At 39.2% G+C, this 71,735-nt stretch overlaps 2 protein-coding genes across 2 annotated transcripts; one reads left to right on the top strand and one right to left on the bottom strand.

Annotated features, from left to right (window-relative positions):
* Positions 1-11,895: 11,895 nt before the first annotated feature.
* Positions 11,896-27,039, top strand: LOC146747472 (uncharacterized). Its single transcript, XM_085497555.1, is given in 6 exon segments — positions 11,896-12,051; positions 20,158-20,439; positions 21,881-21,984; positions 24,415-24,596; positions 26,161-26,222; positions 26,224-27,039. Coding segments are annotated over 6 exon segments (777 nt in total). The 5' UTR covers positions 11,896-11,998; the 3' UTR covers positions 26,318-27,039.
* Positions 27,040-30,830: 3,791 nt separating this feature from the next.
* LOC146747471 (tRNA methyltransferase 10 homolog C-like) lies at positions 30,831-31,583 on the bottom strand. The gene has a single exon (XM_085496662.1). The coding sequence runs from the start codon at positions 31,581-31,583 to the stop codon at positions 30,831-30,833; it is 753 nt and encodes a 250-aa protein (XP_085352788.1).
* Positions 31,584-71,735: the final 40,152 nt, after the last annotated feature.

Here is a 71,735-nt window from a genome sequence, read left to right as displayed (position 1 = left end):
AAATAATAATCAATCTATTAAACGTCGGTAGAGACGTGGATCTGGTTGCCATGTAGACGCAAATCATAATATGCATTGCATATATCATAATATATCATTGCAAGAATAAAATTACAGATCCCTGACAGCCGAGTTAAATGTTTTTTTTTTCACATTGACAAATACCGAGACATATATTTCTAATGATAGAAGTAAGGTATAAATATGATTAGTACATGACCTTGCTCTCCTGAATTCACTTTGTTCATCCAAAATTATGTTTCAAGCTGTAAATATTACTGACGCAGAAGAGACGATTAATCTTTCTATATTCAATGGAACACAATTCACTGGTAATTTGCGTGATTTGAAAAAAAAGGAAAACCTGCATGATCCTTTTTCAAAGGCTTTATTTTGAACAATTGAAAATGAAAACGGCTAGTGCCGCACGGCTAGCATTGGTGATCAAAACATGTGTGACGTTAAGCCAGTGTTGGCAATCAAAAACAAGTGTTGTCTTTTGTGATTGATCTAGGGGGTAAAGAGGGGGGTAAGATGGTGTACTGAGCAGTTGACAGCATGTTTAGAGGATGCAGTAGAAAGCCCAGAAATCATCCTACCAGTCGAATTAGCATCTGAACAAGGGGAATCCGGCGACTAAATGTAATGTGCCGCCATCGCTTACCCTAACCCTAGCCCTCCACCCCCAATTTATATATATATATATACGTGTGTGTGTGTGTGTTTTAAAGAAGTGCATATACAATAGAGTCTATGGGCAATAGGGTAAGAGCTGGGTTAAAGTCAGTATTAGAGGTGGAGATACATTGGCAAGTCTTTTGCGTATAAGACGCCAGCGACCTCATCAATGCTGAATTCGTTCTACTGTCAACCCAAACTGCGAATCTACTGATGATTTTCAACAGATGCTAATGTCTGTGACGTCATAATGCTGTGCGTCGTTTGGAAAAAAAGACGAGCACAAAATTGTGAACGAACGTTATACTGAGTTGCCAGTTTGAACAATAGTGAATAATGCCCACTGTCCTTAACTGAGGATTATTGCTGGTTCACAAGCCTGTACTGTAATCCAGCATATTTAACAGATGGAAAACACTTGTGTATATACAATGTATGTGCGATGCCAGAGCTGTTGAAACTTTGAGGACATGATTTGAAATCAATCCTAACTTTTATGAACGATTATATACTGGTAGTTACAGATAATAAGACCGTGTATTGCATTGTATTGGCAAGTAACTGTTCATGTAAGGTTACATTTGACCATTCATCCCACAAAATCTCTAGTGTTTATGTTGTGTACTTGCATTGATATACTTATGTGTGATGCAATAATTAAGTTGGTTTATTGTTTAGCCATACTGTTTTATGTCCGTACTGTTGTTCATTTCTTTAATGCCAATGGTTGTGAACCAGTGGGCAGAAACTTATGTTGCTGACCTGCAAGTTGTTAATAAATACAAATTTGTGCTTGAGTGGATCAATTTGTCTGCAATTATTGTTCTTTCCTCACGAGTGGTTGCAATTGTTGTTTGCACCAGATAAAGTTGAAAACATTCAGTCAGTGTTGCCACGATTCTATCCCTAGGATTGAAATTATTTTGAACGTGGCCATGCTCGTCTTTTGCATGTTGACATTCCTGTTGATCTATGTTACAAAATAGCGCCCTCTAAGGGGTGTGAGGCGCTATTACACAAATTGTGTGATGAATTTAGTTCATAATCTTGAATTTACTATGCGAGTATAGGAAATATTAGTGGTGAGCAGGTAAAATAGAATAAGTGTTTCTCTTCTGTGTCTGCCTTTATCAACACAAAGAAGCTCACTATTTCATTTGGTTCGAGACACGTTCTATTTTTTTTTAAATATCAGTTTTTTATCATTGTAGGATACTGGCAATCATTCTGAGAGATTTGGGGACACTCTCTGCTGCGAGCTGTACTTCATGCTGTAAGGAAACTGTCAATTGGAAAAACCCTGCCCAAATCAACAATCAACAGTAATGTGGGGGAGTTGTGGGAAATTCTAGAGAACAAATTTGTGGGGAATGTTCTTGATAATTTATATGTGGAAACTTGAATGGTGTGAGTGTACGTTGTTTGATTGATACTGGATTCCAAGTCATCACGATTTGTCAGTAATTTTACCATGACGAATTCGTGGTACGACTGACCACGTTCTACAGTACAAATAAGTTGTCGAGGTAGATGCTACTTTCCCAGAGTTAGGGGATAGTTCAGAGAAATAAATTTTGGCATTTTGCTGTTCCTGACACCTTTTATACAAGTACCTGTCGGTACTAATTGGTTCAATATGCATGTTGGTAAGAAATTGCTTTTCTGGGTATCTTGAGTGGCATTCAGTCATTGTATGTCTATCAATCTAAAAACAGAAGAGATTCATTGGCAAAAATTGGTGTTTGATATTTCCGTAGAGTCTGATGGAATGTGGCGTGATTATGATGAATGTAAGATTGATCGCATGATTGTGACTGTTTGTTGTGAAAGGAAGAAGTTGATCGTCATGGTGCTTAATAAATCCCCAAGTCCAATAAGACTGGAGCCTGGTGGTGTTTTGGGTGTTGCCAAAACAGTGGAGAACTTAACCCGGAAATGAAAGTTGATAGAAGAGGACAATCTACAGTGTGTGACTAACCTTAACCTCAAGTGAAATTTGCCCCTCAAAATGCAGGAAATAGTGTTTCAGAGGGTCTATATTTATAACTGTTTTTTGGGGGGACATCCCCCCCAGGAAGGTCGCGCCTTCGCCGTGTGAAGGATGGGCTACATCAATATGATGGAACTTGTAAGATGAAGTCAAGCATATTTAGATTACAATATACCATGAGTAGAGGCAATTACATCATCATCTATGGCCATTCCAGAACAGCTTGTGACCCCCCCCCCATGCTTCATGTCACTGCTACATATATTTCAAGTCTGACAATGGCTAGAGATCACAAGAAGACCCAGTGGTGTGCAATCTTTGTTATAAGGACTGCACACACCCAACCAAAACTGAGAGATGGTCATAGCTGTGCAAATGGGGTTGTGTTTTTGTGAGGAAGTGCTACATAGATGTTGTATGGGGGGGAGACGTTTTATAAGCTTGTGCTTCCATGTGTCTACTAAGCAATTGCACTTTGGACCTGCTATGTGCGTGATTCTACTGGCCAGGGAAGAACAAAGATGTCAGTGAGAAAATAAAACCTTGTGAGAGATGCTCAAGATGGAAAGATCCAGATGTCTTCAAGAACAAGGCATACTCAGTGAACATGTGGTCAGAACACCCCATGCATCTTGTTTGCATGCACTTCACATCACTTACGTGATCCAAAGGCAGCATAAAGCATATTCTTGTGATTACAGATAATATTTTTGCGAACCATTTGTAATAGACGAATTTTCTAAAACAGATGTCTGCTTGGTAACATGAAAAAGGAGCAATGTCGTGAAATTTAGATTTATTTTTTTCCACGTCAGTGTCTTCTTTTTTGCCACATGTTTGGCATAGTCCTCAACAGCTTCCAGGGGAGTTTTGAATTCAAATTCCAGTTTATCGTTGTTGGATCACAATATTTGGAGCCAAACTGGTGAAATTGGTTATTATTGGCAACCTACAATTGGCAGGCAAAGGATACCTCCTAGTTAACTTTCACAGGTTTCCATGTGTCGGGCCTAAGTGGAAAGACTGTCATGCCAAATTGACATTTGCCCCCTCTCTCGATTTCCAGACTGCATGTACCACCGGCATGCATTCCCAATCGCAACCTACGTGGTGTTTGCACATATTTGTACTGTTCGAGAGGGAGGAACATCATCATAAACGGATGCCAGAACTACTAACTGTCATTTGCTGAGGGCATAGTCAATGGGGAGAAAGAGACTGTGCTGAGAGACACAAGGGGGTTCGGGGTTGTTTTACGTCACTCTAAGTTTCTGAGAATTGTACTTGTGTTCCAACTAATGGTCCATAGAAACGAGTCCCTGAATTAGGGCTAGAAGTCCATACTACTTATTACACTGTAATTGTGCACATACATGCCCAGACTCTCTTTTGATGTGTTAGGCAACATTTATGGAGCCATTGACGTTGGCACTTTACTTGTGTGACATGTAGGTACAAACTGTGTAGGTGCAACCGATTAAATATTAACACAATAGACTGTGACGTCATCCCTAGTTCTTAAGGTGTTACAGCATGTTTTCACAGGCTTCCTACTCAAGATTTTGACTGAGACGGAGAGGTTCCATGCTTTTAGGTGACTCTGAAATCCAGTGAGCAGATCCATGTAATACCATAGCCAAACCAGAGTCTGAAGTGCAATGGGAAAGGAGACCTAGTGCAAATATAGATTTTCGACGCTCCAACTTGTGAACTGCAGTCCCCGGTTACAAATCATTTACTCAGTAAAGGCCGAATCTAGCACTGAACTATTCAACACAGGGTGGTAAAAATATTGAATATTATTGCGTGTGTTGGGTTAATATTTGACTCGACCCCGTGAGGCGCCAGGATATTATTGGAAATCAAATCGTATCTGTAGGCTTGTATTGGAAATAAAAACGCTTGTGGTGAAAAGCTGGTATTGAAAATGTGTGACGCTAGGATCCGGGGAAAATCATTTGTGTAGACCTAGTCTCGTATTAGAAATCAAAATATTCATTTATAGCGCTAGGCTAGTATTTAAAGCGGGCGGGACTCCTGCATACCATCATCAGATGATAGCAACCCCAGAGTCACCTGTATACCACCATGAGATGATAGCAACCCCAGAGTCCCCTGGATACTACCATGAGATTACATCAACCCCAGACACTCCTGGATACCACCATCAAACACGACCAATTTCAAACAAGAAGAAAAGAGAGGGACGCCTATTATGTTAATTAATTTCTATTCAATTTCTTGAGCACTTTCCTAACTGACTATTAACTCCAAGGGTTGTATACTTAAGGAGTGTCTCAATCGAAGTCATTACGAGAATCACTAACTTATGGGGAATCTCTATTGACAACAATGCAATCTGAAATGAAGTCCGCCACCAAGCGACAGAAAAGATGATTGTTTTAAAGTCTTTCTTTCATTTAGAGTTTCATAAACTTAAATTTCAAACAAGCGTTTTATTACTTTTTCTCCAAAGAGTGCTGTGCCTTTTTCGGGATAATATTATATAATGTTGATGTGTTCAAAAATAATCACAGTTTTTGTGAAACTGTCGTCTTGATGCACCTGTCAACCGCAAAGAAACCTATTTGTTGGCCTATACAATAAAGAATGGTATTTGTTCAACGATTATAGACAACCTCAGACGCCGCTGGCTGTTCACATGATTCAAAGCATGTCTGAACTATTATGTACCCACAATTCAAGATAGATGTGAATTATTACCATTTTCTCATTTTCGATGCGTGTGGAATTTATCAGTATGAACATTTAATTCAAAAGTTTATGTGAATTATTATGGCGTCCCATATTTCAAAACACATTTGAGTTATTAGTATGTACCCATAATCCAATGCGCTTATGAATTATTAGTACGTACCCACAATTCAATGCGTGTGTGAATTAACAGTACGTACCAATAATTCAATGAGTGTGTGAATTATTAATACGTACCTATAATTCAATGTGTGTGTGATTTATTAGTACTTACCCACAATCCAATGTGCATATGAATTATTAGTACTTACCCATAATTCAATGAGTGTGTGAATTATTAGTACATACCCATAATTCAATGAGTTTGTGAATTATTAGTATGTACCCATAATTCAATGAATGTGTGAATTATTAGTACGTACACATAATTCAATGAATGTGTGAATTATTAGTACATACACATAATTCAATGAGTTTTTGAATTATTAGTACGTACCCATAATTCAATGAGTGTGTGAATTATTAGTACATACCCATAATTCAATGAGTTTGTGAATTATTAGTACATACACATAATTCAATGAGTTTGTGAATTATTAGTACGTACCCATAATTCAATGAGTGTGTGAATTATTAGTACATACCCATAATTCAACGAGTTTGTGAATTATTAGTACGTACCCATAGTTCAATGAATGTGTGAATTATTAGTACATACCCATAATTCAATGAGTTTGTGAATTATTAGTACATACCCATAATTCAATGAGTTTGTGAATTATTAGTACGTACCCATAGTTCAATGAATGTGTGAATTATTAGTACACACACATAATTCAATGAGTTTGTGAATTATTAGTACGTACCCATAATTCAATGAGTGTGTGAATTATTAGTACATACACATAATTCAATGAGTTTATGAATTATTAGTACGTACCCATAATTCAATGAGTGTGTGAATTAGTAAATCCCATAAATAAACTTGTATGTGTATAATATACGCAAAGTGTATTATTTCATTTAGTAAATTCATTGACAAAAATATCTAGAATTTCCCTTGAGGGCGCTAACACAGCTTATTTTCTAGTAAACTGGACTATTCCCACCACCTTGTCTATTGTAGAAGACGTTATACAAAAAGTGGTTCCGGGTTTGAGCAATCTCCTTTAAAACATCTCACACCACTGAGGTTAAAGAAAAAAATAACAAAAGTCGTTTCGTTCCAGTTGTTTCGTCTGATTGCTGCCTCGTTCCAACGCTGTTTCGCTGAAATGGGATATGCAATTCTACAATGCAGGTATTATATTTTTGTAGGGCTAAATACGACATATGCTTTAATGGTAAAATGCAATAACGCGAAAAATGCAAGCCTCCTGTACCAAGTCAGATGTCAAAATGTGACATGTTATTCGATCATGCGCACTTTATGGCAATGCCAATCTGTCACATTCAAGGTGTGCCCAATAACGCTATAATTTACGCAATATAGCGATGCATGTTATGTCTAATGTAAAGAGATGTAATGTTGGAGCAATGTAATATTTGGTTAAATAAAGAGTTGTTAGGCGTAAAACTAAAATGCAACTCGTTTTTAAATAGGTTCCAATGTTTATATGGTTATAATGCAAAAATGCAAAATTAACCACCGTTGGCCATTACAAATTCATAATATCTGCTGACATAGAAATTAAAGCAAGTAAATAACACCGGATAAACGGCAAGGTAAACACTAAACACGGTGATTAGATGCCGAACACAAACGAGAGTGGATACCGTAGGCTACCGCGTACCGTACCAGTGTAAATAATGTGACTAGCGTTTTTCAATGGAAGGCAGCCTGAAAATACACACAAGAAAAAACACTGTAAATAGCTATAACTTGAGCAGCCTGAAAACACACATAATACAGCATACGCAGATTCTATACAACACGAATCATCTTACTATTACAACTTTCCACCATCAATTTTCTAATTTTCGAAATACTAACCACACTTAAAATTCTCTTGCTGTATGTATGTACCACGTGCCTCAAAGTTAGAGAATTGTTTTACGATTGGTTAAGTGGTTCAGGCTCTATTTGTTATTCAGGCAAACCCAGCACTAACAATGTCACACTTATATGAATATAACACGCCATGGGTCTTTAATTGATAATAAAAAAATAAAATAAAATGCTTAAAAACCAACGTGATTAATCACACTAATTTAAAATGTGCCTTGTACCATGTACGTACGAAATTTTACGAAGTATTTAACGATTAGTCACATTGAAATGCTTGGACCCCTGTAACGTTGCTCATATGTTTATATACTAGTATACTAGTAGTTTATACCGTACCACCTTACATGGCTGCAGCGTAGAACCATCGTCGTTTTAAAAGATAGGTAACCCAGATTTCGTGGTAACCTGGCATTCGCCATTCATACTATCTTATTTTATCGCAAAAAAAAGACAAAAAACAATAAACCAAAAACAAGCAAGAGACTGTAAACAAGTCTACAGATTTCATTGCTTGAAGTAGCTTTATTCGTTCTATTTTGGAAGGGGTCTCACTTTTTCAAGAGTTATTATGGGGGCACCCGGACCTGTTTTTGGTCTTTTACATGAGGGGTCTTATTTGAATTTGGCTATTGAATAAAAAAATACCCCCGGCAAAAAAAGTGACCAGTCCCAAAGTGTGTTGAATACATTCAGTGTGATATCCACCATCTCGTCCATATATACAATTGGTCCGCTACATAAAATCAGTCGGCTACGTGAAAATCGATCGGCTACATACAAAATCATGGTAACACAAACTATTCAATTTTTAAAGAAAACTAATACACATAGTACATACACATAATTCAATGAGTTTGTGAAGGGAAATTCTAGATATTTTTGTCAATGAATTTACTAAATGAAATAATACACTTTGCGTATATCATACACATACAAGTTTATTTATGGGATTTACTAATTCACACACTCATTGAATTATGGGTACGTACTAATAATTCACACATTCATTGAACTATGGGTACGTACTAATAATTCACAAACTCATTGAATTATGGGTATGAACTAATAATTCACACACTCATTGAATTATGGGTACGTACTAATAGAGTAGAGCTTTGTGACAGTAACTCGTCCTTTCATCGTAGTAGAGAATTAAAGTTTCATGTGTCTATTCTGGGAATACCATGAGTAAGAGCTGTTAATTTGCTCTTATGATTTGTGTAGATGCTCTGACAGGATTTCCTAAATGCTCTGATAATGTCCCTAGTTTCTTAGACCTAAAAACATTTGATCATTTACAGTATGGGCTTTGCATCATGCATGTTTTTACGCTGCTTATTGACATACTAGTACTGTAAGTAATGATCTTATTGGGGTTGCGAAATGATAGTTGAATTTTGTTTATTGAAATTAATAATCCCCGAAACAATTTTCCGATATAGATAAGAAATTATAGTACGAAACAAATGTATAAATCATTCTCAGAAATGAAACAAAGAAATATATATATATATCCATCTGTGACACTTCTCGAGGACGCATTTCGCGGTCAGTTTTATTTACGAAAATATTTGTTCACATTTTATAAACTGGCTAGGCAATTCCCACCACCAATTAGATATAATGCGTACACATTTTAATACATACAGGTATACTAACAAACATGAAACATTAATTTATTATATATAATCTGGAAAAAAGAAATCAATATTTTTCCTTGCCACGATGATGCATTTTTCCCTGTCTATGTAACTTCTTGCGGAAATCCTAATAAATGAGATTTAAACTTAATTCACAACTCTCGATTTAGCAATATGGCTGCAGGATTTTGTAAACAAAAATATTGTATTCACATTTATTTTGTAGTTTATGTATATCATAGGGTTCATAGTACCTGTCGATGAGAGGGAGAATAATCCACTATTATTTCCCTAATTATTACTGTTGATATTCGTTTGTATTATTGATTCAATATTATTCAATTGTGTTTTAGAGCTTTCTTATATTGTCATTGTGTTTATTCAATTCAACCGTCTTCATTACATGTTTAACTCGAAGAGAACTAGCACAAGTAACGATAGCAGACGCCATATTCTCTTATTAGCCAATCATAGGTCATAGCACTATGAACCAATCAGCACCAAGCCCGCTAAAATTTGTCACGGTGCCTGATCCTACCGAGCCTATAAAAGGCCTGAATACTTGTTTTAGCGCGCGAGTACATGTAACCTTTTCCAGTAACGAGTTAATAAAAGCAGTTTCTTGATATCGTTCATATGTTTCCTGTTCCTTTGATCGACAGTCCCTTGTTTTACGCGTTTTGAACTTTACGCTCGTTAGAGTTGAGATAAGTGTGAAAGCCCATTCTCAATTTCCCCCCCCCCACAGTACCTTTTTTACTGATTTGACTACATTGTGTATTTGACAGTTTCCAGTACTGTATTTTCCAGCATAAATATCGGATTATTTGTAAGCATAAAATTGTAATATGAATTTCGTTCATTAATTAGTGCGTATTCGAGGTACTGAGAATTCTGAAGAAATTCCAAATAAACAAGTATCTTACACAACAATAAGACATTTTGTGAGTATTGAATCTCGACAGAAACAGTATTATTTAATTATATTTATATGATGGCAAACTAATATTACATATGTATCCATGCACTATACGTGAAGTAATTGTATTGTTTCCTTGAAACTGTTATGTTTGCCGCCAAAATTCTAACTTTTGGGCATTTGACTTCTGACTTATGTGCTTCTGAAAAGTCAACTCTGCCGAACGTCTATCGAACCAGGAGCTAGCAGCATAAACTGATTGGAGATTTATGCAATTTTAGGGTCTAAGTTTCATTTATCATTATTTAGTGAAAAGAATAACTGAAATTATTTATTATATCAGTGTAATACATGTCGACCGTACAATGACATCGAAATGTTCGAAGGTCCCAACAAACTCCTGACACTCATTGCGCGATATGCGTCAGATCAGTTAGACGGGTTGTTTGTTAGAGACGTTTGGGGACCAAATTGGCAATGTAAATCACTCCGGCGACGAAAAATCGGCGATAATAGCCAAGGAGGTTAGAGACTGAATTTCAAAAACATATTTTATATATAGAGTATATATCGTTGAAACCATAATAAGCCATAGGTGTTGACTGATATTCCATTATTAAATTAGTACGCAGTCACTGATTGATTGAACTCCGTCTGCGTGGTTCAGAAGTGTAAAAAAAAAAAAAAAAATATGTAATCTCAACATATTCAAAGAACATGATATATTTGCCCAAAAATTAAAGATGGAATGTGGATAATATTTAGTTGCACATTTTTTAAATTTTTTTTTAAATAAAAAGAAGTCGGTAGTTCTGGGCGCGTTCAGTAAACGAAAGCGTTCGCGAACGTTTTGAATGGTGGCGCTAGCTTTCGTCTTGCTGAACGCACCCCGTTCTAGTTTTTTTATTTCGTGCTCAACTGTGGGTCAGTTAGTTCATCTTTTACTATGCAACGTGCATGTTTTATGGCATTATACAAGTTTATGTAATTACCAGATGTTTACACTTTCGTTTGAAGTGTTTCGATCACCAGTAAATACAGTTTATGTTTCCAAGTGATACGTGAGAGTTCAAGGTCAAGTCGTTCCACTGAAACTCATGTTGGAATGTGGCAGACCGAGTCCAACCACAGTATATAAATATACTTTAATATTATTATTATAGCGGCGCAATTTTCAAGTAGCCGACCGATTTTCAAATAGCGGACAATTTGTACATATGGGCGACAGTATTACTGCCAGCTATACATGTATGCACAGTGTGTTGTTGATTCACGGATAGGTGTAGCCCTGCGTACAGTGCTGTGTGTACGGGGACGCGTTCGGTTGATAGATGTCCCCACCACAGCCCTGCGAACTTCCATAGACAAAGTCCGACACTTTGAAAAATATAACTTTTTTAATGAAATAATATGCCCAGGTACCAAAAATGATGATCGATTACCAGATATATCCAGAACTCCCAGTTCGGAGTCCAATTGTGGATGAAATCGGCTACTTTTCCCTAAAAACAAACGCATTCTCTCGCGTGAATGAAATTAAAAATGGCGGCGTTTGGTGGATAATTCCTCCGGTACCTACGCGTTTACAATTTGTCCGTCTTTACTAGTCGTTTTTTTTAAAGACATTTCAGTTTCAGATAACTTTATAATGGTTGTTACGGATAACTATCGTCATTTCAACCGATTTCGGCTGGGAAACTACTTATTTTTAACTTGCGCACCAATTACGGTGCGCTCCCGGATTTTGTCTATGGAGGTACGCAGGGCTGTGGTGGGGACATCTATCAACCGAACGCGTCCCCGTACACACAGCACTGTACGCAGGGCTAGGATAGGTGAAGCCCCCTGTGAAGCCAAGTGTACGGTATTTATTCTGTAGATCTGCTCATGCGTAGTCGATCAATATTATTTACGTGTTTGTCCTTGTCATATAAATACGGCTGTCCTCAGTGTGGCCCTATTACTGGGTAGCCGCGACAGTATAATAGTACTTGTCTTCTGACGTTCGTTCCTAGTTTCCAACATAAACGAAATTGACAAGATCCATCATGGGGTTCTTACGAGGTCTGTGGATCGGTTCAACTACACTCCGGCGCGTACGGTGAGTCAGTTTAGTCCTGACAGTTGTATGTTACAATGCAAAGGCATTTGACAGCCTTTATTCAAAACTTCCAAAATACAATGCAATGTCGAATATAAAGTTAAAACTAACCCTGGATTAACAGATGATTCCCTATCGACATATGGTGTCAAACAAGTCGAGAAGATTTAAAAAAAAAATAACCAGACGTATTAAAATTAGAAAGTTAGGTCAGAGGCGTTCATGTTATTTTGGTAATATGGGTTTAGTAATGTAATGCGATTATTACTTCCATGGTTTTCTTTTTTCACCACACCATGGCGTTAATAATTACCTCCATGAACACACATTAACATTGCCAGTTTGTGGGTATAATATCTTTACAGTGAACACAAAAACACTGCTATCATTATTTAGTCATAAACATAAGTCAGTGATGTTGTGGCTGTGGGAAATTGGTTTGTGAGTATAGCCACTGTATACTGTATCCGGAATAATAACATAGTCACAAAGTTTCAGTTCATCAAAAGTAAACATCAAACTGACGTTTATTCAATGGTAGAACACGGAACTGTACTTGAAAATACAATGGTAGAAAAACAGAACATAACAGGTCACACACTAAACTGTTTCTCGTGACCAGTGATCTAGATATGTGATAGGTCAATGATTGTAATAATAAAGTAACCATGACAATTTGACAATTAGCTGTGAAAAACCCTTAAAAACTCTAATAACTATAGAAATACTAGAAGAAAGCAAATAATCAAACTACACTTCAAATTATCATAACTGCATATAAATAATACAGCAAATGTAAAACAATATTATAGTAAATATTCTAATGTCTAATTAGACAATTCTAATTGATCAACAAACACAAATATGGTTTGTATCTCACCGTGACAGTACATACTATGAAATGTTCAAACATGTCAAAAACACATGTGTAGCAAATTATATTATTAGTGGTAAACTTATTCTCGCTATACTATTGTATAGAAACTTTTGTTATTCAGACAAAATATGTAAAATCCATTTTTTAAATTACAAATATCTTTTTGACGCACATTTCCAATAAAAGTTTACCTAAACCAAATTTTGGATTAATAGTATACTGTAATGTTTAACTTTGACTTATTTTAACCATAGGCACATTTTCTGTGACTTATAATAGAGCAAATACGGTAATATCCAGAATTAGTATTAATAAGTTTACTATCAACCAATATATATATATATATATAACAAATAGATTCTTGACACGAGGCTGTTTTTAACTGATTGAGGTCAAAGGTCAAATCTATATTAGATTAGAGTGCCCCCAAAAAATATTTATAATATTATCAACATTCTATAATTGTAAATTTTTATGAAAACTAATATTAGACTATTATGCCTAGTATTAAACAGTTTCCTTTATGCGAAAGATGCACAAATTTAGTCCATAAAGTTCAACGGACTATATCTCCAGAACCATGTTCGTAATGTAATACACAGGGCAAATATTAATACAAAAGTATATGATTGTATTCTGATATAGGTATTTTTCAGCTTTCTGAAAACAGTAATGGGTGGGGAAAGTTCTAATCACAATTAAACTATTACTACCTTTTCCCTCTCACTACTCTAATATACATGTACTATAATTGTTTATTCTCATATCAAACGTGTCATTTGTATTACTTTGTCAAATATTATTAATAAATATCAAGATTTCTTCTTGATACATGTATTAATAATAATAACAATGTATACAATGTATAACAATAAAATAACCCTCTAATGATGACTAAAAACTAAATTGAAAATGGCTGCTGAATGACAGCTGATTTGCTTTTTTTGAAATGTTGAGTGGCATAATAATTCGTCCATAACTTTTTTAGTTATAAATGAAGAGTCATTCCTAAAATTTTGTTCTCTATGGCAACCTCTCTTGACAAGGTTATCTCTAAATTTGTGTATTATAATCTCCAAATACATTTTTGTATTCTGTAGCTGTCTAAACTAAATCCCAACTCAGGAAACCTGTTTAAACTGAGTCCTGAGAAGAAACCTGTCTAAACTGATCGAATTCTGAAAAGAAACTTATTTAAGCTGAACCCTGATTAGAAACCAGCCTAAACTGAATCCTGAGAGAAAACCTGTCTAAACTGAATCTTGACTGCAAACCTGTCTAAGCTGAACCCTAACTGCAAACATGTCTAAACTGAAACCCTGACTGCAAACCTGTCTAAACTGAAACCCAGACTGCAAACCTGTCTAAACTGAACCCCTGATTGCAAACCTGTCTAAACTGAAACCCTGACTGCAAACCTGTCTAAACTGAACCCTGACTGCAAACCTGTCTAAACTGAACCCTGACTGCAAACCTGTCTGAACTGAAACCCTGACTACAAACCTGTCTAAACTGAAACCCTAACTGCAAACCTGTCTAAACTGAACCCTGGCTGCAAACCTGTCTAAATTTATCCCTGACTGGAAACCTGTCTAAACTGAACCCTGACTGGAAACCTGTCTAAACTGAACCTTGACTGCAAACCTGTCTAAACTGAACCCTGACTGCAAACCTGTCTAAACTGAAACCCTAACTGCAAACCTGTCTAAGCTGAACCCTAACTACAAACATGTCTAAACTGAAACCCTGACTGCAAACCTGTCTAAACTGAACCCTGACTGCAAACCTGTCTAAACTGAACCCTGACTGCAAACCTGTCTAAACTGAAACCCTGACTGCAAACCTGTCTAAACTGAACCCCTGACTGCAAACCTGTCTAAACTGAAACCCTGACTGCAAACCTGTCTAAACTGAAACCCTAACTGCAAAACTGTCTAAACTGAACTCTGACTGCAAACCTGTCTAAACTGAAACCCTGACTGCAAACCTGTCTAAACTGAACCCTGACTGCAAACCTGTCGAAACTGAATCCTGACTGCAAACCTGTCTAAACTGAACCCTGACTGCAAACCTGTCTAAACTGAAACCCTGACTGCAAACCTGTCTAAACTGAACCCTGACTGCAAACCTGTCTAAACTGAACCCTGACTGCAAACCTGTCTAAACTGAACCCTGACTGCAAACCTGTCTAAACTGAACCCTGACTGCAAACCTGTCTAAACTGAATCCTGACTGCAAACCTGTCTAAACTGAACCCTGACTGCAAACCTGTCTAAACTGAAACCCTGACTGCAAACCTGTCTAAACTGAACCCTGACTGCAAACCTGTCTAAACTGAAACCCTGACTGCAAACCTGTCTAAACTGAACCCTGACTGCAAACCTGTCTAAACTGAAACCCTGACTGCAAACCTGTCTAAACTGAACCCTGACTGCAAGCCTGTCTAAACTGAAGCCAGACTGCAAACCTGTCTAAACTGAAACCCTGACTGCAAACCTGTCTAAACCGAACCCTGACTGCAAACCTGTCTAAACTGAACCCTGACTGCAAACCTGTCTAAACTGAACCCTGACTGCAAACCTGTCTAAACTGAAACCCTGGCTGCAAACCTGTCTAAACTGAACCCTGACTGCAAACCTGTCTAAACTGAACCCTGACTGCAAACCTGTCTAAACTGAACCCTGACTGCAAACCTGTCTAAACTGAAACCCTGACTGCAAACCTGTCTAAACTGAACCCTGACTGCAAACCTGTCTAAACTGAACCCCTGACTGCAAACCTGTCTAAACTGAACCCTGGCTGCAAACCTGTCTAAATTTATCCCAGACTGGAAACCTGTCGAAACTGAACCCTGACTGCAAACCTGTCTAAACTGAAACCCTGACTGCAAACCTGTCTAAACTGAACCCTGACTGCAAACCTGTCTAAACTGAAACCCTAACTGCAAACCTGTCTAAGCTGAACCCTAACTGCAAACATGTCTAAACTGAAACCCTGACTGCAAACCTGTGTAAACTGAACCCCTGATTGCAAACCTGTCTAAACTGAAACCCTGACTGCAAACCTGTCTAAACTGAACCCTGACTGCAAACCTGTCTAAACTGAACCCTGACTGCAAACCTGTCTAAACTGAAACCCTGACTGCAAACCTGTCTAAACTGAACCCTGACTGCAAACCTGTCTAAACTGAACCCTGACTGCAAACCTGTCTAAACTGAACCCTGACTGCAAACCTGTCTAAACTGAACCCTGACTGCAAACCTGTCTAAACTGAACCCTGACTGCAAACCTGTCTAAACTGAAACCCTAACTGCAAACCTGTCTAAACTGAACCCTGGCTGCAAACCTGTCTAAATTTATCCCTGACTGGAAACCTGTCTAAACTGAACCCTGACTGCAAACCTGTCCAAACTGATTTCTGATGGCAAAGCTATCCAAACTGACCCCTGACTGCAAATAAATTGATCCCTGATGGCAAACATGTCTAAAGTGAACCCTGACTGCAAATAAATTGATCCCTGATGGCAAGCCTGTCTAAAGTGAACCCTGACAGCAAATAAATTGATCCCTGATGGCAAACCTGTCTAAAGTGAACCCTGACTGCAAATAAATTGATCCCTGATGGCAAACCTGTCTAAAGTGAACCCTGACTGCAAATAAATTGATCCCTGATGGCAAACCTGTCTATAGTGAACCCTGACTGCAAACCTGTCTAAACTGAACCCCTGACTACAAACCTGTCTAAACTGAACCCCTGACTGCAAACCTGTCTAAACTGAACTCCTGACTGCAAACCTGTCTAAACTGAACCCTGACTGCAAACCTGTCTAAACTGAACCCTGACTGCAAACCTGTCTAAACTGAACCCTGACTGCAAACCTGTCTAAACTGAACCCTGACTGCAAACCTATCTAAACTGAACCCTGACTGCAAACCAATCTGATATATTGTGTGGTGTAAATTTAATTTAATTTAATTTTTACTATATATTTTTATTATTTTGTGAGTTTATTGTTATCATTAGGTACGTCTCATTTTGTATTATTTCATCTATCGTCACATGCATCTGAACCAATGCCTATATAACAAGATTTTTTCGAAATCCCCTCTGACCAAGGGCAATAGGCAAAAGTGCCTGGGTTAATACTGGAAAAAATACATGAATATTTTCCTTCCTTAAAAAAGCAGTATTGCCCGAATTGCTGTGGTAACATGCTCTCACTCGTATTGGTCCGAGTCTGAGTTTCAGAATACTACGCTTAGCGTGTGCATGCCATAACCATGTGCTTTTAGAAAATGTTTTTGTTTTACAAAAAGAAATAATTAATTTAGTGTGATCGCGAAAACCAAACCTTGCTGCTAAAGAAATCCTGACTGGACGCATCTACGGGCATTTGACTGCTATCAATTATTCATGATGTCATTAATTATTCATGAGTGGGTATGTGAAAGTAAACATGACCTTTTAAAGGTTGGTTCGATTCGATCGCCGAGATGGATACTTTAACTTTCTAAGTGTAAAGATGATACTTTCATCCATGTTTACTGAAAACAAGTCAATTTAAATGTCCAATGTATATAACTAACCTTTTGATAGGACCTTAGAAGTAAAAGGTCACGTTCATTAACATAGATAAGATATGACGTATACAGCTGAAACATTTAATTAGCATAATCACCAGAGTGATTCCGCTCCAGGTTTCACTCCAACGCAGGGGGTCGCCTGCAGATGCGTGCAGTCGGGATTTCTTTTGCAGTCACGCTAGTTTTCGTGATCACGCTAAAAGGGTTAAATTGACAATTAATTATTTTTTTTTGTGAAACAAAAAATGCCAGTCTACATTATAGTGTACTTTGCCGTTTATAGAACACTATACAAATCATCTTAAATTATTTTAAAAATACAATTCTAATCTGGACTCAATATAGAGTGTTTGCTGTATAACCCAGCAACTTCAATAATCGCTGCTGTGCGGTCACTCTTTATGATGCATCGTTGTCACTAGATGCGTAGCTGTCGTTCTTTACATATTTAAACTTAGTTCGATGACGGAGGAAATAATATTACCGGCGATAAAAAAACATTATACCATTGCAGTACTGTAACCAATAATTGCTAAAAACCATGCAACTCCCCTATTGAACAATATTTCTACCCCGACGTCAGAGTGTGATAACTTGCAAAAAAAGGCACGAGTTTTCAGTATGCACATGAACAATTTGGTTTATTACTCTATTTCAAAACCATTTTTCAAAACAAGCCCATAAAAATTACGTACAATTTTATGCTAAAATATTAAGGATTTGTTTATTTGGTGTTCGACAACCTCTATGAATACCATAAATAATGTTCGTGAACAAGAAGTCTTTACGCAATGTGTCCAAAAATGGAATGCGCTGTGTCATACCCCGTCTATTTATAGTACTTTAGTGGAATTCCTCTTTTTAGCTCAGCTGTCGACTTTGTTGAGCGGAGCTTATCATATGAGTGATTGTCCGTCGTCGTCCGTGTCAATGTTTTACTTTTTCGACTTCTTCTTGAAAACTACAAGCCTGAATGCTTTGATACTTGGTGTATATGTACCTTGTGCAGACCTCTCTCAGATTTGTTCATTTCATGATCATATCTTCAATTCTCTAATTTTGGTGAATATTTTTGACATTTTTGGTAAAAAGTGATATTTTTGACTTCTTGTTAAAAGCCGCAAGTCCAATTGCTTTGATATTACATATATAGGTATTACATGTGGACCTCTCTCAGATTTGTTTATTTTGTAATGATATCTTTAATTCTCTAATTTTGGTGAATATTTTTGTCATTTTTGGTAAAAAGTGATATTTTCGACTTCTTATTTAAAAACCACAAGTCCAATTGCTTTGATATCACATATATAGGTACTACATGTGGACCTCTCTCAGATTTGTTCATTTTGTAATGATATCTTTAATTTTCTAATTTTGGTGAATATTTTTGTCATTTTTGGTAAAAAGTGATATTTTCTTCTTGTTGAAAACAGCAAGTCCCATTGCATTGATACTATGCATATTGTTCATTTTCTAATGATATCTTCTGTTCTTTAATTGAAATGTGCATCGCTAACAGCGGAGCCATCTCAGCCGAGAGGCTGCTTGTTTTTTTATAGCGGAACACAAATGCGCACGCAAGTGGAAGCGCATGTAATAGTTCTTTGTTGACGATCTAACCTGTCTAAACTGACTGACTATGGAACAGATAACAATACTGTTATGTCGTGCATATGATTAAGTTTCATATACTTTATAAAATCACTCTCAGAAATAATGTTATTATTCTTCTCTTTATCTGATGTTAATTTGCCTATTATGAAATGTTTAAGCACCGTCTTGACCAACACTATTATTTTTACTTTAACAGTTTCTTTTTCTCATTTTCTCATATACTCATCTAAAGAAAACTAAGAACATAATTAAATAGCAGCATATAACTTACTGGAGAGAAAATATGACAAATGAGAAAACAAAACTTGCATTAAATTTAAAATAAATTACAATTTTGAAGGTTAGTTGAATGTGTTAAATATAAAACATTTTTTTGTAACTAGATTCAGAACAAGTAATCATAGTTTAATCATTGAGAAAGGAAGATACAATCAACAAAAAACACCATTAAAAATAGGATTTGAAGACATTGTTTATTGCAAGACATAGAAGATGAAATCCACTTTCTTTTGAAATGTCCACTTCTTTTCAATTTATATTCCAAGAAAAACAAAGCTATAATCACAAATTCATTTATTTAATGGAAAGTATATAGTGACAAAAATACAATTGATATATTGATTCCCAATTCTTTGATAAATGAATTTTCTCTTGATTTGTAATATTGACAATCTGTTTTTTTTACTAATTACCCCAGACCATCCAAGCATCTCAGTGTTATCACTATTACCCTACAACATTGTGTACATGTTAACAGTAACACCAAGATGAATGGCTTGGGATATTTTGTAATCTATTCATATATATTCATATTGCTATTAACTTATAGAAAAATTGTATTTCTAATGATGCAATAAAGATATTATTAGTATACTTTGACTTTGTTGGTTAAAACAAACAACACCTCCCCCCAATAACTATACGATTGATTGTGTGTGTATGTATGTATGTATGGAGGTGTGTTGGGGGTGGGGGTCTATATGTGTGATACAAAATTTTATTACCTTTATTTGCTACATTTGTCTTTACAGAAAGCCAGATAGGATATCATTTGCATATTACCATGACAACCAGTCAAGTGAGCCAATCAGCAAGCAGCAACAGAAGAAGGGTAATCACAAGAAATTGCATATAGATACAAAAGATATGGATTCATGTTCCGTGTATGATATACTATGTGCTAGTATTGTTCCCAGACCTATTGCGTTTGTCAGTACATGCTCACTGAAAGATAAAGTGAACAATTTGGCTGCATTTAGTTTCTTTATGCCTGTTACAAGTGTTCCTCCAACTCTGGCATTTTCAATCACACGGTAAGAATATTATACGTGTAAATACGTGTTGGTGACGGTGATTGTGGAATGGGAATGCAGTTGTATGGGTGTATGATTAGACAGGCATTGGATGTGGTGGAACGGAAGAATAATTTGGTTGTTGGCATGCCATATGCGTATGGGTGGATTGGTAGGACCTTTTGGTGTATTGGCAGGCCAAGAGGGCACCAGTAATAATGTACCAGATCATTTGATATGGGTGGATTGGTGGGTCAAGTGGTATTGATGAATTGATAGGATAATTGGGTGTGGGTGGATTGGAGGACATTTGGTATGGATATATTGGCAGGCCATTGGATATGGATACGTTGGTAAGGACATTGGATATGGATACATTGGTAAGGACATTGGATATGAATACATTGGTAAGGACATTGGATATGGATACATTGGAAAGACATTGGATATGATTAGACTGGCAGGCCTTTGGGTATGGGTGGATTGGTAGGGCAATTTGGTGTGGATAGATGGGCAGGACATTTGGTATGGATGGACGGGCAGGACATTTGGTATGGATGGACGGGCAGGACATTTGGTATGGATGGACGGGCAGGACATTTGGTATGGATGGACGGGCAGGACATTTGGTATGGATGGACTGGCAGGACATTTGGTATGGATGGACGGGCAGGACATTTGGTATGGATGGACGGGCAGGACATTTGGTATGGATGGACGGGCAGGACATTTGGTATGGATGGACTGGCAAGATATTTGGTATGGATGGACTGGCAGGACATTTGGTATGGATGGACATGCAGGACATTTGGTATGGATGGACGGGCAGGACATTTGGTATGGATGGACGGGCAGGACATTTGGCATGGATGGACGGGCAGGACATTTGGCATGGATGGACGGGCAGGACATTTGGCATGGATGGACGGGCAGGACATTTGGCATGGATGGACGGGCAGGACATTTGGTATGGATGGACGGGCAGGACATTTGGTATGGATGGACGGGCAGGACATTTGGTATGGATGGACGGGCAGGACATTTGGTATGGATGGACGGGCAGGACATTTGGTATGGATGGACGGGCAGGACATTTGGTATGGATGGACGGGCAGGACATTTGGTATGGATGGACGGGCAGGACATTTGGTATGGATGGACGGGCAGGACATTTGGTATGGATGGACGGGCAGGACATTTGGTATGGATGGACGGGCAGGACATTTGGTTAAAGGGTAGGCCATTGTTGGATCGGCAGCTCCATTGTGTATGAGTAGATTGGTAGGACATTTGGTATGTAAGAATTCCAGTATAAGGTTCTTAATTAACATATTGTCTGCTGACATTTCCCACTGAGTTTGGTATGTCAGTGGAGAATTCAGTAAGTGATGTGTAAATGTTGGCTGATTTTATAACATTTGTACTGTCTATTCTATTTCATGATAATTTATAACTTTCACAGGAAATATAATGATACCAAGAAAGATACCCTTGTAAATATACTGGAGACTGGTCATTTTGTTGTCAATCACGTAGGTTTACCTATTGTGGACAAGGCTTACCAAGGTAGGATGTAACATTGAACTTAAACCTAATGGAGCATTGTGTCATTGAACCTGAACTTAGATTTTTCGGCAATCTGTTATGCTTTGTACATTTGATTAGAACTGATGATTGGTATATATGACGTACTTGACAGTTTATAATATGAATTAACCAATCAAATTTTCTGTAGTTGACCTTGATAGCATAACATCTTACTTTGATTCTAGGTATTTTTGTATGTCTTAGAATGTACATAGATTCTAGGCATATGTGTTAGGTCATTAGCTCTGAATGTGCATAGATTCTATGTATTTGTGTTGTCATAGACCTCATAATGTACATAGATTCTAGGCAAATGTGTTGTCATAGACCTCAGAATGTACATAGATTCTAGGCAATTGTGTTGGTTATAGACCTCAGAATGTACATAGATTCTAGGCAATTGTGTTGTCATAGACCTCATAATGTACATAGATTCTAGGCAATTGTGTTGTCATAGACCTCATAATGTACATAGATTCTAGGCAATTGTGTTGTCATAGACCTCATAATGTACATAGATTCTAGGCAAATGTGTTGTCATAGACCTCATAATGTACATAGATTCTAGGCAATTGTGTTGTCATAGACCTCAGAATGTACATAGATTCTATGCATTTGTGCTGGTCATAGACCTCAAAATTTACATAGATTCTAGGCAGTTGTGTTGTCATAGACCTCTGAATGTGCATAGATTCTATGCATTTGTGCTGGTCATAGACCTCAGAATTTACATAGATTCTAGGCAGTTGTGTTGTCATAGACCTCATAATGTACATAGATTCTAGGCAGTTGTGTTGTCATAGACCTCATAATGTACATAGATTCTAGGCAGTTGTGTTGTCATAGACCTCATAATGTACATAGATTCTAGGCAATTGTGTTGGTTATAGACATTCGTATGTACATAGATTCTAGGCAATTGTGTTGTCATAGACCTCATAATGTACATAGATTCTAGGCAATTGTGTTGTCATAGACCTCATAATGTACATAGATTCTAGGCAGTTGTGTTGTCATAGACCTCATAATGTACATAGATTCTAGGCAGTTGTGTTGTCATAGACCTCAGAATGTACATAGATTCTAGGCAATTGTGTTGGTTATAGACCTCAGAATGTACATAGATTCTAGGCAATTGTGTTGTCATAGACCTCATAATGTACATAGATTCTAGGCAATTGTGTTGTCATAGACCTCATAATGTACATAGATTCTAGGCAATTGTGTTGTCATAGACCTCATAATGTACATAGATTCTAGGCAATTGTGTTGTCATAGACCTCATAATGTACATAGATTCTAGGCAATTGTGTTGTCATAGACCTCATAATGTACATAGATTCTAGGCAGTTGTGTTGTCATAGACCTCATAATGTACATAGATTCTAGGCAGTTGTGTTGTCATAGACCTCAGAATGTACATAGATTCTAGGCAATTGTGTTGGTTATAGACCTCAGAATGTACATAGATTCTAGGCAATTGTGTTGTCATAGACCTCATAATGTACATAGATTCTAGGCAATTGTGTTGTCATAGACCTCATAATGTACATAGATTCTAGGCAATTGTGTTGTCATAGACCTCATAATGTACATAGATTCTAGGCAATTGTGTTGTCATAGACCTCATAATGTACATAGATTCTAGGCAATTGTGTTGTCATAGACCTCATAATGTACATAGATTCTAGGCAATTGTGTTGGTTATAGACCTCAGAATGTACATAGATTCTAGGCAATTGTGTTGTCATAGACCTCATAATGTACATAGATTCTAGGCATTTGTGTTGTCATAGACCTCATAATGTACATAGATTCTAGGCAATTGTGTTGTCATAGACCTCATAATGTACATAGATTCTAGGCAATTGTGTTGTCATAGACCTCATAATGTACATAGATTCTAGGCAATTGTGTTGTCATAGACCTCAGAATTTACATAGATTCTAGGCAATTGTGTTGTCATAGACCTCATAATGTACATAGATTCTAGGCAATTGTGTTGTCATAGACCTCATAATTTACATAGATTCTAGGCAATTGTGTTGTCATAGACCTCATAATGTACATAGATTCTAGGCAATTGTGTTGGTTATAGACATTGGTATGTGCATAGATAAATTCTAATATAGCCTTGGTCTGACTTGAAACTAGCAGTATCTAGATAAAGGGTCAGTAGGTATAACTTTACACTTTCAAGGTGTATTTTGAGTTCCAATACATTAATGAGGTCATTTCAACAGTTTCAAATTCCGGTAACTGCCTTATGAGGGTAGTTCATGGTAAATAAGTGTGATGCATGGTCCTCATACAAACAGTGTTTTAACATGTAGTGCATACATCATATGAAACCACCCTTTAATGCAACAAATCACATTAATTAATTTGCATAATACGTTGCCTTTCCAGCATCTCGAGAGTATGATTCACATATTGATGAATTTAATGAAGTTGGTTTCACTGCATTACCGAGTAAATATGGAATAGCTCCAATCGTCAAAGAATCACCGTTATCTCTAGAATGTTCTCTCTATTCAAGCATGGATATTGGAAAACCAAAATATGGAGGGTCTACAATTATAGTTGGTAAGGTAGGTACGAGTTAAATTGACCTTATTTGCTGCTTTGGTATTTGTCAGAAATAGATATTTTTGTCAAGTGTGTCAATTAATACCACCGTAAAATCTGTATTGAAACTGCATCCAGCTGCATTTTGAAAAATTGAGAAACAAAAAATCACAATTTCTCATAGGTGTTGTTGCTCTAATAGAAACCGCATCCCCTTTGTTTCATTGTACCATTTTAATAGAAACCATGGTTTCTAATACAGATTTAACAGTATATGTTCATTTCAAATATTGGCCGCCATTCCAGTGTGGCTCTCATTACATAATTTAAGAATTGATGTGAGATTACTGGTGAATTTGGTTAATTAATTTACACATTAAATATTGAATAGTTTCTTGCAAATTGCTGTTTAAAATTAAAATCTGTATTTTGTATCTGTACTGCAGTATATACATAAGAATCAAATCACCAAAAACCGTTGCTATCGGTACATTATGTTAATAGAACTCTCAAAGCATCATTTAGCATTTGGTGTATGATATTTGACGAAAATGAGTGAAATTTGCAAAATGATTTCATTAACAATGCACATTAATGTATTATAAAGTGACTAGCACATACTAGCAAAGGTTGCAAAATGTGTTGACATCTTTCAAATGACGCTTTACAGTATTTGTTCAGTTTGAAGCAAGCTTTCTGAGGTTGTGAAGTTCTCAAACAACAAATAGACGACAATGCTTTTAAATCTTGGGAAGCAACATTTTTAAAATAATGTAAATTCTACAGAAAAACCTTTCATGCATTTTGCCTATTTTGTCAAATCTCATACATGTCTACGTAAATTTTTTTTATATAAATTACAAATTTCAATGACAGCCGAATCTAACCAGCCAGTCAATGAGAATTGTGCACATCGTCATTCAAAAATGTTTCAATGTTATTCAATTGGCCAATAGAAACCTAATCTGATTAAAATAAGATCCTGGGTGGGTAATTTTTTTTTATAAAATTTTCTATAATTATTTTTTATTTAAATTATTTTTTAGCGTAACAATTATTTTGCTGCAAGAATTTTTTTGTTTGTGAAAGCCATCGGCATAGCAAATTTATTATAAAAACAAATATTAAAATAAATAATTATAATTAAAATTAATAACGAACATAAAATATATTAAAATTAATTTTAAAAAAATAGCCCAACTAGGATCTTATTTTAATCTGATTGATAGAAACCTCTTGTTTCAAATCTATAAATATTTATAATGATGAAGAGAATGCCTTTGTTTCACAATTTTCATCTACAAAATGGCTGCCAATGTACGGTTACACACGAGGGAACAAGTCATTGTTTCCATAGAAACAAGTTTGAGTATCCCTTATTCATACTTGCTTTTTGTCATTTATTATTTTTTTTCACATATTACAATGCAATTTCTTTCAATTTTTTTACATTTTGCTCTAGTATGAAGTGTGTAGCTGTGTCCATCCTTTACAAATGTATTTCAAAAAAAGTGTGAATACATTATGCTAATAAATCCCTGTCACATGTTTGTACTCGCCACTAAATGAGTTTGTTTTACATTACAGATTGTATGCTTACACATCAATGAAACTAGCTGGAAAGACAACCAAATTATACCAGAAACTCTAGTCAGTCTCAAGGCTTGGTTCTATGAATTACGGCAGTGGTGACATCAAATTTAGTATCATTGATGACACTGTGTGGAGTAAAAAACATTGGTAGTTCTGAATTGATGGGCATCAGGACTCTAGTTTTTTTGGTGCAGAAGCTCAACGTTATGAATAAATGTTCCAATTATCTTTCCTGTTGGTTTTATCCACTGTTCCAATGAACTATGCAACATGACGATGGGAGAGAATAACAAAACTAAATTGTGTGTATATTCTCTCGCTCTCAACGAGATCTATTGTGATAGCAGAGTATAGACAACAATTGATACTGCAATAATGTGTTACATAAATCGGTCTGTGTTGTCTCCTATCATGTATCAGAACACTGGATATGTGATGTTCCTCTGTGCATTGAATTTCTAAGATTATATCACTAATTTGCAAAGCAAGTTCATAAATTTATTTATATACATGTTGATGTATACATTGTAATTTAGGCCTGTCACTTAGTACATGTATGTGACAATGTGAGGCCATTCAGAGGTTATGCAATGAAATTTACGTACAAGTTGTAAACCCAATTATATTATTTATAAATTTAAAGTGGTATTATAATTTGATTATTTTGGTCATGGAGTTTTAAATTCATCATTTTTCAGTGCAACACTATGGATAGGCGATATTGTTATTTTACAAGTTTATGTGGATTTTATTTAAAGGATTTCACTCATCCGAAAAATTAAAAGCCAGTCTATATTGTGTGAATACTAATTGTATAACTGACTAGTAAGTATACTGTAATCTAAGAATTAAAACATATATATATATATTATACCTGAAATGTCATTAATAAACCGCTTTTTATGTGTAGGTATTGATGTGATGTTTACAAGATTCCACTCACTACAGTGTGGTTATATAATACATGTACTTAAATTTCATTTCAGTTACATTTGGTTGGTGCCCTGTTGTACTTAGAAAACCTTTGTTATAAGATTGCAGAAAATACACATTTGAAAAGTTGAGATATAACCATGGTGATGAGGTGTTCAGGACATATACAATGTAACTCAACTCGTAACGTCTATATTCAATCACCGTGGGGTTCCGTTATATCTATCAATTATTTGACCACGTTTTAACACTAGCACACTTTGTCCTAAAAGCATGTTACTTTATTAAGGGGGGTACATGTACATGGACAATAGATTGAATCACACCAATATAGAAGCAGGTTAATCTGCACGAGTAAAACATTGAAAGACTATATTAGCACCAAAATTATACAGATGAATTTCTGTATCCATGGTTATAATACAGGAAAAAAGTGAGATTCTGAAAAGTTAATGATAAGCAAAACGAATTGGTGAAGTTCAGTTATTGACAAAGTGGATATGTTGTAAATACTGTAGCTGTTGTATTTATTACAGTACACATATTGGTCATGTCAATATCATCAGACAAAACTTTGACATTAGAACAAGTGCAATTAAGTTTTGAACAAATTCTAATACAGTTTTTTTATAGAACAGTAAACTATTGTTTTTTGTATATTAATTGATAATATATATATTCAAAATACTTGTAATAAATCCGATAGAACACTGTCTTCTGTTTCAAGTATATTTGAATGATCTCTATTTGACACATTCCTTAAACTCTCTTATAAAAATAATTTTACCATATTTGCTCTATTAGTAGTGCATGATCTCACATAAATTAGAGGTGTTCCAATGATCAAAATAAAAATGTAATATTTTAATGATTCATAGCACATCAATTGTGATTTTTGGTTTATCTAGACAATGTACTAGACAAGGTTCCAATAATTATGCTATGTTTAACCATCTAGATCAGCAAATCATTCAACTTTTCTTATCTGTAAAATCTAATGTTTCTCTGCATAGTGCTAATCAGGCAGAATAGAATCAAAAATAAAATTATCGAAATTGTTTGCATTGACAATATCTTACAATGTATACATGTAGAAGCCAGTTGAGATTGCTTCATCTCTGTGACCTGCTCTATATTACATAGACCTTAAAAATGTATTCTAAGGTCTATGATATTACATAGAATAATAATCCCACTGTAATAATAAACAAGCAAATTGCATTAAGGTCACTACGATGTTACAGGTTTTTTTTCAAATACTTTAATGGTATTACCGATAAACCACATTAATTTCACAAAAGTGCTAGGTAGTGAAAAACATAAAATTTTACTGGGCTCCACAGAGTAAACTATTCTCTTCTCAAGAATGTTATTACATGTACCAGTAACCCTTCATGTGCCAGATAATTTCACACCCAAAATTCAGTGCAAAAAACGCATTTTGTATATTTTTAGTCAATTTTTCGTCATTTTGAATCATACAGCAGTTTCAGATATTGCTTTTAGATTTTGATCAAAAAGTTTGTAAATTTTATTTATATTTCATGAGGGGAGGGGAGACTAGACCAAATCATTTTGTAGACTAGGTCAAAAGTTGACAATGACACAAAGGGTTAAAGTTACATTCCCATAGAATGATCTGCAGAAAACATCTCGCTGACCCCTGTAAGTGTCAAAGTCATGTAAACTTAAAAATGATTACAACAATGACAATTATGTTTGGTTTGGTGATTAGACATGACCTTTTGAAGTGCAGGCTAACTTCCAGGATGTGTTGCCAAAACAACTGATTTTTACCTTGCCCGTACCATCAAAGATGGAAGGGAAAGGTATATTAAGGGAAAAATTTTGTCCGGCGTTGTCGTCGTCGTCGTCATTGTCGTCGTCGTTAATAATTGTTATTGTGTGCATGATAACTTTACTAATTCTATTCCAAACTTTATCAAACTTGGTCACCTTATTCATCAGTATAAATTCTTCCCTGAGTTTGAACAACAGATGTCCTGTATGAAAATATCATGCAAAAATTGAGAAAATCTGATAAAATATTTTGACTGTTTCTACTTGACTGATCACTGGTGATAAACATCAAAGGTCACTGATCTCAGTGGAAATATGCATTGTTGTATGTGTTCAATGAAGCAAATGATTTATCTTGTAATAATATCCTTGGTAATGTATCTCAGAATCCCATACTGGGTTTCAAAACCAACTCATGGAGAGATTGCACAGTCTGATACACATTTGCAAACCTACCAATAAAATCTTTACAGAAAACAAGATGTCAGAAAATCAATATAAGCACTCCTATGAACTGGGTGCCTAACTTTGATCAAGATCTGAAGCTAATAGAAAATCTGTTTAGTTCAAAGTTATCAAATCAAAAACAATACATAAAAAATACATTAAAAGCAAAACATTTCATCCACATTTTAAAAAGAAAATTATTCTAAAATATATGTATTCTGTATTTGACAAACAGTTCATTCGACAAATGAAAACTCACAGGAATATGTTTCAGCTATTAGAACAGAATGATAGAGTTTTTATAATACTAGTTTAAAAACGCACTTCAAAGATTGCAGTGTTTGAAGATGTAGATTCTCAGGAGGCAACAGTACTGTTGACTTCTCCCTCCACTGGACACCAACTATTTACTGTGGAATACTTTATTTTCGCTGGAATAAATTTTTGCTGAAAAGGCTTTTTAGGCGTTCTGTGTGGAATTTATTTTCACTGATTTTTGACGAGTTTAATGTGAAATATAGGAAAAAAAGTATATTCGCTGGATTTTATTTTCACGGAAACATCCCTTCAGCGAAAATAAATTCCAAACGAAAATAAAGTATTCTACAGTAAGTTGATTTGCATACAAAGCAGAGCTTGCAACATGATAGCTATTCATAAAGGGAGTTTTTTTTTTTACTTTTCATATAATACAGTAGTCACACAATGAGGCAGTTCATATTTGTCTCAGTGAATCATTAATTTTTGACAGACGCCTGTACAAAATACTTGGACTAAAGCCAGCTAAATTTTTCTGTTATCTTGTATGTTTTATGAATCTATTCACATCTAAATGCAGCACTTTTTTTTTTGCAATGAGACATTTGTTTTTATTCTAAAATATCTGAATTACTTTGAATAAAGCTGGAAATTATGTTCCTTAAAATAATTAAACAAATAAGGCATGTTTTTGTAAGATATTTACATCTTTTAAGGACATTCGGTAGACTGATTCCCCACTGTTGGTTCAACCCCAAAACTTGTTTGTATTCAAAATTAATTATGACAATGCATATTTATATTGAAACAAACTATGATAAAGGGAATTATATTATATAACAAAGGGCAAGGTCACCAGAGTTCAACTATGTTACCATTTCTCAGCGATTCCAATCATTAAATGTTGACAGTAACCTTTTGAAGTGCAGGCTAACTTCCAGGATGTGTTGCCAAAACAACTGATTTTATCATTTCTCAGTGATTCCAATTATTAAATGTTGACAGTAAGATTTAAATATTAGCTCTACATGTTAGAATAGACCATTTTCAGTTCAATGCAAGATCATAGTTACGCATGAAATCCAACATAAAAACATAACAAACAAACGTCATAGCATCGTCAAAAATATCACAAGATATTCGGTCAGCGTCTTAACACATTATGTGAGAATCTTGTAGTGAACAGAAAATCACCCATTACATAATGAAGCAAAACAAGTTGTGCTTTACTCTAACAAATCTTTAAGATAAGATCGTCGTTTTTTTCTCTTTCCCTCAGACTGTACAGCAGTCTTCAATTCATTTCTTGCTAGCCTTTCATAAAAGTTTGGTGGTATTGTATCATTCCAAGATACTCCTCTTCGTCTGGCAATAAAGGAAACCTGTTCTCCAGGATGTGGATTTTTTCCGTACCAGATTGCATGCTGTTTGCTATCAATCTCACCATTGTTATCAGTGACTATGCGAGATGCACGACTAAATGCAAATTTACCAATTGGTGAGTCCATAATCTGCGGTATGTTGGATGGTTTGTTCGTTTGCATTAAGTCATAAAAACGTTCAATCTTTCTTCTTGGTACATGCTGTAATGCTTGATTCCAGTTGTTCGTTTTCTTCAATTCCAGCATTATCTTCACCATCTGATCAATGGTTAAGTTTTTACCACCTTGGCTCCATTTGATGTGTTGATCAAGAGGCAGGCGTGCACTTGCTATATCAAAACGTTTTGACTTTGAAAACGATATACCAGGCTTGCGTCCACAATCACCCATAACACCTATAACGTACACCATATTTGGGTCGTAGTGGGTCAGAACATTTGGCGAATCGGCACTCAAATATACTAGTTTATCTTTGGGGAATAAATCCATAAAAGATGTATGTGAAATGTCTATAATTATTCTATCCATGTCAATATCAAATACTCGTTGAAGTTCTGAATTGTAGCTGCCACTTGGGTTGAGATTAGTCCAGTGCATATGGAACGGTTGCTAATGTGATTTCATTGCACTCAAAATATTTGTCAATTGACGTACTGCTATCTCAATTTCATTCTCTGTCAAATAGTCTTCATAGTCAAAATCTAAAACCAAATTCGGTTCAAATCTCATTCCACGAACCAAATTCCACATCTCCATATCAGACATATCTTTACTTGTCATGTCAAGCAGTATTCTATTCTCTGTCTCGTGAGAGGCATTTGCCTCGTTTTCTCTTAGCTGCTCCAATTTTCTGGAGTTTTCAATCCTGGCAAGTGTTCTCAAGTATCTTTTCCTTGCAACTGTACTATCTATATTGCTTAACTTTTCAATTTGTTCATCAGTTATGCTTTCAGGCACAAATAACCCGGCTCTTCTCCACATATCTACAAAAGTACAAAACCTTAGCAGTATGATATCCCTGTCACAGTCCTTGGTATCATCCTGTAGTAAGTCGGATTCAAGTGATCTATCAAACATCTCATATTGATATGCGTCCGTTGTTTTCATCGTAGAGTAATATCTGCTTGATGATGTGACTACCGGTAAACGATAATAATGCACGTTAGGTTGCTGATAAACCACATTGCTGTTTTCATACATTTCATACAAGTCAGGCAATGTCTGCAGTATCTCTGATGAAGGTTGCAACTTTCTTCTATAACGACTCAAGACAGAAGACTGGATCCGTCTTATAGCTGGAACTGCAACTGGCCTTCACATGATGGTCAAACCAGTGTTCATATGGTGGTTAAGCTGGCCTTCACATGGTGGTCTACCAGTTACTGTTATATAAATGCAAAGACAAGATTTTGGTCATAAAAAGAAGACTGTTTTATATGACAGCTAGTAATTAAACAAGACAGCCATGTATCTTATGAAATCGTTGCCATTAACCTTCACTCATACATATATGTGTATATATAATGTAATGAGTTTTAATTTTGCTATTTTCGATAAGTAAAATCCGCTTAATTAAATCTACGTGAATATGTAAAATAAGAATAAAACTCACTGTTTCCCTGACAAATTCGTGAAATTAAAACACAGTGAATATGCTCAAAACAGCAAAATAGTAAAAAAATAAATGTCAGTGAAAATTATTTTACAGTAATGAGCATTTTAGGTGAATTCCCCAGGGCGCTGAAGCAAAGTGAAATACTGGTATACACTGCCTTGTTTATGAAAATATAGGGAATCCAAATACCAGTATGTTAAAATTGATTAGGAGATAACTGTTGCAGAATCTTTTGCACAACCGAATAATACTGTAATGTCTGTCCCTGTCAATAAATAGTAGACACATTGCTTTTGGTCTCGCTATTCAGCCATGTTGGATTCTATATATTTTTAGTAACAAAGCACAATGCAATGCGCGTCTCAATGACGTCATACATAGCAAAGATATAACAAGCGCCAAATCGCAACAATACTAAAACTATCGTTTAACGTCTGGATATTACATTCCTCCCTTTCTTATGAGATTATGATTTTCATCGTACAAGTTAATGGTAAGCATGTATATCATAATACGATGGAACGATATTGTTTTTTCAAGAGTACATATGCTCAAGAGTTTGTGATACTTCCATAAACGATATTCTCGATATTATATAATGATAACACTATGTATATAAAGTAACATAAATTAACCTATCTGAGCGATAATCTCTTTCACGTTAATTTCCACTTCTTCTCATTAGCATATGGTTAACAATAACATATCAGTTAAGAGCTCAAACATAATCGATCAAGAGTCACAATATTCAGTTAAGAGTTCACTCGTAATCATTCAACTAAGCTGGTCTGCGTCTGTTCCTCTGTGGTCTAATAACTGGTGGTTCAGATTTCAGTTTGCTTGGTGTATTGCAAACAGTTTCTGATTCTGCTTGTTGCTCTGGTTGTCTCACTTCTTGCTCTTCCTGATTGGTCATCAGTAGTAGTTGTTCTCTCCAGTCTTCAGAATCTAACTCTTTATTGTGAGTTAGAGGTATTTGTTGTCCTTCATCGATGTTCTGGACTACTGCATTCACAAGCTTGAATTTGCTTGCATCACGGTAAGTTTCTCTTCCATCAGTGATACGTCTGGCTGCAATACTTGATCCATCAATTCGGTAGATGGTGTAGAATGCTGGTTCATAAGCTGTTGTCCATTTGTTCTTCTTGTGTTGCTTTAGTAGAACATAATCACCTACTACAAAGTTATGTGCTTTGGGTTTTCTGTTCTCAGCATTGAGTTTCAGTCTCTGTTTATACTCCTTGTCTCTATCATTAATGATAATATCTCTTATAGTCTCTTTATCTTTATCTCTCTGATGATCTAGCTTTGTTCTCACTTGTCTGTTCATCAGTGCTTCATATGGTGTTGTGTTTGTTGCTGGGTGCGGTGTTGAACGGTACCCTGTTAGCATTTCTTGTACAGCAGTTTCACAGTCTTTGCCTTGAAGATGTGCTATTCTTTCTGTTTTGTTTAGCATGTTCATGAAACTTTCTACTTCCCCATTGGCTCGTGCATGTTCGGGTGTTACAAGATGGTGATGAAATCCTTCCTCTTTTGCAAAGTCTGCAAACTCTCTGGAATTGTAAGGTGGACCATTGTCACTTTTTAGCTGCCTTGGTGTACCATGTGTGGCGAACATTTTCTTGAGCTTTTTCTTGGTCGGCTTAGCTGCTGTTGAGTACACGGTTTCCACTTCTGGGTATCTGGTTCTCTTGTCGATGGCCACTAGATTATAATGCCCATCTGGATATGGTCCTCCAAAATCAACCGATATCACATCCCAGGGTTTCTCTGGAATGGTAGTCATTTTAATTGGTTCTTGTTTATGCTGTTGAGTAGTTACTTGGCATTCATAGCATTGACCTATGATTTGCTCAACAAGATTGTTCATCGCTGGGAACCAATATTTCTCCCGCAGCATCTGTTTGGTTCTAGTCATCCCAAAATGACCTAATTTGTGAGCTGCCTTGATGACTTTTCGCTGTAGATTTCTTGGAATTATAATGCGATTTAGTCTAAAGATCAATCCTTCTGCTGTATATAATTCATGTCTTATCATGTAGAAAGGTGTGATGTCTGGGTCTTTCTTGTGCTGCTCCCAGTCACCTCTAAGAATAACATTACTTAGTTTCTGCAGTTGACTATCTGTTTCTGTTTCTTCTTTGATCCGGTCCATCACTACTGCATGTTCATCAACTTTCACCTGCTTGATGGTCTTCTCTGTAGTATCTGTACCAGTTTCTGGTAGTGGGTGCCTAGATAGAAAGTCTAGTGGATCTGCTGCATCCTTTCCTGGCTCATAGACTAATTCATAATCTACATTTTGCATGTCCATGACCCATTTCTCTATTCTCGGTGGTAGTTTCGATGTTGCTTTGTTAAACATTGGTAGCAGTGGTTTATGTGCTGTAATGATTTTGAATCTTGGTGCTCCTAACAGATACATGCTGAACCTGTTCTTTGCCCATACCACTGATAAAGCATCTTTCTCTGTTTGGCTGTATCTTTTCTCTGCAGTTGTCATTGTTCGGCTGATGAAGTGCACTGGTTGCATACCTTTTCTGCTCATCTGGAACAACCCAGCTGATAGTCCTTCATGATAGCTAGCTTCAACTCTTAATGTGATTGGTTTTGCTGGATTAAAGTATGCCATGGTATCTTCACTCGTGAAGCTTTCTTTGAGTCTCTCAAAAGCTGTATTTTCTTCTGGCCCCCATTTGAACTGGACGTCTTTGTGTGTCAGTTCCCTTAATGGTGCAGTCAGTTTTGTATAACGAGGAATAAATTTGGATAGGTAACCAATCATCCCTAGGAAACTTCTCACTGCTTCTTTTGATTCTGGTGCTTTGCTCTCTTTCACAGCCCGTACCTTATCTGGTGTCGGCTTCAAGCCATCTTTGGAAAATATGTATCCATAGAATTCTATCTCCTCAACTCCAAATTTGCCCTTTTCTAAGTTGAAGGTGATGCCAAAATCTTCTGCTCTCTGTAGGACGGCCTCCAGTGTTTTGTTATGCTCTTCTATGTTGCGTCCTCCGAGTAAAATGTCGTCGCGTTGATTCAGACACTTTGGTATGTCTCCAAAAATTCTGTAGATTGTTTCATCAAATAAGTCTTGAGAAGACTTAGCTCCAAATATCAATCTTCTTGGTCTCATGTTGCCCCATGGTGTACTAAATGTAGCAACCGCTCGAGACTCTGGGTCAAGTAAAAGTTGATGGTATCCCTGTCTCATATCTAACTTGGAAAATACCACACAATCATTGAATTTGTATTTAAAATCTTCAACCACAGGTCCCTGTGTTATTCGGTTTCTCTCCATAAACTTGTTTGGAACTCTCAAGTCAACACTCTGATCATGTGGGGTTCTAGTTGACATTTGGTATCTTGCGGAATCTAGGTTTTGGTTGTACTACTAGTGGTGAACACCATGTCACGGGTTCCCCCTGAGGTACTTCCTCAAAGATCCCCTCTTCAGTGCATTGCTCTAACCATTGCTTTAAAGGTTTCTGCAGGTCTAGGTCGCTGTGCTATTGGTACTGCTTCTGGTTTCATGCTAAGCTTGGCATAAATCTCTTTGTCATGCTTTATATCTCTTATTCTTCCTATGCCACTGAATAACTTGCTATATTTGCCAGTTATGTATTTTAACTGATTTCTGTCTTTTGTGACAGCCTTGATATTGGGTTTGATTCTTAAGCTATTGGTTTCTGCTAGTGACCCATCTGGTTGAAATTGTATCATGCCTAACTTGATGAGGGTGCTTTTGCTGATAAGTGGAGGTGAGTTAATTCTGCCCTTGACCACTATGAATTTGGTCGTTGCTCTACATGTCTCATTTCTCACAACGGTCTTGAATTCACCTTTGACAGGTAGGCTGCTTTCCAAAGTGGTGAGCTTGACATGACTCTTCTCTAGTGTATGTACATGTATATCATTAGATCTGTGTACTAGAGCTTTAAACTGATGTTCATCCATAATGTTGACATCCGCGCCACTGTCGGGTTCTACATGAGTATCAACATCACCAATTCTTACAGTTACAGTTTTGTTACTGTTGTTGATTTCACTTATCTTTCTTACTTGCTTGAGATGTTTGACTGGTGTTGATTGGTGTCATGTCTAGATTTTTGACTCATGTCAGTCTCTTTCATGTCCTCATCTCTGTTGCTGGTTTTACATACTGCAGCAAAGTGGTTCCATTTCAGGCATTTTCTGCACTTTTTGCCATATGCAGGACAATTTTGACCTTCCTTATGAGCTCCATTTAATCCACAGTATCCACACGGTTTCTGCAGAATTTTTGTTTTTCTCTTTTCAAATGTACCTGATTTCTTGTGTTGCTTATGTTGCCTTACTTTAGCGACTGACCTCTCTTCTGACGGTTTCATATCACGTAGCTGTAGTGATGTGTCCTCCAACTGAGCTGCTTCGGTTAGTAGTTGTGTCAAAGACCACTCTCTTTATTAATGGCTTTCTGGATTATGGCCTGTTTGTCAATTGTTTGGATCAAATGTTCCAAAATTCGCTCATCACAATTGGTACCGAACTCACATTCATTAGCCTTTTCTCTGAGCCTGGCTGCATAAGCCATAGTGGTTTCATTCATTTCTGGTTTCATCTTAAGAAATAAATATCTAGTGTGATGCTTATTTTTCTTTGGGGTGTAGTATGCATCAAGCTTATTCTTCAATTTTTGATACACATCGAGGCCAGCTGTAGTAGGATCGGGTAAACTTTTCTCCAATATCGCTATTTCTTTTCCCCCATAAATTATCAACGCATCTTTCTTGTCTGTGGGCTCTGTTATTCTGAAATACCGAAATTCTCGTTCAATGCTTTCTAGCCACTCTTCCCAAGCTTTGCCAGTTGTTATGTGATCATCAGCATGTGTGAACGGTTGGCATTTGAGGTTTCTAGTTTCTGTTACAACGGTTACTGCCATCGGTGCGTCGGCCATGCTTTCTGTGTACACGTCGCAATTCTCACGTTGTCGCTATTTTCTCAGTCAGTTTCTGGACAAATTGTTTTGCTCAAATTTATCACACAGTCACTTTGGCACTCACCAGGTATTTAGGATTGCCTTCCCGTGGTTCTTTCTTCCTCGTCGCCAATGTAATGTCTGTCCCTGTCAATAAATAGTAGACCCATTGCTTTTGGTCTCGCTATTCAGCCATGTTGGATTCTATATATTTTTAGTATCAACGCACAATGCAATGCGCGTCTCAATGACGTCATACATAGCAAAGATATAACAAGCGCCAAATGGCAACAATACTAAAACTATCGTTTAACGTCTGGATATTACAAATACCATTGAGGGTCAACTTGGCTGTCACTCTGGATAACTTAAAAGAAAAGAAAAAACATAACGCCCATTTTTTGTAGATGTCGAGAACACAGAAAAAATGGCATGAGCCTTTGTTTAAGCATGCGTTATTATCGTTGCTTAGTACTCAATTCCTGCGCTTATGCAGATGGCGACTCCTTCCGCTTTATAGCCAGTCACGCAGCACTCTCTACGGCGCGATGCGACTGTCACAATCGTGCAAAATCGCGTGATTGCCACGACGAAGAGTGCAGACCGGCAGCGCCACGCAGACCGGACTCGGCGATACGATGTAGTGGTCTTACGGTTTCAAATCCCTCTCACTGATTGGTGTATTCTCATGACGCTACGGGCGAGCAGTGCACACTCCACTCTTTGTGGGGATTGGCAAGCCAGTAGTGAGCGCCGTCCGATCTGGATGGCAACAGTGAGCGTCATCCATAGGCTTCGTCGAAGAATCAATGCCCCATTTGCGAATAAATGAAATTATTTCAGCGATTTATTTCAAAAATATTAATCCTCAACAAAAAGTATTACATAGGAAAATTCCATAGAACTTTACAGACCATAAGACGGGCTTTATAATCACGTAGAAATCACGCTGTAATATGTACTCTAACAGGGATTGTCCATTTAACAATTGGGGGGGGGGTAGTTTGTTTTGTTTTTAAACGGAGGTAATTTCATAAAACAAATTCCTACCAAAAAATTAGCACAAACTTAAAGCTCCATAGTCGTCGCACGGTGTCTGTTCGATATGGGACTCATAGTGACGGACGTGCGCAATGTGTGTGAAATATCATGATTATTTGCATGAAATGTGTCAATTCAAATTCGCGCTGCGATGACTACAGCACTTGAATAAGGAGAAAGACAATAATACACCTATACCACCCCCAAAATCAGCAAAGAACAAAGTAATTTACAATTGTTTTTTTACTTTATTGCCTTCCAATCTTTCTATTGGTCAAACCCATATTTTTTCAGGTCTGCGTCCTACACAGTGACTCGGATCATAGCCAAACACAAAGGTTCAAATACGCATATAGGCACAATTACTCTGTTGCTATCATTTCCATGGCAACAATTTAACACTGATTGGTTCTTATTTCCCCGCCACGTAATACCAATTATTCGTTACTGTGATCAAAATACTATAAAGACTTTCCGTTTTCGACACTTTGAAATTCTTTCGTTGTTACCAAGTAAAATCATATTTATTAAAATTAATGTTCGAACATGAGTTGTTGAACACATTACATGATATTTGGTTGCTTACACTCATAAATGAAGGCAAATGAAATACAAAAATATCTAGAATATAACAAATAATGTTTTCTCTTTAATATTCAAGTGTAATCGGTAATTATGAAAATGATTATTGGTGTGCATGATATGGAATATATTTCGTTATTCTTAAGGTAGCGAGAAGGGAAATTTTCACTTTTTTCTTGATTTTTCACAAATTGATAAAACGGTTACTTTAGACCTTGATACATCACCCCAGGTTTACAAAAGATCGAAATTGCGAAATAACGTTGCTCAAATTAGTGTTTTAAAACACTAGCAGAAAAGACTACAACTGGCGTTTCGTGGATGTTTGCATAATGTTTATCTTTGAAAGGGTTTAAATGATAACATCTTATCTGTATACTCTGTTGTTGACGATTCTGATATAACGGGTGATAAGCTTCCAGTTGCAAACAATGCGTGTTTATCTAACGTCCATTGTCAGCATTATTGTCAGTCGAGACTTCGACCGAGAAACATGGTCATACAGTACTCATTTCGCCCAACCTTCCGCTTTTACATCGATCGCTTATCGCTTAATTTCCGACCACGCGGTCTTGTCCGACCGGAAACCGACCGCATTTTAATCGCGTTTTTTTTTTGCTCGCTGGCTCGCTCACTGAAAACATTGACCGCTCGCCCAAACACTGATCACTGGCACATGGGTGATCGAAATGGTGGTTTTGATAGTAAAGTGTGAACATACAACTAGTATTAACTATTATTACATTCTGAACGACACTTCAAATCTAATAGTTGTATTACACTTGTATCGTGAAAGCAACTGAACTGGGACCTCTTGTTACGTGTTTTGGGTGCTTGTTCTAGATGTAATATTTTTTTTAATGAGACAGTTACGTGAAAAAAGCCTAGGTAACTCCTTTTGAGAGAGCAGAGAAACGAGGAAATGTTAGTGAATAATTCCAAAAATAACGATACCGAATCCACATCGGTCCAAGTCTGGTAAAATTTGACATTGAATTTTTAAAATTAAGTCACGATCATTGAACGAGTTCGATCTATACTGTATACGTACCATAAAAGTGTTCCCACAACAAATATTTTCGACTAAAAACGGCCATATGCCCTGAAAGAATCGAACAGAGTTTGACATGTATGAATAATTTATTGGGCTTAAAAGAAAAACGTGTCAAATTTAGTTATAGCCATAACTTTTTAGCGCGGAAGTTGCCAACAACTGTAAACAAAAATCGTGAATTTCATAGATTCGAATAAAATAAAGCAAGCGATTGATAAGGATGACTATTAATATTTTCCCCGATGCTCTTCGAATTTTTATTTTTTTTATTTCAAGGTAAGAAATGGCTAGTTGAAGTTGCATTGTCTTCAATGCGGTTGTTTCACCGCGAACAACTCTAGCTCTGTTTTTGCATGGTTTAGTTTTGCGATGTAAAATAAAATATATATTAAAATAATAATACTTGTTTAATTATTTGGGGTTTCAGCCCACAAATTACGGACATGATCCCCATGAATTACGGTCAATGTTTGTCTTCTCTCGGCTGATTGTCACGGTGTTGATCGACGCTCTTTCTAAACTCAGCCTGAGTATGGAGAAACCAACGGGGATCGACATTCCAAACAAACAATCGAAATTATCAACGAAAGACGAGATTTTTCTAGATATTTACAAACATACTGTCATGACAAACATATGTAAAATTAACAAATACACAAAGAGGTGTAATATTAGGTTTTATTTTAGGCTTAGAAATATTTTCTTTCACTCAGCCCATGCATGTAACTGCCATTTAGATTTACGGTCCTTCAGCATCGGGGGAAACAACAATAGTTATGCAAAACACATTGCGAAGACTCAACAATCGGGAAAGAAACCTCAGACAACCATGTCGTACTTGTGTTGAAATTCATTTTGTATTTCACGTCAGAATATTGTTTAAAATAAAATATTCAGTCCAGGCCAAATCGAGGTCAAAGGGTCAGGTTGCGTGCATATAATTATAGATAGTTAAAACAAAAAGTATTTGAACTTTTGTCAGCTGTTCAACATCTATAAAAAACAGAAAGACAATTATAAGACAATGTGAACCTCGGAAATTATTCTGTTAGTCCGAATTTTAAATGCGCACGAGCGAGCAGGTGGGCGGTGATATTTCAGGGTTTGCGCGGTCGAAAACAAAGCGGAAATTGTCCGGTCGAATTCAACAAGCGGTCGCAAAAGCGAGAGAAAAAGGTGATTGGAAAGCGGAAGCGGGCGGGAGGTTGTGCGAAAGGAGTACTGTAACTTTGCACAACTTTCTTTTAAATCGTTTTATTTTCCAAGTCAATATTCTATTTTACTAATACATTTTTTTTCTAACGCAATGGGGAAGAAAAGAAAGAAAGCGTTGACAGACGAGGCAAAGAAAAATCTGCCACTCAGTGTCGCACTCTGACACAGCAATTTTTTTCAAACATCGGCCATTTTGTTTCACCATGAAAACCGTTTTATTAGATGTCTTATCAGAGACACTTGAAAGATTAGCTTGTTTGTAAACTGTCAGCGTGTATAGTGGGACAGTAATGTTTGTCAGAGGATTATCCTTCGTTGTTCGTTTGCATAACAATGGAAAACCCGAACGTTCCTGAGTACGGACTCAAATGCCAGCAGTTTTCTTCATTTTTCACGCTCGAGCTTGAAATTATTCATTATCTGACACTCTTTATGAGTTCTATGATATCAGTGGTTAATATGTTTGGCCATTTTTAGTGTATATTTATAATAATGCAGCAAATCTACAGTGTTTTATTAACCAAAACTGTTTTTCGCGTTTTTCTCGAGTTGAAGTTTTGATCGAGTACGACTCATTGGGACCGCCGCCAAATCAAGTGCGTTCGGACTAGGACATTCAAACTCGCAGTTATCGTTCAAAAGATAATGATGGTGCGAACTATGTCTGGGTTTTTAAAGAAAATGCTTTGTCACAGAATAATAGTCTGTTAAAGGTGCCAAGTATGAAATAATTTAAGGACAAAAAAACAAACCTGCATAGAAATCGGAATAATAGCTCTTTTGATTATCGGAGACGCATTTCAATGGGCTTGATTACGGACAATGCATGACGTAAATTTCACCAGGAAATTCCGCAGTGTGCTCTCGCAATCGCGTACTTAGTCATTTTTACAAGGTTCGCCATTTTTGATGTCACGTGATAATTATGTAAACAATGACTGTCCAGTTTGTGCGAATTTGTACCTCTATACTTAGTCTTTTGATATATATAACCTAAATTACTGTTCTCAACGAGACAACAGACAGAGAATGTTTTATTTAAAAACGTCACAAAACCCTTCTCGCTACCTTAACATATTTCTGAATTCACTTTTTCAAAATCAGCTTCCGAAAAAACAGGAAATCTTTCGATCAAATGTTTAGCTTTTTCGATTGAAACTACTGACTACCACGTATCATCAAACTAACCGTCATAGCCATAAACTAATAGCATAATGGCCTTTTAATTTATTTTTTTTGGAAAATGCAATATGAATTTATACAAAAAATTACCTAAATTGTTTTGTTTTTCAAATTTTACCCCCTTACAAAATCTTCCATTCGCCTGATTACAATTTGCAGCGTGGCAGTGTCTTTTGTGAAAAACTGCCCACTTACACACCTCGACGCACATGCGTTCGAAAAATGACGCGCCCGGGGCCCAACCAAATTAAATTTTGGCACATGGAATACGCCATGGATATACGCATTTGCAGGAGCGAGTAGAATATATGTTGTTGCGTTCTGGCCCGGATCCGACAACGGGGGCAGAAACGCCGTGGGGGAGGGGGGGGGGCTATCAAAGACTCAAAGGGATCAGGGTAATTGTCCCGAATCTCGCATGACATAACATTAAATTCACAGGAATTAACTTTAAAATTATACGACGTGGGTTCAAATTAACAGGAATTTGCAGAACGAACTTTAAATTCCGCCACGGCGGAAGTCATATTTAGCATATCATTAACATATTTGAACTTTGAATTCACTTTATTTAACAATGACTTTGGTGAATTATTTGATCTAGAAACTACATGTGTCTATAATGCATCAATTATCTTCTGTGCACTGATGACCTGCTCTATTAACTCTATGTCTATAGACCTACAATAATTATTATTATTATTTTTATTCAGCAGCTCAGATGTGTAATTTTACAAGTTTTGTTCCCGGTCTATGATACATTGCAAACTGGCGCGTATGTTAAAATCTGTGAAATTAAATGGCTGACTAATTCTCGTCAAGATACGAATGATGGTGGCAATGTAAATGTAATGGATCCCTATGTAACCATTATGACCTCCATATTACTTTTTGCACAAAACACAGGTCAAACATTCATTTTTCTATGGGAAGAACTTGACTTATTAATACATTTTATGACGTGTGTCAAAATTAATAATTATCTAACTATTTTGAAACAAAACAATCTGATAGATTTTCGTCACTATATTAGGTCGTATAGCAACTGGCCTTAAATGAACAAGAAAACTATGTGCTACCACCCGACATGAAAACCTGTACATAACAAATAAAACAACATTACGGATCATTTTTACCAAAACATAGAACGCTAAAATTACAATGTAATTTTTGAATAAATACATTCCTATAAAATGTTCTATTATACCATGTATAACAGCGCAACAGCTGCAGGACCCAGTTTAATCTCCTCGTTAGCCAGCCCTCCACGGTCATAATAGCAATTCTATCGTTTTAATTTATTTGATAGCTAAGGGGCAGTGTCTTGTTCTGAAATAATCACTGCATGAGAATGATATTAACCCACGTGATCCTGGGGTGTGTGTGCGTGGGAGGAGAGATTCAGTAAAAAATATGACGCAGGTGTGCATAATAAACGCTGTTTATCTATTGTGTGGCTTCGAAAATCGGTCATAATGCAACGATCAATTTATACCACCGGGGAGGGGTGACAACAAGACAACATCAGCCGTACCCTTAGGATTTTTAATGTACGACGAATTTGGCAACGCCTTGGAACTTGAACCAAATGATAAAATTACCTTTACTTTACTTTTTACGGCAACTTTACGAAATTTTTATAAAAATTAAGAACGTTTCACGACCAGCGACATGGATCTCCTATCGTGAATCGAAATTGCAATCTTGTCACCTGGGTTTGTTGCGCTGCTAACAAAACATGACTTAGGTTGATAGTTTGATAGAGCGTCACCGCTTAGTACTTCATACAATTTCAGATCTCAGAGTGGGGGAATTTGACACTATTGTAAAAATGATAGCATGCATGACTGGTTACCGACATTGCGGAAAGTGCAACGAGTCTTGTACTACTACTAGGTTTATGAAATGAACATGTTAGACATAGAGGTTTGAATTTGGATTATCTGCTTTTGTTATTTATCTCAGAGAAGAATTGTATCTTTTCTTTGAGGGAAGTTATTGCCTAGTTCCCCGGTAAAAAATAATGCTTCAGTCAGTATTTCATAGGGGTCACATGTCCATTATGGCACCAATCAGGGTAGACTTACAAAGTGACCAATGCACATTCCAATAAATTGAGGTGAGCCACTCACACGCTTCCAGTCATGCCTCTTCTTCACCGGTGAGGGCGTATTTTATAGCGCTGTTAGATTCAGTCGAACCGTGCTTTTCATGAGTTATTCTAATCATTAAATATCCCGCCCCTTGAAACACAAATACCCTCTACTTATCACGTACTAGTATTCACTAGTTCAAAATCATGGTACATGTAAATCGTTATATCAACAAGAAACAATACGACAACTTAATGTTCATTGGCGCTATATCAGAGGATACTATGTTCATTGGCGCTATATCAGAGGATACTATGTTCAGTGGCTCTATATCAGGGGATGCTATGTTCAGTGATTCTATATCAGAGGATGCTTTGTTCAGTGATTCTATATATGGGGATGCTATGTTCAGTGGTTCTATATCAGGGATTCTATGTTCAGTGATTCTATATCAGGGGATGCTTTGTTCAGTGATTCTATATCAGGGGATGCTTTGTTCAGTGGCCCTATGTTAAGTGATTCTATATCAGGGGATGCTATGTTCAGCGGTCCTATATCAGGGGATGCTATGTTCAGTGGCCCTATATCAAAGGCTGCTATATTCAGTGGCCCTATATCAAAGGCTGCTATATTCAGCGGTCCTATATCAGGGGATGCTATGTTAAGTGATTCTATATCAGGGGATGCTATGTTCAGCGGTCCTATATCAGGGGATGCTATGTTCAGCGGCCCTATATCAAAGGCTGCTATATTCAGTGGCCCTATATCAAAGGCTGCTATATTCAGCGGTCCTATATCAGGGGATGCTATGTTAAGTGATAATATATCAGGGGATGCCATGTTCAGTGGCCCTATATCATGGGATGCAATGTTCAGTGGCCCTATATCAGGGGATGCTATGTTCAGTGATTCTATATCAGAGGATGCTTTGTTCAGTGATTCTATATATGGGGATGCTATGTTCAGTGGTTCTATATCAGGGATTCTATGTTCAGTGATTCTATATCAGGGGATGCTTTGTTCAGTGATTCTATATCAGGGGATGCTTTGTTCAGTGGCCCTATGTTAAGTGATTCTATATCAGGGAATGCTATGTTCAGCGGTCCTATATCAGGGGATGCTATGTTCAGTGGCCCTATATCAAAGGCTGCTATATTCAGTGGCCCTATATCAAAGGCTGCTATATTCAGCGGTCCTATATCAGGGGATGCTATGTTAAGTGATTCTATATCAGGGGATGCTATGTTCAGCGGTCCTATATCAGGGGATGCTATGTTCAGCGGCCCTATATCAAAGGCTGCTATATTCAGTGGCCCTATATCAAAGGCTGCTATATTCAGCGGTCCTATATCAGGGGATGCTATGTTAAGTGATAATATATCAGGGGATGCCATGTTCAGTGGCCCTATATCATGGGATGCAATGTTCAGTGGCCCTATATCAGAGGATGCTATGTTCAGTGGTTCTATATCAGTGGATGTTATGTTCATTGGCCCTATATCAGGGGATGCTATGTTCAGTGGTTCTATATCAGGGGATGATATGTTCATTGGCCCTATATCAGGGGATGCAATGTTCAGTGGCCCTATATCAGAGGATGCTATGTTCAGTGGTTCTATATCAAGGGTTGCTATGTTCAGTGGCCCTATATCATGGGATATTATGTTCAGTGGTTCTATATCAGGGGATGCTATGTTCAGTGGCCCTATATCAAAGGATGCTATGTTCATTGGCCCGAAATCAAAGGATGCTATGTTCAGTGGTTCTATATCAGGGGATGCTATGTTCAGTGGTTCTACATCAGAGGATGTTATGTTCAGTGGCTCTATATCAGGGGATGCTATGTTCATTGGCCCTATATCAGTGGATGCTATGTTCAGTGGTTTTATATCAGGGGATGCTATGTTGAGTGGTTCTATATCAGGGGATACTATGTTCAGTGGTTCTATATCAGAGGATGCTATGTTCATTGGCCCTATATCAGGGGATGCTATGTTCAGTGGTTCTATATCAGGGGATGCTATGTACAGTGGTTCTATATCAGGGGATGCTATGTTCATTGGCCCTATATCAGGTGATGCTATGTTCAGTGGTTCTATATCAGGGGATGCTATGTTCATTGGCCCTATATCAGGGGATGCTATGTTCAGTGGTACTATATCAGGGGATGCTATGTACAGTGGTTCTATATCAGGGGATGCTATGTTCATTGGCCCTATATCAGGGGATGCTATGTTCAGTGGTTCTATATCAGGGGATGCTATGTTCATTGGCCCTATATCCGGGGATGCTATGTTCAGTGATTCTATATCAGAGGATGCTATGTTCAGTGGCCCTATATCAGGGTATGCTATGTTCATTGGCTCTATATCAGGGGATGCTATGTACAGTGGTCCTATATCGGAGGATGCTACGTACATTGGCCCTATATCAGAGGATGGTTTGTTCAGATGGCCTATACCAGAGGATGGTATGTTCAGTAATTCTATATCAGGGGATGCGAGGTTCAGTGGTTCTATATCAGGGTATGCTATGTTCATTGGCCCTATATCAGGGGATGATATGTTCAGTTCCACTATATCAGGGGATGCTATGTTCAGTGGTCCTATATCAGGGGATGCTATGTTCAGTGGTCCTATATGAGGGGATGCTATGTTCAGTGGTTCAATATCAGGGGATGCTATGTTCAGTGGCCATATATCAGGGTATGCTATGTTCAATGGTCCTATATCAGGGGATGCTATGTTCAGTGGTCCTATATCAGGGATGCTATGTTCAGTGGATCCATATCAGGGGATGCTATGTTCAGTGGTTCTATATCAGGGGATGCTATGTTCAGTGGCCCTATATCAGAGGATGCTATGTTCAGTGGTCCTATATCAGGGGATGCTATGTTCATTGACCCTATATCAGGGGATACTATGTTCATTGGCCCCATACCAGGGGATGCTATGTTCAGTGGTCCTATATCAGGGGATGCTATGTTCATTGACCCTATATCAGGGGATGCTATGTTCAATGGCCCTATATCAGGGGATGCTATGTTCATTGACCCTATATCAGTGGATGCTATGTTCAATGGCCCTATATCAGGGGATGCTATGTTCAATTGTCCTATATAATTGGATGCTATGCTCATTGGCCCTATATCAAAGGAGCTATGTTCAGTTGCCCTATATAAGGGGATGCTATGTTCATTGGCCCTGTATCAGGGGATGCTATGTTCATTGACGCTATATCAGGGGATGCTATGTTCATTGGCCCTATATCAGGGGATGCTATGTTCATTGGCCCTATATCAGGGGATGCTATGTACAGTGGTCCTATATCAGGGGATGCTATGTTCATTGACCCTATATCAGGGGATGCTATGTTCATTGGCCCTATATCAGGGGATGCTATGTTCATTGACCCTATATCAGGGGATGATATGTTCATTGGCCGTATATCAGAGGATGCTGTGTTCAGTGGTCCTATAACAGGTAATGCTATGTTCATTGACCCTATATCAGGGGATGCTATGTTCATTGGCCCTATGTCAGGGGATGCTATGTTCAGTGGTCCTATATCAGGGGATGCTATGTTCATTGACCCTATATCAGGGGATGCTATGTTCAGTGGTCCTATATCAGGGGATGCTATGTTCATTGACCCTATATCAGGGGATGCTATGTTCATTGGCCCTATATCAGGGGATGCTATGTTCATTGACCCTATATCAGGGGATGCTATGTTCATTGGCCCTATATCAGGGGATGCTATGTTCAGTGGTTCTATATCAAGGGTTGCTATGTTCAGTGGCCCTATATCATGGGATATTATGTTCAGTGGTTCTATATCAGGGGATGCTATGTTCAGTGGCCCTATATCAAAGGATGCTATGTTCATTGGCCCGAAATCAAAGGATGCTATGTTCAGTGGTTCTATATCAGGGGATGCTATGTTCAGTGGTTCTACATCAGAGGATGTTATGTTCAGTGGCTCTATATCAGGGGATGCTATGTTCATTGGCCCTATATCAGGGGATGCTATGTTCAGTGGTTTTATATCAGGGGATGCTATGTTGAGTGGTTCTATATCAGGGGATACTATGTTCAGTGGTTCTATATCAGAGGATGCTATGTTCATTGGCCCTATATCAGGGGATGCTATGTTCAGTGGTTCTATATCAGGGGATGCTATGTTCATTGGCCCTATATCAGGGGATGCTATGTTCAGTGGTACTATATCAGGGGATGCTATGTACAGTGGTTCTATATCAGGGGATGCTATGTTCATTGGCCCTATATCAGGGGATGCTATGTTCAGTGGTTCTATATCAGGGGATGCTATGTTCATTGGCCCTATATCAGGGGATGCTATGTTCAGTGATTCTATATCAGAGGATGCTATGTTCAGTGGCCCTATATCAGGGTATGCTATGTTCATTGGCTCTATATCAGGGGATGCTATGTACAGTGGTCCTATATCGGAGGATGCTACGTACATTGGCCCTATATCAGAGGATGGTTTGTTCAGATGCCCTATACCAGAGGATGGTATGTTCAGTAATTCTATATCAGGGGATGCGAGGTTCAGTGGTTCTATATCAGGGTATGCTATGTTCATTGGCCCTATATCAGGGGATGATATGTTCAGTTCCACTATATCAGGGGATGCTATGTTCAGTGGTCCTATATCAGGGGATGCTATGTTCAGTGGTCCTATATGTGGGGATGCTATGTTCAGTGGTTCAATATCAGGGGATGCTATGTTCAGTGGCCATATATCAGGGTATGCTATGTTCAATGGTCCTATATCAGGGGATGCTATGTTCAGTGGTCCTATATCAGGGATGCTATGTTCAGTGGATCCATATCAGGGGATGCTATGTTCAGTGGTTCTATATCAGGGGATGCTATGTTCAGTGGCCCTATATCAGAGGATGCTATGTTCAGTGGTCCTATATCAGGGGATGCTATGTTCATTGACCCTATATCAGGGGATACTATGTTCATTGGCCCCATACCAGGGGATGCTATGTTCAGTGGTCCTATATCAGGGGATGCTATGTTCATTGACCCTATATCAGGGGATGCTATGTTCAATGGCCCTATATCAGGGGATGCTATGTTCATTGACCCTATATCAGGGGATGCTATGTTCATTGGCCCTATATCAGGGGATGCTATCTTCAGTGGTCCTATATCAGGGGATGCTATGTTCATTGACCTTATATCAGGGGATGCAATGTTCAGTGGTCCTATATCAGGGGATGCTATGTTCAGTGGTTCTATATCAGGGGATGCTATGATCATTGGCCCTATATCAGAGGATGCTATGTTCATTGGCCTTATATCAGAGGATGCTATGTTCATTGGCCCTATATCAGAGGATGCTATGTTCATTGGCCCTATATCAGAGGATGCTATGTTCATTGGCCTTATATCAGGGGATGCTATGTTCAATGGCCCTATATCAGGGGATGCTATGTTCATTGGCCCTATATCAGTGGATGCTATGCTCATTGGCCCTATATCAAAGGAGCTATGTTCAGTTGCCCTATATAAGGGGATGCTATGTTCATTGGCCCTGTATCAGGGGATGCTATGTTCATTGACGCTATATCAGGGGATGCTATGTTCATTGGCCCTATATCAGGGGATGCTATGTTCATTGGCCCTATATCAGGGGATGCTATGTTCAGTGGTCCTATATCAGGGGATGCTATGTTCATTGACCCTATATCAGGGGATGCTATGTTCATTGGCCCTATATCAGGGGATGCTATGTTCATTGACCCTATATCATGGGATGCTATGTTCATTGGCCGTATATCAGAGGATGCTGTGTTCAGTGGTCCTATAACAGGTAATGCTATGTTCATTGACCCTATATCAGGGGATGCTATGTTCATTGGCCCTATGTCAGGGGATGCTATGTTCAGTGGTCCTATATCAGGGGATGCTATGTTCATTGGCCCTATATCAGGGGATGCTATGTTCAGTGGTCCTATATCAGGGGATGCTATGTTCATTGACCCTATATCAGGGGATGCTATGTTCAGTGGTCCTATATCAGGGGATGCTATGTTCAGTGGTCCTATATCAGGGGATGCTATGTTCATTGACCCTATATCAGGGGATGCTATGTTCATTGGCCCTATATCAGGGGATGCTATGTTCATTGACCCTATATCAGGGGATGCTATGTTCATTGGCCCTATATCAGGGGATGCTATGTTCAGTGGTCCTATATCAGGGGATGCTATGTTCATTGACCCTATATCAGGGGATGCTATGTTCAGTGGTCCTATATCAGGGGATGCTATGTTCAGTGGTTCTATATCAGAGGATGCTATGTTCAGTGGTCCTATATCAGAGGATGCTATGTTCAGTGGTCCTATATCAGGGGATGCTATGTTCATTAACCCTATATCAGGGGATGCTATGTTCATTGGCCCTATGACAGCGGATGCTATGTTCATTGGCCCTATATCAGTGGATGCTATGTTCAGTGGCCATATATCAGTGTTTAGTATGTTCATTGGCCATATATCAGGGGATGCTATGTTCAGTGGTTCTATATCAGGGACTGCTATGTTCATTGGCCCTATATCAGGGGATGCTATGTTCAGTGGTTCTATAACAGGGGATGCTATGTTCAGTGGTTCTATATCAGAGAATGCTATGTTCATTGGCCCAATATCAGAGGATGATATGTTCAATTGTCCTATATCAGGGGATGCTATGTTCATTGGTCCTATATCAGGGGATGCTATGTTCATTGGCCCTATATCAGCAGATGTAATGTTCAGTGGCCATATATCTGTGTTTACTATGTTCATTGGCCATATATCAGGGGATGCTATGTTCAGTGGTTCAGTATCAGGGGATGCTACGTTCATTGGCCCTATATCAGGGGATGCTATGTTCAGTGGTCCTATATCAGGGGATGTTATGTTCATTGGCCCTATATCAGAGGCTGCTATGTTCATTGGCTCTATATCAGAGGCTGCTAAGTTCAGTGGCCCTATATCAGGGGAAGCTATGTTTAGTCGCCCTATATCAGGGGATGCTATGTTCATTGGCCCTATATTCAGTGGTTCTATATCAGGGGATGCTATGGTCATTGGCCCTATATCAGAGGCTGCTACGTTCATTGGCTCTATATCAGAGGCTGCTAAGTTCAGTGGCCCTATATCAGGGGATGCTATGTTCAGTGGTTCTATATCAAGGGATGATATGTTCATTGACCCTATATCAGGGGATGCTATGTTCATTGGCCCTATGTTCAGTGGTTCTTTATCAGGGGATGCTATGTTCAGTGGCCCTATATATGGGGATGTTATGTTCATTGGTCCTATATCAGGGGATGCTATGTTCAGTGGTTCTATATCACGGAAAGCTATGTTCAGTGGTTCTATATCAGGGGATGCTATGTTCAGTGGTTCTATATCAGGGGATGCTATGTTCAGTGGTTCTATATCAGGGATGCTATGTTCAGTGGTTCTATATCAGGGGATGCTATGTTCATTGGCCCTATATCAGGGGATGCTATGTTCATTGGCCCTATATCAGGGGATGCTATGTTCAGTGGTTCTATATCAGAGGATGCTATGTTCAGTGATTCTATATCAGAGGATGCTATGTTCAGTGGTCCTATGTCAGAGGATGTTATGTTCATTGGCCCTATATCAGGGGATGCTATGTTCAGTGGTTCTATATCAGAGGATGCTATGTTCAGTGGTTCTATATCAGAGGATGCTACGTTCAGTGGTGCTATATCAGCGGATGCTATGTTCAGTGGTCCTATATCAGAGGATGCTATGTTCAGTGGATCTATATCAGAGGATGCTATGTTCAGTGGTCCTATATCAGGGGATGCTATGTTCAGTGGTTCTATTTCAGAGGATGCTATGTTTAGTGGTTCTATATCAGAGGATGCTATGTTCAGTGGTCCTATATCTGCGGATGCGATTTTCATTGTCCCTATATCAGGGGATGCTATGTTCAGTGGTTCTATATCAGAGGATGCTATGTTCAGTGGTTTTATATCAGAGGATGATATGTTCAGTGGTCCTATATCAGGGGATGATATGTTCATTTACCCTATATCAGGGGATGCTATGTTCATTGGCCCTATGTTCAGTGGTTCTATATCAGGGGATGCTATGTTCAGTGGCCCTATATCAGGGGATGCTATGTTCATTGGCCCTATATCAGAGGATGCTATGTTCAGTGGTTCTATATCAGAGGATGCTATGTTCAGTGGTCCTGTGACAGAGGATGTTATGTTCATTGGCCCTATATCAGGGAATGCTATGTTCAGTGGCCCTATATCAAAGGATGCTATGTTCATTGGCCCGAAATCAAAGGATGCTATGTTCAGTGGTTCTATATCAGGGGATGCTATGTTCAGTGGTTCTACATCAGAGGATGTTATGTTCAGTGGCTCTATATCAGGGGATGCTATGTTCATTGGCCCTATATCAGGGGATGCTATGTTCAGTGGTTTTATATCAGGGGATGCTATGTTGAGTGGTTCTATATCAGGGGATACTATGTTCAGTGGTTCTATATCAGAGGATGCTATGTTCATTGGCCCTATATCAGGGGATGCTATGTTCAGTGGTTCTATATCAGGGGATGCTATGTACAGTGGTTCTATATCAGGGGATGCTATGTTCATTGACCCTATATCAGGGGATGCTATGTTCAGTGGTTCTATATCAGGGGATGCTATGTTCATTGGCCCTATATCAGGGGATGCTATGTTCAGTGGTACTATATCAGGGGATGCTATGTACAGTGGTTCTATATCAGGGGATGCTATGTTCATTGGCCCTATATCAGGGGATGCTATGTTCAGTGGTTCTATATCAGGGGATGCTATGTTCATTGGCCCTATATCAGGGGATGCTATGTTCAGTGATTCTATATCAGAGGATGCTATGTTCAGTGGCCCTATATCAGGGTATGCTATGTTCATTGGCTCTATATCAGGGGATGCTATGTACAGTGGTCCTATATCGGAGGATGCTACGTACATTGGCCCTATATCAGAGGATGGTTTGTTCAGATGGCCTATACCAGAGGATGGTATGTTCAGTAATTCTATATCAGGGGATGCGAGGTTCAGTGGTTCTATATCAGGGTATGCTATGTTCATTGGCCCTATATCAGGGGATGATATGTTCAGTTCCACTATATCAGGGGATGCTATGTTCAGTGGTCCTATATCAGGGGATGCTATGTTCAGTGGTCCTATATGAGGGGATGCTATGTTCAGTGGTTCAATATCAGGGGATGCTATGTTCAGTGGCCGTATATCAGGGTATGCTATGTTCAATGGTCCTATATCAGGGGATGCTATGTTCAGTGGTCCTATATCAGGGATGCTATGTTCAGTGGTCCTATATCAGGGGATGCTATGTTCATTGACCCTATATCAGGGGATACTATGTTCATTGGCCCCATACCAGGGGATGCTATGTTCAGTGGTCCTATATCAGGGGATGCTATGTTCATTGACCCTATATCAGGGGATGCTATGTTCAATGGCCCTATATCAGGGGATGCTATGTTCAGTGGCCCTATATCAGAGGATGCTATGTTCAGTGGTCCTATATCAGGGGATGCTATGTTCATTGACCCTATATCAGGGGATACTATGTTCATTGGCCCCATACCAGGGGATGCTATGTTCAGTGGTCCTATATCAGGGGATGCTATTATCATTGACCCTATATCAGGGGATGCTATGTTCAATGGCCCTATGTCAGGGGATGCTATGTTCATTGACCCTATATCAGTGGATGCTATGTTCAGTGGCCCTATATCAGGGGATGCTATGTTCAATTGCCCTATATAATTGGATGCTATGCTCATTGGCCCTATATCAAAGGAGCTATGTTCAGTTGCCCTATATAAGGGGATGCTATGTTCATTGGCCCTGTATCAGGGGATGCTATGTTCATTGACGCTATATCAGGGGATGCTATGTTCATTGGCCCTATATCAGGGGATGCTATGTTCATTGGCCCTATATCAGGGGATGCTATGTTCAGTGGTCCTATATCAGGGGATGCTATGTTCATTGACCCTATATCAGGGGATGCTATGTTCATTGGCCCTATATCAGGGGATGCTATGTTCATTGACCCTATATCAGGGGATGCTATGTTCATTGGCCGTATATCAGAGGATGCTGTGTTCAGTGGTCCTATAACAGGTAATGCTATGTTCATTGACCCTATATCAGGGGATGCTATGTTCATTGGCCCTATGTCAGGGGATGCTATGTTCAGTGGTCCTATATCAGGGGATGCTATGTTCATTGACCCTATATCAGGGGATGCTATGTTCAGTGGTCCTATATCAGGGGATGCTATGTTCATTGACCCTATATCAGGGGATGCTATGTTCATTGGCCCTATATCAGGGGATGCTATGTTCATTGACCCTATATCAGGGGATGCTATGTTCATTGGCCCTATATCAGGGGATGCTATGTTCAGTGGTTCTATATCAAGGGTTGCTATGTTCAGTGGCCCTATATCATGGGATATTATGTTCAGTGGTTCTATATCAGGGGATGCTATGTTCAGTGGCCCTATATCAAAGGATGCTATGTTCATTGGCCCGAAATCAAAGGATGCTATGTTCAGTGGTTCTATATCAGGGGATGCTATGTTCAGTGGTTCTACATCAGAGGATGTTATGTTCAGTGGCTCTATATCAGGGGATGCTATGTTCATTGGCCCTATATCAGGGGATGCTATGTTCAGTGGTTTTATATCAGGGGATGCTATGTTGAGTGGTTCTATATCAGGGGATACTATGTTCAGTGGTTCTATATCAGAGGATGCTATGTTCATTGGCCCTATATCAGGGGATGCTATGTTCAGTGGTTCTATATCAGGGGATGCTATGTTCATTGGCCCTATATCAGGGGATGCTATGTTCAGTGGTACTATATCAGGGGATGCTATGTACAGTGGTTCTATATCAGGGGATGCTATGTTCATTGGCCCTATATCAGGGGATGCTATGTTCAGTGGTTCTATATCAGGGGATGCTATGTTCATTGGCCCTATATCAGGGGATGCTATGTTCAGTGATTCTATATCAGAAGGATGCTATGTTCAGTGGCCCTATATCAGGGTATGCTATGTTCATTGGCTCTATATCAGGGGATGCTATGTACAGTGGTCCTATATCGGAGGATGCTACGTACATTGGCCCTATATCAGAGGATGGTTTGTTCAGATGCCCTATACCAGAGGATGGTATGTTCAGTAATTCTATATCAGGGGATGCGAGGTTCAGTGGTTCTATATCAGGGTATGCTATGTTCATTGGCCCTATATCAGGGGATGATATGTTCAGTTCCACTATATCAGGGGATGCTATGTTCAGTGGTCCTATATCAGGGGATGCTATGTTCAGTGGTCCTATATGAGGGGATGCTATGTTCAGTGGTTCAATATCAGGGGATACTATGTTCAGTGGCCATATATCAGGGTATGCTATGTTCAATGGTCCTCTATCAGGGGATGCTATGTTCAGTGGTCCTATATCAGGGATGCTATGTTCAGTGGATCCATATCAGGGGATGCTATGTTCAGTGGTTCTATATCAGGGGATGCTATGTTCAGTGGCCCTATATCAGAGGATGCTATGTTCAGTGGTCCTATATCAGGGGATGCTATGTTCATTGACCCTATATCAGGGGATACTATGTTCATTGGCCCCATACCAGGGGATGCTATGTTCAGTGGTCCTATATCAGGGGATGCTATGTTCAATGGCCCTATATCAGGGGATGCTATGTTCATTGGCCCTATATCAGGGGATGCTATGTTCAGTGGTCCTATATCAGGGGATGCTATGTTCATTGACCCTATATCAGGGGATGCTATGTTCAGTGGTCCTATATCAGGGGATGCTATGTTCAGTGGTTCTATATCAGGGGATGCTATGATCATTGGCCCTATATCAGAGGATGCTATGTTCATTGGCCTTATATCAGAGGATGCTATGTTCATTGGCCCTATATCAGAGGATGCTATGTTCATTGGCCCTATATCAGAGGATGCTATGTTCATTGGCCTTATATCAGGGGATGCTATGTTCAATGGCCCTATATCAGGGGATGCTATGTTCATTGGCCCTATATCAGTGGATGCTATGTTTATTGGCCCTATATCAGGGGATGCTATGTTCAGTTGCCCTATATAATTGGATGCTATGCTCATTGGCCCTATATCAAAGGAGCTATGTTCAGTTGCCCTATATAAGGGGATGCTATGTTCATTGGCCCTGTATCAGGGGATGCTATGTTCATTGACGCTATATCAGGGGATGCTATGTTCATTGGCCCTATATCAGGGGATGCTATGTTCATTGGCCCTATATCAGGGGATGCTATGTTCAGTGGTCCTATATCAGGGGATGCTATGTTCATTGACCCTATATCAGGGGATGCTATGTTCATTGGCCCTATATCAGGGGATGCTATGTTCATTGACCCTATATCATGGGATGCTATGTTCATTGGCCGTATATCAGAGGATGCTGTGTTCAGTGGTCCTATAACAGGTAATGCTATGTTCATTGACCCTATATCAGGGGATGCTATGTTCATTGGCCCTATGTCAGGGGATGCTATGTTCAGTGGTCCTATATCAGGGGATGCTATGTTCATTGACCCTATATCAGGGGATGCTATGTTCAGTGGTCCTATATCAGGGGATGCTATGTTCATTGACCCTATATCAGGGGATGCTATGTTCATTGGCCCTATATCAGGGGATGCTATGTTCATTGACCCTATATCAGGGGATGCTATGTTCATTGGCCCTATATCAGGGGATGCTATGTTCAGTGGTCCTATATCAGGGGATGCTATGTTCATTGACCCTATATCAGGGGATGCTATGTTCAGTGGTCCTATATCAGGGGATGCTATGTTCAGTGGTTCTATATCAGAGGATGCTATGTTCAGTGGTCCTATATCAGAGGATGCTATGTTCAGTGGTCCTATATCAGGGGATGCTATGTTCATTAACCCTATATCAGGGGATGCTATGTTCATTGGCCCTATGTCAGCGGATGCTATGTTCATTGGCCCTATATCAGTGGATGCTATGTTCAGTGGCCATATATCAGTGTTTAGTATGTTCATTGGCCATATATCAGGGGATGCTATGTTCAGTGGTTCTATATCAGGGACTGCTATGTTCATTGGCCCTATATCAGGGGATGCTATGTTCAGTGGTTCTATAACAGGGGATGCTATGTTCAGTGGTTCTATATCAGAGAATGCTATGTTCATTGGCCCTATATCAGAGGATGATATGTTCAATTGTCCTATATCAGGGGATGCTATGTTCATTGGTCCTATATCAGGGGATGCTATGTTCATTGGCCCTATATCAGCAGATGTAATGTTCAGTGGCCATATATCTGTGTTTACTATGTTCATTGGCCATATATCAGGGGATGCCATGTTCAGTGGTTCAGTATCAGGGGATGCTACGTTCATTGGCCCTATATCAGGGGATGCTATGTTCAGTGGTCCTATATCAGGGGATGTTATGTTCATTGGCCCTATATCAGAGGCTGCTATGTTCATTGGCCCTATATCAGAGGCTGCTAAGTTCAGTGGCCCTATATCAGGGGAAGCTATGTTTAGTCGCCCTATATCAGGGGATGCTATGTTCATTGGCCCTATATTCAGTGGTTCTATATCAGGGGATGCTATGGTCATTGGCCCTATATCAGAGGCTGCTACGTTCATTGGTTCTATATCAGAGGCTGATAAGTTCAGTGGCCCTATATCAGGGGATGCTATGTTCAGTGGTTCTATATCAGGGGATGATATGTTCATTGACCCTATATCAGGGGATGCTATGTTCATTGGCCCTATGTTCAGTGGTTCTTTATCAGGGGATGCTATGTTCAGTGGCCCTATATATGGGGATGTTATGTTCATTGGTCCTATATCAGGGGATGCTATGTTCAGTGGTTCTATATCACGGAAAGCTATGTTCAGTGGTTCTATATCAGGGGATGCTATGTTCAGTGGTTCTATATCAGGGGATGCTATGTTCAGTGGTTCTATATCAGGGATGCTATGTTCAGTGGTTCTATATCAGGGGATGCTATGTTCATTGGCCCTATATCAGGGGATGCTATGTTCATTGGCCCTATATCAGGGGATGCTATGTTCAGTGGTTCTATATCAGAGGATGCTATGTTCAGTGATTCTATATCAGAGGATGCTATGTTCAGTGGTCCTATGTCAGAGGATGTTATGTTCATTGGCCCTATATCAGGGGATGCTATGTTCAGTAGTTCTATATCAGAGGATGCTATGTTCAGTGGTTCTATATCAGAGGATGCTACGTTCAGTGGTGCTATATCAGCGGATGCTATGTTCAGTGGTCCTATATCAGAGGATGCTATGTTCAGTGGATCTATATCAGAGGATGCTATGTTCAGTGGTCCTATATCAGGGGATGCTATGTTCAGTGGTTCTATTTCAGAGGATGCTATGTTTAGTGGTTCTATATCAGAGGATGCTATGTTCAGTGGTCCTATATCTGCGGATGCGATTTTCATTGTCCCTATATCAGGGGATGCTATGTTCAGTGGTTCTATATCGGAGGATGCTATGTTCAGTGGTTTTATATCAGAGGATGATATGTTCAGTGGTCCTATATCAGGGGATGATATGTTCATTTACCCTATATCAGGGGATGCTATGTTCAGTGGTTCTATATCAGAGGATGCTATGTTCAGTGGTTCTATATCAGGGGATGCTATGTTCAGTGGTTCTATATCAGGGGATGCTATGTTCAGTGGTTCTATATCAGGGGATGCTATGTTCAGTGGTTCTATATCAGGGGATGCTATGTTCATTGGCCCTATATCAGGGGATGCTATGTTCATTGGCCCTATATCAGGGGATGTTATGTTCAGTGGTTCTATATCAGAGGATGCTATGTTCAGTGGTTCTATATCAGAGGATGCTATGTTCAGTGGTCCTATGTCAGAGGATGCTATGTTCAGTGGTCCTATGTCAGGGGATGCTATGTTCAGTGGTTCTATATCAGAGAATGCTATGTTCATTGGCCCTATATCAGAGGATGATATGTTCAATGGTTTCATATCAGGGGATGCTATGTTCATTGGTCTTATATCAGGGGATGCTATGTTCATTGGCCCTATATCAGCGGATGCTATGTTCAGTGGCCATATATCAGTGTTTACTATGTTCATTGGCCATATATCAGGGGATGCTATGTTCAGTGGTTCTATATCAGGGGATGCTATGTTCATTGGCCCTATATCAGGGGATGCTATGTTCAGTGGTCCTATATCAGGGGATGCTATGTTCATTGGCCCTATATCAGAGGCTGCTATGTTCATTGGCCCTATAGCAGCGGCTGCTAAGTTCAGTGGCGCTATATCAGGGGAAGCTATGTTCAGTCGCCCTATATCAGGGGATGCTATGTTCAGTGGTTCTATATCAGGGGATGCTATGTTCATTGACCCTATATCAAGGGATGCTATGTTCATTGACCCTATGTTCAGTGGTTCTATATCAGGGGATGCTATGTTCATTGGCCCTATATCAGAGGCTGCTATGTTCATTGGCCCTATATCAGAGGCTGCTAAGTTCAGTGGCCCTATATCAGGGGAAGCTATGTTCAGTCGCCCTATATCAGAGGATGCTATGTTCAGTGGTTCTATATCAGGGGATGATATGTTCATTGACCCTATATCAGGGGATGCTATGTTCATTGGCCCTATGTACAGTGGTTCTATATCAGGGGATGCTATGTTCAGTGGCCCTATATCAGGGGATGTTATGTTCATTTACCCTATATCAGGGGATGCTATGTTCATTGGCCCTATGTTCAGTGGTTCTATATCAGGGGATGCTATGTTCAGTGGCCCTATATCAGGGGATGCTATGTTCATTGGCCCTATATCAGAGGATGCTATGTTCAGTGGTTCTATATCAGAGGATGCTATGTTCAGTGGTCCTATGACAGAGGATGTTATGTTCATTGGCCCTATATCAGGGGATGCTATGTTCAGTGGTTCTATATCAGAGGATGCTATGTTCAGGGGTTCTATATCAGGGGATGCTATGTTCAGTGGTTCTATATCAGGGGATGCTATGTTCAATGGTTCTATATCAGGGGATGCTATGTTCATTGGTTCTATATCAGGGGATGCTATGTTCATTGGCCCTATATCAGGGGATGCTATGTTCATTGGCCCTATATCAGGGGATGTTATGTTCAGTGGTTCTATATCAGAGGATGCTATGTTCAGTGGTTCTATATCAGAGGATGCTATGTTCAGTGGTCCTATGTCAGAGGATGCTATGTTCAGTGGTCCTATGTCAGGGGATGCTATGTTCAGTGGTTCTATATCAGAGAATGCTATGTTCATTGGCCCTATATCAGAGGATGATATGTTCAATGGTTTCATATCAGAGGATGCTATGTTCATTGGTCCTATATCAGGGGATGCTATGTTCATTGGCCCTATATCAGCGGATGCTATGTTCAGTGGCCATATATCAGTGTTTACTATGTTCATTGGCCATATATCAGGGGATGCTATGTTCAGTGGTTCTATATCAGGGGATGCTATGTTCATTGGCCCTATATCAGGGGATGCTATGTTCAGTGGTCCTATATCAGGGGATGCTATGTTCATTGGCCCTATATCAGAGGCTGCTATGTTCATTGGCCCTATAGCAGCGGCTGCTAAGTTCAGTGGCGCTATATCAGGGGAAGCTATGTTCAGTCGCCCTATATCAGGGGATGCTATGTTCAGTGGTTCTATATCAGGGGATGCTATGTTCATTGACCCTATATCAAGGGATGCTATGTTCATTGACCCTATGTTCAGTGGTTCTATATCAGGGGATGCTATGTTCATTGGCCCTATATCAGAGGCTGCTATGTTCATTGGCCCTATATCAGAGGCTGCTAAGTTCAGTGGCCCTATATCAGGGGAAGCTATGTTCAGTCGCCCTATATCAGAGGATGCTATGTTCAGTGGTTCTATATCAGGGGATGATATGTTCATTGACCCTATATCAGGGGATGCTATGTTCATTGGCCCTATGTACAGTGGTTCTATATCAGGGGATGCTATGTTCAGTGGCCCTATATCAGGGGATGTTATGTTCATTGGCCCTATATCAGGGGATGTAATGTTCAGTGGTTCTATATCACGGGATGCTATGTTCAGTGGTTCTATATCAGGGGATGCTATGTTCATTGGCCCTATATCAGGGGATGTAATGTTCAGTGGTTCTATATCAGAGAATGATATGTTCAGTGGTCCTATATCAGGGGATGATATGTTCATTGACCCTATATCAGGGGATGCTATGTTCATTGGCCCTATGTTCGGTGGTTCTATATCAGGGGATGCTATGTTCATTGGCCCTATATCAGAGGATGCTATGTTCATTGGCCCTGTATCAGAGGATGCTATGTTCATTGGCCCTATATCAGGGGATGCTATGTTCAGTGGTTCTATATCAGAGGATGCTATGTTCAGTAGCCATATATCGGAGGATGCTATGTTCATTGACCCTTTAACAGAGGATACTATGTTCAGTGGCCCTATATCAAAGGATGCTATGTTCATTGGCCCGAAATCAAAGGATGCTATGTTCAGTGTTTCTATATCACGGGATGCTATATTCAGTGGTTCTATACCAGGGAATGCTATGTTCAGTGCTTCTATATCAGGGGATGCTATGTTCAGTGGTTCTATATCAGGGATGCTATGTTCAGTGGTTCTATATCAGGGGATGCTATGTTCATTGGCCCTATATCAGGGGATGCTATGTTCATTGGCCCTATATCAGGGGATGCTATGTTCATTGGCCCTATATCAGGGGCTGCTATGTTCAGTGGTTCTATATCAGAGGATGCTATGTTCAGTGGTCCTATGTCAGAGGATGTTATGTTCATTGGCCCTATATAAGGGGATGCTATGTTCAGTGGTTCTATATCAGAGGATGCTATGTTCAGTGTTTCTATATCAGAGGATGCTACGGTCAGTGGTCCTATATCAGCGGATGCTATGTTCAGTGGTTCTATATCAGGGGATGCTATGTTCATTGGCCCTTTATCAGGGGATGCAATGTTCATTGGCCCTATATCAGGGGATGTTATGTTCAGTGGTTCTATATCAGAGGATGCTATGTTCAGTGGTTCTATGTCAGGGGATGCTATGTTCAGTGGTTCTATATCAGAGAATGCTATGTTCATTGGCCCTATATCAGAGGATGATATGTTCAATGGTCCCATATCAGGGGATGCTATGTTCATTGGTCCTATATCAGGGGATGCTATGTTCATTGGCCCTATATCAGCGGATGCTATGTTCAGTGGTTCTATATCAGAGGATGCTATGTTCAGTGGTTCTATATCAGAGGATGCTATGTTCAGTGGTCCTATGTCAGAGGATGCTACGTTCAGTGGTCCTATATCAGCGGATGCTATGTTCAGTGGTCCTATATCAGAGGATGCTATGTTCAGTGGTTCTATATCAGAGGATGCTATGTTCAGTGGTCCTATATCAGGGGATGCTATGTTCAGTGGTTCTATATCAGAGGATGCTATGTTCAGTGGTTCTATATCAGGGGATGCTATGTTCATTGGCCCTATATCAGGGGATGCTATGTTCATTGGCCCTATATTAGGGGATGCTATGTTCAGTGGTTCTATATCAGAGGATGCTATGTTCTGTGGTTCTACATCAGAGGATGCTATGTTCAGTGGTCCTATGTCAGAGGATGTTATGTTCATTGGCCCTATATCAGGGGATGCTATGTTCAGTGGTTCTATATCAGAGGATGCTATGTTCAGATGTTCTATATCAGAGGATGCTACGTTCAGTGGTCCTATATCAGCGGATGCTATGTTCAGTGGTCCTATATCAGAGGATGCTATGTTCAGTGGTTCTATATCAGAGGATGCTATGTTCAGTGGTTCTATATCAGAGGATGCTATGTTCAGTGGTCCTATATCAGCGGATGCGATGTTCATTGTCCCTATATCAGCTATATCAGAGGATGCTATGTTCAGTGGTTCTATATCAGAGGATGATATGTTCAGTGGTCCTATATCAGGGGATGATATGTTCATTGACCCTATATCAGGGGATGCTATGTTCATTGGCCCTATGTTCAGTGGTTCTATATCAGGGGATGCTATGTTCATTGACCCTATATCAGGGGATGCTATGTTCAGTGGTTCAGTATCAGGGGATGCTATGTTCATTGGCCCTATATCAGATGCTGCTATGTTCATTGGCCCTATATCAGAGGCTGCTAAGTTCAGTGGCCCTATATCAGAGGAAGCTATGTTCAGTCGCCCTATATCAGGGGATGCTATGTTCATTGGCCCTACATTCAGTGGTTCTATATCAGGGGATGCTATGTTCATTGGCCCTATATCAGAGGCTGCTATGTTCATTGGCCCCATATCAGAGGCTGCTAAGTTCAGTGGCCCTATATCAGGGGAAGCTATGTTCAGTCGCCCTATATCAGGTGATGCTATGTTCAGTGGTTCTATATCAGGGGATGATATGTTCATTGACCCTATATCAGGGGATACTATTTTCATTGGCCCTATGTTCAGTGGTTCTATGTCAGGGGATGCTATGTTCAGTGGCCCTATATCTGGGGATGTTATGTTCATTGGCCCTATATCAGGGGATGCTATGTTCAGTGGTTCTATAGCTCGGGATGCTATGTTCAGTGGTTCTATATCAGATAATGCTATGTTCAGTGGTTCTATATCAGGGGATGCTATGTTCAGTGGTTCTATATCAGGGATTCTATGTTCAGTGGTTCTATATCAGGGGATGCTATGTTCATTGGCCCTATATCAGGGGACTCTATGTTCATTGGCCCTATATTATGGGATGCTATGTTCAGTGGTTCTATATCAGAGGATGCTATGTTCAGTGGTTCTATATCAGAGGATGCTATGTTCAGTGGACCTATGTCAGAGGATGTTATGTTCATTGGCCCTATATCAGGGGATGCTATGTTCAGTGGTTCTATATCAGAGGATGCTATGTTCAGTGGTTCTATATCAGAGTATGCTACGTTCAGTGGTCCTATATCAGCGGATGCTATGTTCAGTGGTCCTATATCAGAGGATGCTATGTTCAGTGGTTCTATATCAGAGGATGCTATGTTCAGTGGTCCTATATCAGGGGATGCTATGTTCAGTGGTTCTATATCAGAGGATGCTATGTTCAGTGGTTCTATATCAGGGGATGCTATGTTCATTGGCCCTATATCAGGGGATGCTATGTTCATTGGCCCTATATTAGGGGATGCTATGTTCAGTGGTTCTATATCAGAGGATGCTATGTTCTGTGGTTCTACATCAGAGGATGCTATGTTCAGTGGTCCTATGTCAGAGGATGTTATGTTCATTGGCCCTATATCAGGGGATGCTATGTTCAGTGGTTCTATATCAGAGGATGCTATGTTCAGTGGTTCTATATCAGAGGATGCTACGTTCAGTGGTCCTATATCAGCGGATGCTATGTTCAGTGGTCCTATATCACAGGATGCTATGTTCAGTGGTTCTATATCAGAGGATGCTATGTTCAGTGGTCTTATATCAGGGGATGCTATGTTCAGTGGTTCTATATTAGAGGATGCTATGTTCAGTGGTTCTATATCAGAGGATGCTATGTTCAGTGGTCCTATATCAGCGGATGCGATGTTCATTGTCCCTATATCAGGGGATGCTATGTTCAGTGGTCCTATGTCAGAGGATGCTATGTTCATTGGCCATATATCAGGGGATGCTATGTTCAGTGGTTCTATATCAGAGGATGCTATGTTCAGTGGTTCTATATCAGAGGATGATATGATCAGTGGTCCTATATCAGGGGATGATATGTTCATTGACCCTATATCAGGGGATGCTATGTTCATTGGCCCTATGTTCAGTGGTTCTATATCAGGGGATGCTATGTTCAGTGGCCCTATATCAGGGGATGCTATGTTCATTGGCCCTATATCAGAGGATGCTATGTTCAGTGGTTCTATATCAGAGGATGCTATGTTCAGTGGTTCTATATCAGGGGATGCTATGTTCAGTGGTTCTATATCAGGGGATGCTATGTTCAGTGGTTCTATATCAGGGGATGCTATGTTCATTGGCCCTATGTCAGCGGTTGCTATGTTCATTGGCCCTATATCAGTGGATGCTATGTTCAGTGGCCATATATCAGTGTTTAGTATGTTCATTGGCCATATATCAGGGGATGCTATGTTCAGTGGTTCTATATCAGAGAATGCTATGTTCATTGGCCCTATATCAGAGGATGATATGTTCAATTGTCCTATACCAGGGGATGCTATGTTCATTGGTCCTATATCAGGGGATGCTATGTTCATTGGCCCTATATCAGCAGATGCTATGTTCAGTGGCCATATATCAGTGTTTACTATGTTCATTGGCCATATATCAGGGGATGATATGTTCAGTGGTTCAGTATCAGGGGATGCTATGTTCATTGGCCCTATATCAGGGGATGCTATGTTCAGTGGTCCTATATCAGGGGATGTTATGTTCATTGGCCCTATATCAGAGGCTGCTATGTTCATTGGCCCTATATCAGAGGCTGCTAAGTTCAGTGGCCCTATATCAGGGGAAGCTATGTTCAGTCGCCCTATATCAGGGGATGCTATGTTCATTGGCCCTATATTCAGTGGTTCTATATCAGGGGATGCTATGTTCATTGGCCCTATATCAGAGGCTGCTATGTTTATTGTCTCTATATCAGAGGCTGCTAAGTTCAGTGGCCCTATATCAGGGGATGCTATGTTCAGTGGTTCTATATCAGGGGATGATATGTTCATTGACCCTATATCAGGGGATGCTATGTTCATTGGCCCTATGTTCAGTGGTTCTATATCAGGGGATGTTATGTTCATTGGCCCTATATCAGGGGATGCTATGTTCTGTGGTTCTATATCACGGAATGCTATGTTCAGTGGTTCTATATCAGGGGATGCTATGATCAGTGGTTCTATATCAGGGGATGCTATGTTCAGTGGTTCTATATCAGGGATGCTATGTTCAGTGGTTCTATATCAGAGGATGCTATGTTCATTGGCCCTATATCAGGGGATGCTATGTTCATTGGCCCTATATCAGGGGATGCTATGTTCAGTGGTTCTATATCAGAGGATGCTATGTTCAGTGATTCTATATCAGAGGATGCTATGTTCAGTGGTCCTATGTCAGAGGATGTTATGTTCATTGGCCCTATATCAGGGGATGCTATGTTCAGTGGTTCTATATCAGAGGATGCTATGTTCAGTGGTTCTATATCAGAGGATGCTACGTTCAGTGGTCCTATATCAGCGGATGCTATGTTCAGTGGTCCTATATCAGAGGATGCTATGTTCAGTGGATCTATATCAGAGGATGCTATGTTCAGTGGTCCTATATCAGGGGATGCTATGTTCAGTGGTTCTATTTCAGAGGATGCTATGTTTAGTGGTTCTATATCAGAGGATGCTATGTTCAGTGGTCCTATATCTGCGGATGCGATGTTCATTGTCCCTATATCAGGGGATGCTATGTTCAGTGGTTCTATATCAGAGGATGCTATGTTCAGTGGTTCTATATCAGAGGATGATATGTTCAGTAGTCCTATATCAGGGGATGATATGTTCATTTACCCTATATCAGGGGATGCTATGTTCAGTGGCCCTATATCAGGGGATGCTATGTTCATTGGCCCTATATCAGAGGATGCTATGTTCAGTGGTTCTATATCAGAGGATGCTATGTTCAGTGGTCTTATGTCAGAGGATGTTATGTTCATTGGCCCTTTATCAGGGGTTGCTATGTTCAGTGGTTCTATATCAGGGGATGCTATGTTCAGTGGTTCTATATCAGGGGATGCTATGTTCAGTGGTTCTATATCAGGGGATGCTATGTTCATTGGCCCTATATCAGGGGATGCTATGTTCATTGGCCCTATATCAGGGGATGTTATGTTCAGTGGTTCTATATCAGAGGATGCTATGTTCAGTGGTTCTATATCAGAGGATGCTATGTTCAGTGATTCTATATCAGAGGATGCTATGTTCAGTGGTCCTATGTCAGAGGATGTTATGTTCATTGGCCCTATATCAGGGGATGCTATGTTCAGTGGTTCTATATCAGAGGATGCTATGTTCAGTGGTTCTATATCAGAGGATGCTACGTTCAGTGGTCCTATATCAGCGGATGCTATGTTCAGTGGTCCTATATCAGAGGATGCTATGTTCAGTGGATCTATATCAGAGGATGCTATGTTCAGTGGTCCTATATCAGGGGATGCTATGTTCAGTGGTTCTATTTCAGAGGATGCTATGTTTAGTGGTTCTATATCAGAGGATGCTATGTTCAGTGGTCCTATATCTGCGGATGCGATGTTCATTGTCCCTATATCAGGGGATGCTCTGTTCAGTGGTTCTATATCAGAGGATGCTATGTTCAGTGGTTCTATATCAGAGGATGATATGTTCAGTAGTCCTATATCAGGGGATGATATGTTCATTTACCCTATATCAGGGGATGCTATGTTCAGTGGCCCTATATCAGGGGATGCTATGTTCATTGGCCCTATATCAGAGGATGCTATGTTCAGTGGTTCTATATCAGAGGATGCTATGTTCAGTGGTCCTATGTCAGAGGATGTTATGTTCATTGGCCCTTTATCAGGGGTTGCTATGTTCAGTGGTTCTATATCAGGGGATGCTATGTTCAGTGGTTCTATATCAGGGGATGCTATGTTCAGTGGTTCTATATCAGGGGATGCTATGTTCATTGGCCCTATATCAGGGGATGCTATGTTCATTGGCCCTATATCAGGGGATGTTATGTTCAGTGGTTCTATATCAGAGGATGCTATGTTCAGTGGTTCTATATCAGAGGATGCTATGTTCAGTGGTCCTATGTCAGAGGATGCTATGTTCAGTGGTCCTATGTCAGGGGATGCTATGTTCAGTGGTTCTATATCAGAGAATGCTATGTTCATTGGCCCTATATCAGAGGATGATATGTTCAATGGTCCCATATCAGGGGATGCTATGTTCATTGGTCCTATATCAGGGGATGCTATGTTCATTGGCCCTATATCAGCAGATGCTATGTTCAGTGGCCATATATCAGTGTTTACTATGTTCATTGGCCATATATCAGGTGATGCTATGTTCAGTGGTTCTATATCAGGGGATGCTATGTTCATTGGCCCTATATCAGGGGATGCTATGTTCAGTGGTCCTATATCTGGGGATGCTATGTTCATTGGCCCTATATCAGAGGCTGCTATGTTCATTGGCCCTATATCAGCGGCTGCTAAGTTCAGTGGCCCTATATCAGGGGAAGCTATGTTCAGTCGCCCTATATCAGGGGATGCTATGTTCAGTGGTTCTATATCAGGGGATGCTGTGTTCATTGACCCTATATCAAGGGATGCTATGTTCATTGACCCTATGTTCAGTGGTTCTATATCAGGGGATGCTATGTTCATTGGCCCTATATCAGAGGCTGCTATGTTCATTGGCCCTATATCAGAGGCTGCTAAGTTCAGTGGCCCTATATCAGGGGAAGCTATGTTCAGTCGCCCTATATCAGAGGATGCTATGTTCAGTGGTTCTATATCAGGGGATGATATGTTCATTGACCCTATATCAGGGGATGCTATGTTCATTGGTTCTATATCACGGGATGCTATGTTCAGTGGTTCTATATCAGGGGATGCTATGTTCATTGGCCCTATATCAGGGGATGTAATGTTCAGTGGTTCTATATCAGAGGATGATATGTTCAGTGGTCCTATATCAGGGGATGATATGTTCATTGACCCTATATCAGGGGATGCTATGTTCATTGGCCCTATGTTCAGTGGTTCTATATCAGGGGATGCTATGTTCATTGGCCCTATGTACAGTGGTTCTATATCAGGGGATGCTATGTTCAGTGGTTCTATATCACGGGATGCTATGTTCAGTGGTTCTATATCAGGGGATGCTATGTTCAGTGGCCCTATATCAGGGGATGTAATGTTCAGTGGTTCTATATCAGAGGATGATATGTTCAGTGGTCCTATATCAGGGGATGATATGTTCATTGACCCTATATCAGGGGATGCTATGTTCATTGGCCCTATGTTCAGTGGTTCTATATCAGGGGATGCTATGTTCATTGGCCCTATATCAGAGGATGCTATGTTCATTGGCCCTATATCAGAGGATGCTATGTTCATTGGCCCTATATCAGGGGATGCTATGTTCAGTGGTCCTATATCAGGGGATGCTATGTTCAGTGTTTCTATTTCAGAGGATGCTATATTTAGTGGTTCTATATCAGAGGATGCTATGTTCAGTGGTCCTATATCTGCGGATGCGATGTTCATTGTCCCTATATCAGGGGATGCTATGTTCAGTGGTTCTATATCAGAGGATGCTATGTTCAGTGGTTCTATATCAGAGGATGATATGTTCAGTGGTCCTATATCAGGGGATGATATGTTCATTTACCCTATATCAGGGGATGCTATGTTCATTGGCCCTATGTTCAGTGGTTCTATATCAGGGGATGCTATGTTCAGTGGTTCTATATCAGGGGATGCTATGTTCATTGGCCCTATATCAGAGGATGCTATGTTCAGTGGTTCTATATCAGAGGATGCTATGTTCAGTGGTCCTATGTCAGAGGATGTTATGTTCATTGGCCCTATATGAGGGGATGCTATGTTCAGTGGTTCTATATCAGAGGATGCTATGTTCAGTGGTTCAATATCAGAGGATGCTATGTTCAGTGGTCCTATGTCAGAGGATGTTATGTTCACTGGCCCTATATCAAGGGATGCTAAGTTCAGTGGTTCTATATCAGGGGATGCTATGTTCAGTGGTCCTATATCAGGGGATGCTATGTTCATTGGCCCTATATCAGAGGCTGATATGTTCATTGGCCCTATATCAGAGGTTGCTAAGTTCAGAGGCCCTATATCAGGGGAAGCTATGTTCAGTCGCCCTATATCAGGGGATGCTATGTTCAGTGGTTCTATATCAGGGGATGCTATGTTCATTGACCCTATATCAGGGGATGCTATGTTCATTGGCCCTATGTTCAGTGGTTCTATATCAGGGGATGCTATGTTCATTGGCCCTATATCAGAGGCTGCTATGTTCATTGACCCTATATCAGAGGCTGCTAAGTTCAGTGCCCCTATATCAGGGGAAGATATGGTCAGTCGCCCTATATCAGAGGATGCTATGTTCAGTGGTTCTATATCAGGGGATGATATGTTCATTGACCCTATATCAGGGGATGCTATGTTCAGTGGTTCAGTATCAGGGGATGCTATGTTCATTGGCCCTATATCAGAGGCTGCTATGTTCATTGGCCCTATATCAGAGGCTGCTAAGTTCAGTGGCCCTATATCAGGGAAAGCTATGTTCAGTCGCCCTATATCAGGGGATGCTATGTTCATTGGCCCTACATTCAGTGGTTCTACATCAGGGGATGCTATGTTCATTGGCCCTATATCAGAGGCTGCTATGTTCATTGGCCCCATATCAGAGGCTGCTAAGTTCAGTGGCCCTATATCAGGGGAAGCTATGTTCAGTCGCCCTATATCAGGTGATGCTATGTTCAGTGGTTCTAAATCAGGGGATGATATGTTCATTGACCCTATATCAGGGGATACTATGTTCATTGGCCCTATGTTCAGTGGTTCTATATCAGGGGATGCTATGTTCAGTGGCCCTATATCTGGGGATGTTATGTTCATTGGCCCTATATCAGGGGATGCTATGTTCAGTGGTTCTATATCTCGGGATGCTATGTTCAGTGGTTCTATATCAGGGAATGCTATGTTCAGTGGTTCTATATCAGGGGATGCTATGTTCAGTGGTTCTATATCAGGGATTCTATGTTCAGTGG

The sequence above is a fragment of the Saccoglossus kowalevskii genome, chromosome 3, assembly GCF_978046115.1.
Source record: "Saccoglossus kowalevskii chromosome 3, keSacKowa6.1, whole genome shotgun sequence".
Classification (NCBI taxonomy): Eukaryota; Metazoa; Hemichordata; class Enteropneusta; family Harrimaniidae; genus Saccoglossus; species Saccoglossus kowalevskii.
Note: the sequence above shows the minus strand (reverse complement) of the source record. Positions and strands in the feature narration are given on the sequence as shown.

Coding starts and splice junctions, on each gene's coding strand:
- LOC146747471 (XM_085496662.1), bottom strand. CDS start 31,583: ATGCACTGGACTAATCTCAACCCAAGTGGCAGCTACAATTCAGAACTT.